General features: G+C 47.5%; 2 protein-coding genes across 2 annotated transcripts; one reads left to right on the top strand and one right to left on the bottom strand.

Moving 5' to 3' along the window:
* The first annotated feature begins 33,407 nt into the window (after positions 1 to 33,407).
* Positions 33,408 to 47,273, top strand: OPRL1 (opioid related nociceptin receptor 1). Its single transcript, XM_058036406.1, has 5 exons — positions 33,408 to 33,653; positions 33,873 to 34,151; positions 34,619 to 34,865; positions 43,480 to 43,835; positions 44,187 to 47,273. The coding sequence occupies exons 3-5, from the start codon at positions 34,639 to 34,641 to the stop codon at positions 44,708 to 44,710; spliced, it is 1,107 nt and encodes a 368-aa protein (XP_057892389.1). The 5' UTR covers positions 33,408 to 33,653; positions 33,873 to 34,151; positions 34,619 to 34,638; the 3' UTR covers positions 44,711 to 47,273.
* A 9,497-nt stretch (positions 47,274 to 56,770) lies between these two features.
* On the bottom strand, positions 56,771 to 59,737 carry NPBWR2 (neuropeptides B and W receptor 2). Its single transcript, XM_058036330.1, has 2 exons — positions 59,678 to 59,737; positions 56,771 to 59,165 (listed from the first exon to the last, which is right to left on the bottom strand). The coding sequence occupies exon 2, from the start codon at positions 58,519 to 58,521 to the stop codon at positions 57,523 to 57,525; it is 999 nt and encodes a 332-aa protein (XP_057892313.1). The 5' UTR covers positions 58,522 to 59,165; positions 59,678 to 59,737; the 3' UTR covers positions 56,771 to 57,522.
* Between the last annotated feature and the right edge of the window lie 10,501 nt (positions 59,738 to 70,238).

Raw genomic sequence — 70,238 nt, 5'->3', positions numbered from 1 at the left:
CCTTGTTGTTCTCCTGAGCTGGTGAAGCTGGAAATGATTCTGATAAATGTGAAAAGCTGGGAAGGAGATGGGCTGGTGGCCTGAGGGAACATTCCACCCCTGGAGACATTGCTCGCCCCACAGGTTTGGTGTGTGAGAAGTGTGAGTGTGGAAAAGCTGCCCGTGCCTCAGCTATTTCTGTATGCATCAGTTTACCGCTCTAATTCCACCTTAATTTTCCTTTGGCAATTCCTCATGCTCGGTGTTTGATGCAGCAGGCGTGAGATGCTCTTTGATGCAATTACAGCTCTGGAGCTGGAACACCTGATTTAAATTCCAAACCCACTGTGAGACAGATGAAAGCAGTCACTTGGATGGCTGCTGGCTCCTCTGCTATCAGTGCAGGATCTCGGGTTTGCTCCTTGGCTGGATGAAATCACCACCATCCCAGCTCAGGGCTGCCCCGTGGGGGTTTTTGTGGTGTTTTTTTCAGTCTTTCTGCCACTTAACTGCAGTTAAAAAGCATCAAGTGCTGCCTCTGGGTGAGGGAAAGCCTGGTTGATGAAATGAGTGTTCTTTTACTCTTGGGCAAATGTCCAGTGTGACAGCTAACAAAGGTAGAGGGAGGTCAGTTCCTCAGTAACCCAAGGGCAGGAGAGAGCCACAAAAATGGATGGGATATGAGGCTGGTTAACTCTGCTCTGAAGCAGAAAGGAAAATCCTCAATCAGGGGATTTCTTGTGAACAATTACCCCCATGTCCACTGCTCATCCTGCAAGAAATAACTTAAGAGTTGACACATGATTTGTAGATAAATTAGTGATAAACCGATTATCACATTCTGATTGCCTTTTTCTGCTAATTCCATCCTTCACCTCTTCAAGAGGGCAGTGGGTGATTTGGGTGATGTGCCCATGTTCCAGCTGTGCACACCAGCTCTGTGTTTGCTCCCCAGCCTCCCTTTTCCTCCTCCAGCTGCTGCAGGAGGGACTCAGCTCCTGGCAGGAGCCTCAGCATGTGCAGATGTGCTTCATCATCTCAGCTGCTGCTGCTGCGTGAACGCATTCATTTATTGCTGCTTTCACTAAATAAATAGCCAGAGCTTATCCACGTGGCTCTTGAGGAAATTTGAGATAGAAGAGACAGATAACAATGGGAGAAGCCTCTTGTGGCTGGTTTGTAGCAGTTCTGTCTGCAGCCCAGCAGTCTGACCAGCATTAACCATGTCCCCATCCCTGTGGGATCCTTCCTGCTGGGATGCCTGCATGCTGCAGGGGCCATGTGGAGCAATTGCCATTTAATGCACTGCCAGAACAGGTGTCTGAGGTGGAAATAAGGATGCCAAAAGTCAGTAGAGAGGCATCAAAAAAGAGATTTTTCTCAACTTTCACTTGTTTCTCTAAAGTCTGAGATCTCATTGGTGTTTAAGGCAACACCAAAAGTGTATTTTGCTGAAATCAGAAGGACCCCATGAGTCCCTGACAGGGTCCTGGGGTGCCCCACACCTCGAGCTGGAGGTGCTGCCCTATTGAGGAATCCCCTCTCCAAAGGGAATGTGCCTCCTGGTTGCTTCCAACCATTCTTATTCAACATTATCCTGAAAAACCAATCAAAGAATCCACAAAATGACTCACTGAAAACGTGAGGGCAGGTCAAATTGCACGTTATCATGTGCCTTGCTGACATGTTTTAAATTAGCAGAATTAGCTAATTAGGCAAGCTCTCTGCTCTGTCCTGCAATTTGCAGCCCCAGGCAGTGGTGGGAGGGAGCATCCTGCAGGATCTGCCCTGCTCTGGGTCCAGAGGGGTCTTGGCAGTGACAGGAGATGCTCAGCAGATTTTAATGTCTGTCAGCTCATTAGGAGCCCTTATTTAAAAAAGGCAAAACAGCCCCAAGGCCCCCTGGTTTACACCTGCGTGGGGTAGAGCAGATATTCATTCAATTAAGGTTCTGATCCCTCTGAGCAATTATCTGCAATTGCCTGGTTATCTGTGAGCACTGATAACTCGTCCTGCACCTCACAGGCAAATTGTCAGAAACTGGGAAATGGTAAAAACCAACGTGTTGGGCTCCTGGCTGTGAGCTCCAGAGAGACCTGAGCTCATGTTGGGGCTGGGACTCTGCCTAGGGACCCCTCTGGGAGGAGTGAAGGGCACTGAGAGCCTGTGGTGTGGAGGAAGGCAGAGCTGTCCAACATGGGCAGAAAAGGGGAGGAGGAGGAGGAGGGTGGAAAGTGGTGGAGGAGGAGAGGGATGAAAAGTGGAGGAAGAAGGCGGAAAAGTAGAGGAGGAAGGCAGGAAAATGGAGGAGGATGGAAAAGTGGAGGAGGAGGTGGAAAAATGGAGAAGGAGGGCAAAAAGTGGAGGAGGAAGGTGGAAAAGTGGAGGACGGTAGAAAAATGGAGGAGGAGGATGAAAAGTGGAGAAGAGTGAAAAAGTGGAGGAGGAGGAAGGTGGGAAAGTGGAGAAGGAGGGCAGAAAAGTAGAGGAGGAAGGTGGAAAAGTGGAGGAGAAGGAGGGAGAAAAGTGGAGGAGGAGGAAGGTGGAAAATGGAGGAGGAGGAGGATGGAGAAGTGGAGGAGGAAGGTGGAAAAATGGAGAAGGAGGGCAAAAAGTGGAGGAGGAAGGTGGAAAAATGGAGAAGGAGGGTAAAAAGTGGAGGAGGAAGGTGGAAAAGTGGAGGAGGAAGGTGGCCCACAGCAGCCCCGTGCTTCTGGGCTCCCCCAGCCCTGCAGAGGGAGGAGGCTGGCAGGCAATCCGGTGTCTCCCTTTCCCTGCAGGGTTTGCTCTGCACCATGCACTGCCTCTGGGGTGTAACTCATCCTTTTTGGCTCTGTGCTGGCCGCTCCCTGCCTCTAATGAGAGCCCCAGGCTGCAGAGGTTCCAATTAGGGGCTGTTTGTGGAAAGCCATTCCCCTGCTCAGATCCACGGGGAGCTGGGGCAGGCTGGTGTCTGAGCTTAAGGACAGAGCCAAATCACTTTGTTTTCTTGTCAATCACCAGGGTACCCACAAGCCTGAGGAATTAACTATAATAAAAACTCGAGGGGAGCACAGAAAGGTGGGACTCACCAAAGTTCTTATCTTTCATGGAGGCAGTTTCTCTGTGAGACCATCAAGGGATGAAGGAAAGTCCCTCTGAGGTGACTTTCTGCAATGACAAGGAAGCCTCAAATCTCAGAGATTTAAGGAGCAGCTCCTCCTGTTTCCTGCTTATCCACCAACATTGCATAATTTTTCTCCTTTGCCCCCAAATGAGCAAGGCTGTGCTGCAGCCTGGATGGGGCTGGTGGAGCTCCCTGCAAACCTCATCAAGCCCAGGCAATTAATCATCAGTGTAATTTCTGTAACAGCTGGAAAACAAGCTGGTAAAACTCCCCAGAAAGGAGATTTGCTTCCTCAGCAACAGGCAGGGAAGGGATTATCCTCATGTTTGTTCTGCTCTCCTCTGGTGATGGAGACAGTGTTGGGAGCACTGTTTGCTGTGTGGGGTGGCTCTGTGGAGAAAGATGGAGAAAAATTTCCCACGGTCAAAATGAGGTGCTGGTCTGGGCTGTCAGGACTCAGTCCTAGCTCAGAAATGAGTGTGGGATGGATTCTGCAGGACTGCATCCCTTGGTGTGGTGCTGGACCACAGGGCAGCCCTGGGGTTGTCCTGGGATTTTGCAGGTAAAAATGGATCTGTGCCCTTCTGTGCTGTCTTCCTTCCTAAATCCAGCTGGTGATGGGGAATTGCTCCTGATCCTGGCTGTATAGAACAAAATTTTCTGGTTGTAATATAGATGCCTTCTTTTCTAATATCTTTTCACTGAAAGAAGTGGTTTCCTCCCTCTCTGGGGTGACTGTAACACACACCGTAAAAACAAGTTATGTTCTGTGGAAAATCAGTTTTCCTGTGTCCTTTTCCCATCCACAGTGGCTCTGGGGAGGAAAGCAAGACATCATCTTGATGGTCTCATGTGGGGAGAGGTGCAAAGACAGCAAATAGGAACCATTTTTCATGAGATGTCCCCGTCTGCACACAGTGCTGAGGAGCTGACAAAGTGAGCAGAGTGGGAAACAGGGGCAGAGGAGGCTCCTCTGCTGAGCATCACCAGCAGCCTGGCCTGGGGGAGATATTCCTGACATGTTTCTGGGCTTTCATTCAATTTGCAAATTAATTTTACCGTTCTCGGTTGCTTAAAGGGATTCTGACATGTACCTGTGACTGAGACTGGGGTAATGTCCAGGTTCTGAGGGAATTACAATGAAATTGTGAAATCCCTTAAGCTTATTAGTGAATAATGGTGTTGGAGTAGCAATAGCATTTTAATTTTCCTAAAAGGTCCATGTAACACTGTGCCTGGTTCTCTCAGTAAGAACCACAGATAACTCCTTGCCAAGGAAAGCTTAAAGTTGTTCTCCAACAAATTGACTTTTTTCTTCATTATTCCTTAGACTCTTATCTCTGATTCCAGGCTAAGGGATGCTAAACTTGAAATATTTGAAACATTAGAAGTTGTAAGATGTGGGCAGAAGTGGTCCCAGGACATGGGGTGTGGACAGTTGAGTGTGTCTGCAGGAGTTTCATGGCAATCAGGGGACAAATCAACTGAAATAAACTTTATTGGTGCATTGCTGCATGGCCTTCCCATGGAAGCTGTGCTATGAATCAAAGGAGCAATGAAAATTTCAATGTTCTCTCCAGGCTCTGTAAAATGACAGCAAAATCTTTGGGTCTCTCTGTCCTGGGCTGCAAAGAGCCTGGCTCTTGCTGAGCTGCTGTAGTGTGGCAATGCTCCTGCCACAAAGCTGGGGTCATTCTGGAGTTGGATTGGAGCCCCTGTCCTTGGTTCTTTTCCAATGTTGGGCAATTCCATTTTTTGGGGGGTTTGTTTGGGGAAACACCTCAGCCTACCATAACCCTGTCCTCACTTGATGTGTTTGTGGGCTGAGGCAGCACAGGTCAAGCTCCAAATGTCACCAGTATGGGGAGGATTAGGATTTTTCTTTGGCAACACCTCAGGAGCTTGAGCTCAGCCTTTTATTTGTGTGAACACTCCTGTCAGGAGCAGAAAGGCCATATGGGAATTGTGGGATAGGAGGGATTAACTTTCCCAGGTGCTTTCATCTCAGTTTTGTGAGGCAGGGGCTTGCACTCAAACCACAATAATAACCAAACACAGTAAACACAGGTAGTTAAGGAGCATTAGGATTTGGCAACTGCCAGCAATCACCACATTTTTCTGGTTTATTAGGCTGTGGAGGGTGTAATTGTGAGTGCTGCTCCTGCCTCTCCCCTGCAGTGCTTTTTACTCACTGGATTATTAAACAATTCCAGGAGAACCACGCACAGGGCACTTGTTTTGCTCTGTTTTTTCCACCCTTTTTATTTAGTTTAATTTTTCCCCGTTACACGAGCCTTTGGGAACACGCTGCTAAAAACGTTATTAAGAAGCCATTGACCACAGGTGCCCCGCAGATTTCTCTGATAAGAGCCACTGCCTGTTGCTTTAGAGAAAGGAAGATTAAACACAGGGCCATGGCAAACACGTTCCTGGGAAGAGGGGCTGAAGCTGCAAAAGCAAAGACCTTCAGACGTCAGTGCTGTCCTTTGTGGCTGACACCACGGCTCGGGGTCTGTGAGGACAGCAGGCTCCTGAGGAGAGCTGGGGGTTTATGGATGGCTCTTGTCGGCAGAGAGTGGAATTAGATGAGAACATCGTGACCTTAAAGCTTCCTGAGCAGCTGAATGCATGCGCCGAGCTGGGAGATGGAGTGTGGAGGGGTGGTGTGGGGTTTGGAGCTGGGAAAGGCTGGTAAGTGGGAGAGATGCTGTAAAGGAGGGGCTGTGGCTGGGGTCAGCAGGGTGAGGAAAGTGGCTGTGGTTAGATTAGGGGTGGCAGAGTGCCTGACTCTCACCTGAATATTTCCTTTTGTCATCCTAAGAGGGGAGAAGGTGTGGTGCTGTGGCCTGGGAGGAAGGAATCTGCAGAGCTGTCCCATTCCCACCTCTCTGGCAGCTTCTCTTTCCTCCTTGAACATGCCCAGCCCGAGGTTTGTGATGGTTATGGTCATGGTTATGAGTAAGTTACTACTCGATGCTGTCCTGCCCTGGAAGGAGGTGCTGGAGCACTGAGGGGCAGGAGAAAAGCTTGGAGCTCAGCTCCCAGGCTGGAGACAAGCTTGGAGCTCAGCTCCCAGGCTGGAATCAAGCTTGGAGCTCAGCTCCCAGGCTGGAATCAAGCTTGGAGCTCAGCTCCCAGGCTGGAATCAAGCTTGGAGCTCAGCTCCCAGGCTGGAGACAAGCTTGGAGCTCAGCTCCCAGGCTGTGTGACTGGGGCTGCTCAGAGCCTGTGCACAGGTGCCCTCCCTGCATCTCTGGGCTCTGTGGATGTGAGCACTGACAGCAGTTTTCTAACCAGATGCAGAGCCCTTGTCAGCCAGAGCTGGCTGTTCAGCCCATGCACTTGAAACAAGCAGCTGCCAGCTTTAGTTCCTGTGTGTTACCATCTGCATTTTTAACAGGGAGAGATCCTGCCTCATCTGGGAGCTGGGCTCTATGGATGGAGTGATGGCTGAGATGCATTTCCCAGCTATGGCAAAAATGTTACAAGGGCTGGATGAAAAGCTCTGCAGCTCTTCCAGAGGGCTGTTGGAAGCAATTCACCCAAGCCTGAAGTTGTTATTTTCCTCTCTGGCTGTAAATTGTCCTGATCAACAACGTATGAAAGACACTACATCAAAAGAAGTGGAATCAGAGAGATAACAGGCCTTCCCAGGGAGCTGGAATTGCTTGGCATTTGACTCTGTGGCTCTTGAAATGAGCCACCAAGAGACTCATGTGTGTCCTGGGTACCACCTCACTCACTGCTTATCCAGTGCTGTACCTTGGTCTGGATGCACCCTGGGTCAGCACAACTGGAATTTTGTTATTTTGGGGTGCTGCTTCTCCTTCAGTGCTGCAGCTGCCCCTTGTCACCCTCCTGTCCCCGTGATATTTTCTGAAAAATCCCTTTGCCAGGATTTCTTCTCCTGGGAAGTTGAGAAGCCTCAGAGAAAAATGTAAATAATAATTATCTGATTGCTTCTCTTGTGTTTGGCTGTTTCAGAATGTGGCCTGGACATTGTTTACCAACAGGTGCCTGTTTGATTTTCATGTGAATTATTTTTACTTAATGACCAATCACCATCAGCTGTGTCGGGCTCTGAAGCGTCAGTCACGAGTTTTTATTATTCATTCTTGTTAAGCCTCCTGTATGTATCCTTCTCTTTCTTTAGTATGGTTTTAGTATAGCAGAATAGAATAGAATAGAATAGAATAGAATAGAACAGAACAGAATAGAATAGAATAGAATAGAATAGAATAGAATAGAATAGAATAGAATAGAATAGAATAGAATAGAATAACGAATCAGCCTTCTGAGAACATGGAGTCAGATTCTCCTCTCTCACCTCACCCTGGGGTCCCTCAGGAACACCAAACCCTCCTGTGCATGGGCTGGTGCTGCTGGATGGAGAATACAATATTTTGGGGGAGAAAAAGCCCAGATGCTGCTCTGACAAACCCTCCTGTGCAAAGTGATGCCAGCCCCAGCTCTGGAGTCCTCCACTGCGGTGGGAGGAGGTTGTTAACTCTGATTAGAACACTTGCAATTCCAACGAGGCCTTTCATTTCCACCCTGGCTCCTGTTCTGCATATTTGATGCTGTTCTCTGGTGACAGAGTGCAAATGTTAAGATGTTAGAGTAAGATTGCCCCGAGGTTCAGACACTAATGACAAGAATTATCACAGTCTGAGTAGCTCAGGACTTGACAAAAGGTACAAAACAATTAAGCCGTGATTAACAGTTGAGTGTTCCCGTAATTATAGAGTGAGGTTTTGTGGTACTGTTTACTGCCTTTTGTAAAAGAGACTGGTTTACTAAAAAAACCCCACCGGTGATATTGGGTAAGCAGAGAGGTCCAAGTGATGCCCAGCCCTGTGTTATGATGTAGAAACTGGAGGTCCACATCCTCATTAATGCACATTGATGAAACAATTGCCTACCTTTAGGTGACAGATTGTGTTGCAGTGCCAAGGATACTAAATACAAGCATTAAAAATGACTTCCTGGCGATGACACCCTTGTCACCTCCCAGCCTCTCTTGAGGCAGTGCCCCTCAGTCCCTCTAAATATAAAAGGATGAATTATTTTTGCATTGGGGAACATGTCACTGAACAGAAGAGAATTTAACTTCACTTTTTACATACAAAGACTTCCAAAAGCAGTTTTTTTTTAGAATTAAATGAGGGATTTAAATCAAGGAACAGGATCGAGAAATTAAAAGGTTTTGACAAGAAGGCTAATTATCTGTGAAGAGGGAGGAAGCTGTGTGGGAGGCCAGTCCTGGATGATGCTCTTTGCCCTTTGCTGCCCAGCCAGAAGGTGCCCAGAAGATGTAAATGCAGCAGAGCACTGGATCTGTTACGTGCATTTAACTTGTCAGCCTGTGAAGAGCTGTCAACTGCATGGAAGAGGAAGCTGGGATAAATCATAAAGAGTTTAATTATTAGGTAGTGCCATAAATACTCCCACCAGCCTCCTGGGCATTAAAAAGGTCCTGGTTTTGGGAGCTGTTTTGCTCTTGCAAAAACACCAAGGGAGTTGAGAATCCAGCCTGGCTGGGTGGTGTCCAGGGAGCAGCGAGTCCCAAGGGCTGAGGGGGAATTCAGCAGCACACCGGGGCTCCTGAGCCTTGTCTGAAAGCTCCTGAGGTCACTGGGAGGTTATTTACCAGCAATCAGAAATCAGGAGTGATTTGCTGTTACCGAAAGATGCTAATTCAGGCTCTGGAGGGGATTCATTATCTGGAATGGCTTTGCTGTGTGTGAGCTGATGACAGCCCTGTGGGTGCGGTGCCTCTGCTCCAGGGGGGCTCTGGTGCTGGGGGGGCAGGAGGAGCCCCAAATAGAACAAATCTGGCACCAGAGCTTATCTGAGTCCACCTGGGCAATATCTCACTGTGGGGTGAATGTGACCGTGTTCACAGGGGTCTGAGGATGAGGGAAGAGATGAGGATCTGACTCCATGTTTCAGCAGCTTGATTTATTATTTTATTATATATATTATATTAAAACTATACTAAAAAATTAGAAGAAAGGATTTAATCAGAAGGCTAGCTAAGAATAGAAAAAGAAAAGAATGATATCAAAACCTTGTGTCTCGGACAGAGTCCCAGCCAGCTGACTGTGATTGGCCATTAATTAGAAACAACCAACATGAGACCAATCACAGATGCACCTGTTGCATTCCACAGCAGCAGATAATCAATGTTTACATTTTGTTCCTGAGGCCTCCCAGCTTCTCAGGAGGAAAAATCCTAAGGAAAGGATTTTCCATAAAAGATGTCTGTGACAGGTGAACAATCCCAGCTCATCCTGGGCTCTCCCAGATGGCCCTTGAGGAGTGGATCCTGTTCATCTTAGAGGACCTTTTCAGCCTCAACATCACCATGTTTCTCTCTCCTGAGAGGATATTTCCTTTCCATGCTTTTCCCCAGTGTCATGGCAGGGCTGTGGGGCACTTCTTGCAGGAGGCAGCACCTCTGGTGGGGAACAGCTCTTATTTAGCATTATTTGTTTGGGGCAGCCTAAGACAAGGACAGAAAATCGCATGAAGCAAGGAAATACATGGGCAGAGTGGCTGCAAATCATTCTGTTCCTCTTGGCAGAGGAGTTATGTGCTGCAGAAAATTGGGCAATTGGTGGTGCTGCCAGCTGTACAGTGCTTTTGGATGGCCAGGGTGGCAGAGCTAATTTTCAACCCCGCTGGGATGGAGAAAGCTGTGAATTACAGAGGGTGGAAAAGGCCACAATAAAGAGATGAATAGAGGGAAAAGCTGTTTTCTTCCCTTGAAATATTTCTTGGTACGAAAGAGACTTAGTTTCGAGCTAGAAGAGGACCAAGCATCCTGTATTTTGTGAGGGTTTTATGGATGTTGACACGAAGTTGCCATCACTCATCATTTATAAACATGTGAGAAAGGAGGAAAACATAAAGGAAAGCCTTTATTTTCATATTTCCAGTTCCTTCCTGGTGTAGGTGTTTTTCCTGACTGTGGGATCAGCTCATTAATCAAGCACTGCTGCCCTTCCTGTAGGTTATTCACAGGAAGCCCCAAGGAGAACCAGGATGGACCTGGTGAAATAGGGCTGTCAGAGCACAGGGGACATCACCTGCCATGGAGCTGGGACCTGTCAGGCACTCCCAGCTTTTCCTGCCATGTCTGGGGTGTTTGCAGCATTTCCCTTGTCTGATCGAGGGTAGAGCTCCCTTTTGAGGGTGGATTTTAGCAGGGGCTTGTGAAAAATGCGTATTTTATGATTGGCTTTTTGCAAATATTAAAATGAATATTGTATGTGTCATGTTAGAAAGTAATGCTGTATTAATTTTGTTAAGTAGTGTGTTAAATATAGTTTAGGTTATAACATAATGTAAGATGCTATGTAAAATACTTTTTTTAAAGGAAGGACTCATCGCAAGACAGCAGCCACAGGACACCTCAATCTTTCAGAGAAAGAGAATTTATTGCTCTTTTATCAGAAGAAATGAATTTCCTGCCTCGCTCAGGCTTGAAGACAAAGTCAGGATTAAGAGGAAGAAGTTGGCACTGACCAGACAGAATCCTGTGTTTGAATGGAATTTGTGCATCATGTATGAGGTGTATGAATATGCAACAGGCTATTGTTTTTAAGGGTTAATCCTCTGTTAACGTGGGTCCTTTTCCAGGCTTATTTTGCCCAGAAAAGGTACCCAGACTGCCTGTAACTCTTGGTTTTTATTGTCTCATATTGTCCTAATCTCAATTGTTCAAACTACTCTAATGATATGACTATTTTCATAACCATTTTATTACCATTAAACTTTTACAATTTTAAAACCAAGTGATTGCCATTTTTCACAGGCTCTGGTTTGGGGGACGCTCTGGTTCTTGGGGCCAGACTGGGGAGATGCCTCTGTGCCCATGGCTGGGCCAGGGAATGCCTTTGTACCTGGGGCTGGCAATGAGCCCCCGCTCCCTCTGTGCCTCCCCAGCTCCAGCCTGGCTCTCTCTGCCTGGCAGGGACTCAGAATTGCTCCTGCCTGCAATAAAACCCCGCTCCACTTGGCACTGTGAGACAGAGAGGAAGCAGAAAACACCTGTGAAGCAGGGAGTGAGGCTGTCAGCCCTGGTTTGTGTCAGTGGGAACCCGCTCAGTGCACCGAGGGGACAGAGCCGGGTTGCTTTGCTTAATGCCTGCCAGGCCCTTTAGGAGAGGAATTAGCACAGATATAATTATTCCAGCAGGATGGTGGCTTCTGCAAGGCTGAAATTCCCCTGATGCACAGACCGTGGGGAGAGGGGGAGGCCCAAGAAGAGTGTGAAGGTGAGGGACAGCCCATTGTATTAATGACTGAAGGAATGAGCTTTGAAGTGATGTCTGAACTATTCCAGTGCCTTTTGGCCCAAGAGCAGCCTCTGATGGAAGCCCAGCTGGAAAGAAGGATGCATGAGGACTTTCTGCAGCAGAAATACCCCAGGTTTGGGATGCTGTGGAGTGGAGGCAGCGTTTGGTCCTCTGAAGCCTTTCCTGCCCCAGTTCCAGGTGAGATTATCCCCAGGCTTGTGACAACCCTGAGTTTTGGTCTGGGGAAGGAAAAAGCATTAGAAGGGAGTGGATGAAGCTTGGAAATCACTAACAGAAAAGTTCCCTTGCTTTTGTAGACACAGGGTATTTGTTTTGTAAGACATCTAATCTGGTCTTAGGAACATCAAATATTCATGAATGTGCCCTGTCTCTCAATGCTCTGTTTTTCTGCTCAGTTACCTGGAATGTGAGTTAAACTTTGCTTCAAATCCAGCCTGACTGTGCCACTGTTCATGATGCAGGTCTGAAAAGGCTTTGCTGCTCTTTTCCATGCATGGAAAGAAAAAGCAGGGCAAAAAGGCTCCTTACTATTCATTCCTGCAGGAATTGCACAGCTGTGGCTCATGCTTTGCCATTTCCAGCCTCTCCATCACAAGCTGTCCCTGGCGGGGGCTGGTGACTCCTCTTGGGGCAGCAAAACCTCAGTGGAGATGGGAAGCACAGGGGTGATCTGTCCCACAGGGACCCTTTCCTCCAGAGGCATCAGGAATGAAGAGCCAGGCAGGAAATAAAAGTCCTTAAAACACCGAAAAATTAAAAGCTAACCCCAGCAGTCAGTCCAACACTCACTACCCACCAGCTCAGGAGGATTCTGCTTCACCCCAGTGCCTCCAGCATTTTTATTTAACCCCCCAACACTGTGCTTTTTCATTTTGCAGTGAGATGAGCTGTTTACAAAGAAAATAGATGTGATGTTTAAAAATACAGCAGGATGGATGTGCTTTAAAGCGGATGGGGGCAAATGTGAGCTCTGAAGTGCCCTTCCCTGAGTGCCTGCAGCACATTTCCCTCTGGTGCAGAGCCCTGCTGGCTCCCAGCTCCTCAGGACAGGCTGTGGTTACTGCTGGAGCAGGGTAAAAGGTTTCTGTTTATCTTGGGTTTGTTATTTCAAAAGGAAGACAGAATAAATACCAGGCAACAAAGCTTTTACCTCTTTGCCCATTGTGTGATTAATAGAGGGTGACCTCAGCTCTCCAGAGAAGTTGGAATTAAAGCCAGGTGGATAATAGATTGTTTTTCTGCCTTTGTGGGTGGCTCCGGGAGAATCAAGTACTAATTTAATTTGGGCTTAATTTACAAAGATAATTTTTGTTAAGTTTAGGTTGTTTTTTTTTTCCTGGTGTGATATGAAAGAGTAATGTCAGCAAGGTGATGGCTTCAGAAAGCCACAGCCTTGTGTCCATTATAAACCTGTGGATGCAGAAATGCACATCTGATTTTGGAAGGGTGTTTGGGACACTTGCTGCGAGAATGTTGTTTTATTGTAATACTTATTTTCTTGAGGTGGAGTTTAATGGACAGATCAAAGAATCCTGGAATGGCTTGGGTTGGAAAGGAAAGCTCCTCTCATTCCATCCCTGCCATGGGCAGGCACAACTTCCACTGTCCCAGGTTGCTCCAAGCCCCATCCAATGTGATCCTGAGCACTTCCAGGGCTGGAGCAACTTCAGCTGCTCTGGGCACCCTGTGCCAGGGCCTCACCACCCTCGCAGGGAAGAATTTCTCCCAAATACCCAATCTAAACCTGCTCTTTCTCAGTTCCTGCACTGGCTGGGGCTTTGTAGGACTCTGCTCTCCACCCCTTTGGGATAACCACCAGCATTCCTGAGCTGGTTCAACACTTTTTCCTCCAAAATGCTGGAAAGCCAAGCCCTGCACTCACAGAATCCTTTGGCAGCCACACAGCCTACAGGTTTTGTGTTATCATTTCCTCACAGAATGTAAAAGCCAGAAGGCAGAATGGGATTTGGGATTTTTGCTCCATATTTATGTTGTGTCTCCAAGTTATGGAGAAATACTCAGAAATGTGATCAGAAATGCTGGGAAGCTGAAAATCTGGGAATCACCTGAGTGGGAAGGGAGATTTCCATCTCCAGGAGCATGATAAACCTTCCTGCTGGATTTCTGGGTCCAGACCTTCTACCATCAGTGTCAGCTTTTAGCACCTGGCACCAAAAGTCTTGCTGCAGAATTTAAAAGTATATTGGAAATAATTTTGTTGCAGGCAAGTTATTAAAGATTGAATGATGTCAGACAATATGTTGAAAGCAGTGTGAGTTGTTTAATATAGGTGTAAATATTAAACTGTCAGGGGCAAGTATATGAGAAAAACAATCCCTGAATGGTGTAAGGAGGAAGAGGTAAACATAACATTTCAATAAATCCACTTACAAGGATCCTGCCAAATTTAATTCAGACCTTCCATTTAGGTATATGAGGAAATAATTGCTACCAGTCAGCATAAAGAAAATGTTTTTTTTTTCCCTTTTTGCTCCTGAGTTTTCAGAAGTGACTTGGGAGTTGCTTTTATCCAGTTTGCTTTGCTGGCTGCTGAACACAAGGGAGAGGCAGGTGGGTTTGGGGCTGCGCTGCTGCACCAAACACACAAATTTTCCCCTCCCTGTACATTCAGACTCAGCCTGGCTGCTTTGGAGCACGTAGAAAAGTTAAATTGTGCAGTGCCCTGTACCTCTGAGCAGCTAATGGGGGTCAGAGATCCTGAAGTGGAAGAAGGTCTCAGGGGAGGGGTGGGATCAGGGGAGTTTGCTGCATTGCATGCCAGCCCCAGATTTGGGAAGAGCTTCACTGCAGGAACATCACTTCCCAGAGAAGCACCTGAGGCTCAAATCCCTGAATCTAAAGCCAGGCACTTAAAAGCCAGTGAACCATGGAGTTCCCGAGTTCTCCTGAAAGGGAAATTTCTACCATCAGTTTTAAAAGTAAATCTAAGGGATGTCAGACAAATAAAACACCCAGAGATGCGCAATGGCTCTGTGGGTTGAACAGCTTTACCCTGAACAGCTCCAGTGCAGCTCAGGCTGCCCGGGTGTGACACAAGCTCGGGTGAAACTCCTTTTCACTGATGGAGCCTTTGTCTGGCCATTTGGGTCATTTGCTTCATGTTTAGCAATCTGAAATTTTCCCCATCTCCGGCAAAGATCTGCAAACTTTTATTCATTCCCAGGCTTTGACCTAATTCCTGGCCATAAATATTAAATTTCTGCAAGGGACCAGAGAAGAGATGATAAAGCAGAAGCCCCAGTCAAATGGCACAGATGTGAAACTGCCTTTAATTGACTTGCTTTTGTCAAACATAATTAAGTCCTACATTTCATTGCAGTCCTTGGCTCACAGTCAGATCTCGAGAAGTCTTTGGTGATAAAGGATTATTCTGGCTTCAAATGAGACTGATGAATTCTTGCAGCCACTTGCACAGGAGGCACAACATTTTCTGTTGTATTGGCTGAAAGTAAAGCCGAGAGGCACTGCCAAAACCTGGGTTTCTGATTACAATGGAGTGCCAAGATGTCACTCCTCCTTCTGTGCATCTTGCTTGTGTATTCCTTCCACTCGTGTGAGCATCACTTGCTTCACAGTTTGTCAGCTCTGGGTGGGCTCAGCTGCCCACCCTTCCTGTCAGAGTTTGCCTGTACTTGCTTAAGCACATGCTTAAATCTCCAATATATATATATCTCCTAATTTTTAATTATATATTTTATATATATATATATAAATATATATATATTATATATATATATTTAAAATTATATATATTCCTAATTTTTTTATATATATAATTCCTATTTTTTTTTTATTTTAAATCTTTTTTTCCTGGGTGAGGATGGGCTTCAACACTTATCCAAGTGGCCCCAGGGCTCAATGCTGTGTCTGCAAAGCTCCTGCCAGCATGCCTGACATGTTTTGCTGGGAACAAAATATCAGGAATTTAGGTTCCTTTGTACTGCTCATTGTCCTCCAGAACCAAGCAGCACCTTTTCCCTATGAGAGAAAAAAAATTGTGATAAAATGAAGGAGCTGGATCAATGGTTTGAGTAGCAAAGCCCAAGCCAGTCCATATAAAACTCTGTTAGCTGTGAAGTCGGGTCCTTCTGCAGCCACCCAGGAAAGCTTGTGGTGAGGAGTGTGGGGAGTATTTTATCTTTGTTAAGATAACCAGGCAGATGTGAAGCCTCCTGTAAGGTTTTCATTCCTCCTTGCAGAGGAAAAGCACTTGAAACCCTTCCCTTGCCTTGCTCTCTTTGTGCCTGCTGCATTATTGAATCTCACCTTGGCTCGCTGGGTTTCTGATGTGCTGAAAGGAAATGAAATCTCTGCTGGGCTATTGTTGCTCCCTGCTCAGATAAATAATGTTCTGCTGAATTCAGGGAATTGCATCCTGGCTTTTGCCTGCCAGAGGCACAGCTCTGGGGAAGCATGGCTCTGACAGGCGGGAAGAGCTCAGGAGTGTTGCAGAGAAATCTTTAAATCCACACTTTTGAAGCTGGATCCTTTAATATCTAGGCAAAGCTACTGGGTGTTTTGGATGAGAGTAACTCCAGGAATTGTCACCTACCTGGAGCACAACAGAAAAAGCTGAGTTTTGATTCAGTTTTAACAGAGATACTTTGTCTTGTTTTTTTGCCTGCTGGGAAAAAAGGAAAAAAAGGGGAAAAACCACTTTTCTGAAGGAAATATGTGTTCAATCTCAGATTCACTGGACAGAGAGAGTCTTGGGGTTTCACACAGCTCAAAGCACAGCCCAGCTGCTCTGAAAGCAGAGGTGTCACTGTGGTATGAAAGTTCCTGTAGGACAGTTCTCCTTGTCCCCAGAATGAAGACAACAGAGAGAGGCAAATGTGAGCTGAGCTTTCCAACGTGCTGCTCACCAGGAATGAGGCTCAAAGTCCAGCAGCTCTGGGAGATGCCTGACACATGAGGGGAGGGATGGGAGGAAGGGCAGGGAGATCTGGGGTGACCTTTAGAGGCACTGAAGGTCAGGAGGGAGCTCAGGGCATGGCTGAGCCTGGGAGAGCTTGAGGATGGAGGGGAGGGAGGTTGGTCTGGTCTGGTTTGGTTTGGGTTGGGTTGGTTTGGTTTGGGCTGGTTTGGTTTGCTGTGGTTTGATTTGGTTTGGGTTGGTTTGGTTTGGTTTGGTTTGGTTTGGTTTGGTCTGGTCTGGTCTGGTTTGGTTTGAGTTGGATTGGATTGGTTTGGGTTGGTTTGGTTTGTTTGGTTTGGGTTGGTTTGGTTTGGTTTGGGTTGGGTTGGTTTGGATTGGTTTGGTGTGGTTTGGTTTGGTCTGGTCTGGTCTGGTCTGGTCTGGTCTGGTCTGGTTTGGTTTGGTTTGGTTTGGTTTGGTCTGGTCTGGTTTGGTCTGGTCTGGTCTGGTCTGGTCTGGTCTGGTCTGGTCTGGTTTGGTTTGGTCTGGTCTGGTCTGGTTTGGTCTGGTTTGGTCTGGTTTGGTTTGGTTTGGTTTGGTTTGGTCTGGTTTGGTTTGGTTTGGTTTGGTTTGGTTTGGTTTGGTCTGGTCTGGTTTGGTTTGGTTTGGTTTGGTTTGGTTTGGTTTGGTTTGGTTTGGTTTGGTTTGGTTTGGTTTGGTTTGGTTTGGTCTGGCAGCTGCAGACCCTGCCTGGTGGTGCCTGCACCGCAGTGGCCACGTGCCCTCTGGAGAGGACATGCAGGACACCTGGCACTGTGGCTCTCTGCAGTTTTTTCCTTTGCCCAGTGTCTGTGGCTTTTCTAATTTTGGACGTTTTGGGACATCCTTCTCTCAAGCCCTTGCTGAGATGTGAGAGCAGGTCCAGGTGACCAAACCTCGCTGTGATCTCTGTTTCCACCCTGCCCTCCTGCTGCTTGGCTGCTGACACTCAGGTCCTTTGAAGAGTGCCAAGAATTTGGGTTTTTCTTGTGCTGACTCTTTCATCTCCTGCTGCAAAGGGCTGTTTCATTCTTTTTTGAGTTGTCTTTGCTGCTTCTTGGTTACCCACAACCTCCTGACACTCAAGAAACTTTGGAAAAGGATGAGTCTAATTCACTTTTTAATTAACTGAAGAAAAAAATAATATATCCTTTGGAGAGAGAATGTTATTTTCCATCAAGATTTTCCTGATTCAGATTTAATTTCTGCCCAGAGGGAAATTTGAAGTGGCTTAATACAAGCAGATAGGAGCGGAAACCTGGAGAGATTCAGCTCCAACAAACAACTCCTTACTCAGAAATGTGATCAGAAATGCTGGGAAGCTGAAAATCTGGAAATCACCTGACTGGGAAGGGGGATATCCATCTTCAGGAGCAGGGAGAGCTTTCATCTGTAGCTCTGTAAGACCTCTTGCTTCACACTGGGGGAGTGACAATGTGTGTGGATGTGTTTGCTATTGAACCCTGGGGATGAGGGAGGGGGATCCTCCTCACAGTGACAACCTGCAAGAAGAAAACTGCAATCATTCCCAAAGGTGACTTGTGCTGGAAGTCTCGTGCAGCCAGTAATTAAAACACTGCAAGGCTTTCTCATAATGAGCTGATAATTTCCTAACATGGAAGATATTTTGACCAAAGGACACCTGGAGCCTGTTCTGGACTTGGTTTGATGGACAGGAGTTTTGTGGTTGCTTAGGAACTGGTGACCAACCCTTGGTTATGTCCAATATGGGCTGACAAAGGGCATTTTCATCAATATCATCATTATTTACAGCCATACAGTCCTACAGCATCTTCCATAAGGCTGCCTCTCCAGCTTGGAATTGCTGGAAAGCTAAAATATAAACAGAAAGGGTTTGGAAATTTTTAGGTAGAGATCACCATGTGGACAAGCCCCTGGAATTTGTTATAAAGAGATATTGGCTTTGCCTTGAAGGGATTTCCAGATCCAGGAGCCAGGTCAGAGAAGATATTCAAAAAAACTCCAGAAAGGAGTAATTTGTAAAAGAAGCTGATTAGCCAATGATCTGTATCAGGAATGATGAAGCTCAGCCTGCTGATGAGGGCCAAGAGCTTAAATCTGTGGCTAACAAGAGTAAGGACAAAAATTTTAAATATCATTAAACAGAAAAAAAAAATAGTGCCAGCTGGTGTGTTCATCACTGGGTGACACAGTCAGTCAGCACAGTGAGATCTGGTCAGTATTTCTTTGTGGCATTTGGAAAGACAGAATGATGTGCTTTATCTCTGTAATGGGAGATCAAATAGTTCCTGTTCCACCTCTAATCAACAGTGTAGTAAATGATATCTGCCTTGTCAGGGGGTACACTTAGAAATCAGTGTCCATATCACTCATGTCTGAGTGGCTCAGAAGATTGAGGTCTGCAGATGTTTGTTTTTAATCAACACCAGAAAAGTTGGACACTAGCTGGTTTATATTTTCAAAAGGCTGTCCTCGTGGGCCAGATAACTACAAGCCAGTAATCCTGGGCTAAATAATGATATAGGTGAAAGGGAATTCAAATGAGGAAGAATTAAAGGCTGGGGATAAAACTAATGGATTTATGAAACACGGATTCACAGACATCTGAATTCATTAGCTTAGTCATGGTTATTAGGTAGCTCTAATATTCCTGGGGTTTTGCAAAGGGTTTGACATTGTTTCACATGGAATTTGGATTAATCCACCCGAGGGGGCACAGAGAGACCCTGGTGGGAGCAGGGAGCTGCAGGGATGGGGGATCCTCCCCACAGTGGGAACTTGCTTGGGAGTGGCACTGATGAGGGCTCAGCCTCCCTCAGCTCCAGCACTGGGTTCTTCAGGACAGAAAACCTCTTGCTGTGCTATTTGTTAGAGAACCAAGCTTTTTGTTTTTCATTGCAATGTAATAATTATGGGTGAGGATGCAATCCAATAGAAAGGAGCATTATTTAAATGATAAAAAGATCATTTAAAGGTAATTATAGAATCTACCCAAGTAGCTGTACCCCATCCTAGAAGGCACTTGGATAAATTCTCAGCATTTGACTTAGCCCAGATGTCACAGGGGCTGTGTCCAGAGGTACTTCCTTTACAGTGCTTACAGCAACAGTGTGTTCCAAAGCCAAGGAACAGGATCTTTTTGTCCTCCCCGGGATGCTGAGGGCTCCACAGGAACAAGAGGATCCCAGTTTGGAGCTGTGCCTCCCTGTGCCATTCCCCTCCTTAGGGACTGCTCCCAGCTGTGGGTGACTGGAAGCAGGGACTGATGCTGCCCAAACCTGGCTCTTCCTACATGTTAACCATGATCCCAAAGCAAGCCATGAAATCCCACAAGTTCAACCCCAAACAGGCCCCAAGCTGTACATTCTTCTCATGTTTCTGGTTTTAATGTTATGTTATGTTATGTTATGTTATGTTATGTTATGTTATGTTATGTTATGTTATGTTATGTTATATTATATTATATTATATTATATTATATTATATTATATTATATTATATTATATTATATTATATTATATTATATTATATTATATTATATTATATTATATTATATTATATTATATTATATTATTATGCTATACTAAAGAATAGAGAAAGGTTACTTACAGAAGGCTTAACAAGATACTAATTGAAACTTGTGACTCTCCAGACTCCTGTCACAGCTGATGGTGATGGGTCATTAAGTAAAAACAATTCACATGAAACCAATCAAACTACCACCTGTTGGATAAACAATCTCCAACCATATCCCAAAGCAGCCAAACATAGGAGAAGCAATCAGATAATTATTGTTTTCATTTTTCTCTGAGGATTCTCAGCTTCCCAGGAGGAGTGTCGTGGGTTGACAGCCTTTATCCCAATATCGTGTGTTGTGTCTGGCAGCTGTGCCTTTTCTCTCTTCCCCCCCCCCCCGGCCGTCTTGCTGCGGCGGGGCAGGGAAGAGAGGGGGGGAGTGTTTGACCAGGCCTTTTTGCTTTTGGCTTTTGGCTGCTTGGCTTGGCTAGCCGCTTTGCTTGCTTGCTTTCTGCTTTTTGCGCTGTTTTTTTTTCCTTTTCTTTTGTTCCCTCTTTCTTACCCTCCCCTGAAGATACTGGACCGGCTCCGGACCTGACCTGAGACGTCCAGGACACCTGGAGCTTGCAAGAGAAGCCTGGCGCCCTCACAACACAGTCTGTTTTTTTTCTTTTCTTGTGTTGGGGAGTGTTCTTTTGTTACTTGTAAATAAATAGGTTTTGTTTTCCACTTTGCTCCTCCGAGAAATTCCTTCCCGAACCCGGTGTTGGGGGAGGGGTGGTTGGAGGTTTGTTTTGTTTGGGGGGCTCCCTTTTGGAGATTTCCCCTAATTTGTCCTAAACCAGGACAAGGAGAAATCCTGGGGAAGGGATTTTTTAGAAAATATGACAGTGACACTCAGCCCCCAGTGCAAACCTCTTCCACTGGGCTGTGCTTGTCCACAGGGAGCATCCATCCCTCATCACTCCAGCATCCCATGGTACAGGGGCAATAAAGGTGTGCCTGCTGTCCGACGTGCTCTGGTGACAGTCACAGACCTTGTCTGGGTTTTTTTTTGCTGTCCCTAGAGGGATCCCAAGTGTAGAGATGGGGAGAACAAGATAAAGTGAGGAAGGTCACACCAGGACTGGGATGAAGGCTTTGACACGTCCGGGTGTGCAAACAAATGCTTGTGACATTTCTGTGGATTTCCAGTATTTTTGTTTAATTTTTTAAGTTAAAGACAGTTCTAGGCTAACACAAAATTGTTGTTTGCCTTATCTTCCCCCTGGTTTCACATGTGAGATGTGATTTCAGGTTAAAAGCTGTTTTTGCAGTGGCCTGGTGATATTAGGGGTGAATTGATGCACAAGTGCTTTAAAGTCACCTCTTCCAGGAGGACAAACAAGGGATATTTTAATCCACAGAAGCCAATGTTTTTAATGCCTCAGTGCTCTCTCTCAAGAATATATTGCAAAGTAAAAGGAAACTTGGTTTAGTGAATTTCTCTGGCCAAGCGGAAAATATTATAAATCGTTGTGTTTTCAAGCTGTTCCCCCTAATTTTTGGCATTGGAGGAACAAAATGGTTGCAACCAAAATGTGAGGACACAGCTCCCAGCACTTTCACAGCAGCAGCATCCAGAAGCCGATTCCCAGACCATGGAAATCCTCCACAGGCACAAACTGGACATCAGGACATGCCTTAAAGCTTGCATTAAAGGGAGAGGAGTGGGAGAGTATGAGGATTGAGGGGTCAGCCATTATCTTCACCAGTGCTATTGGACATCATCTTATCCCATTGGGTTTGGGAAGCTTTTATGTTGAATTTGGAGTAAACACAGATTAGGAGGTGGAAGATTTTTTTTCCACTAGGGTTTTGGTGTTGAAAAATGCTGCAGAAGAGCTGGGGGTTGTGGTCTGGGAGCATGACATAGGAAGCAAAGTCCTGTTTGGGGATCAGGGTTTCTTCCACAAAACATCAGGAAGTTTTGGAAGCCCTGGGTGAGCTGCTGGTGTGATCTGCACAGAGAGCATAGCCTCACACAGCTAATGAGCTCCAGGGCAGCTCTCCTGCCTTTGATTTGAGGTTTTTCTCCAAGCAGGGATGGTAAATTGTAGGCAGAAAGAATTTCTGCCAAGGATCTAACGATGCTTCAAGTTCCTGCAACCTTTCAGATAAACAGGGTGGAACAGTACAGAGGATTTTATAAGGAATCTCTAAAAATGTGCCGTGAACATAATGAAGCAAAATTGATCTGTTGTTTTCTCTCAGGAAACAAATGCTGCACAAGGAAGCAAAAAGAAGATGGGCCAGAAAAATACAGCTGTGCTCTCAAAATGGGTCGGTCCTTGGACAGCAGCTGTCCTCAGACATTAATGTTTTCACATTAAAAAAAGAAGAAAATTTAGGAGCTGTCTTTTAAAAGAAGAAAATTTAGGAGCTGTATTTTAAAAGAAGAAAATTTAGGAGCTCAGCATCCAAGGATGAAATCACCAAACAACTCCTTTAAGTATTCAGCCCAAAGCCACATAAATCCAGGATCTGAATGCAACCTTAAGAGAGGAGTGCTGAGAGACGGGGATTTGGGAAGGGGAGCTTGAGTCTGTGATCCAGGCCTGGATGAGATTCATTTACATGGCAAGGACAAAAACAGAGGTTAGTCAGGAGAAAAACCATGAGCAAATTTCCAGTGCATGGTGCCCTTGAGGAGATGGATGGCAAATGGAGCAGGAGCAGCCACTGCTCAGCTGGGCTGGGAAAAGCTCAGACATGTCTTCAGCAGGGCTCAGAGTGACAAGTGGTCCCAGGAGGAATGATCCTGGAAACCTTCACCCTGTTGGAGTCCCTTGTGGAGTCCCAGGTAAATCAGTGCCACAGCTCTGCTCCTCTCCAGGGCTCCAGGACAGTCCTCAGGGGTGGGCCAGAGCCACCAGTGGGGTCATTCTGGGCTCCCAAACTGCATCTGAGAAAACTCCAGAATGGTTTGGGTTGGGAGGGAGTCCCTGAGGCTTTTCCTGCTCCTGCAGGTTTGTTTATCTGGTCCTGTCTCACCCCAACAACAGGGAACAGGCTCCTTTTGGCATCTGCACCTTCTGAAGATGCTGCTCAGAGCTGGGGAGGAACAGCTCCTGCTCCTGGCACTGAGCCACAGCCTGAGGGATGACCTGAGAACTGATAAATAGAATTTCCTAAATGACTTCCTAAAAGCTTTCCCATGCTTTTAAGACATACCCCATCATCTGAGGCTGTGATGAGGCCGGTGCTTTAATGTACCCACTGTGTAAGCTCAGCAGGGGCAAAGTGATTTCTGGGGGTGGAGAAGGTCCCTGTGTCATTCCTGGGCTGGGAGGAAGAGGATGGTGCTGGCAGACCTGCACAGAGGAGTGGGGAATGCTCCTGTCCAAAGCAGGCTTGGAGAAGTCTGGCAAGGGTAAGAAATTGCAATTCTCTGCTGTGGATGTTCATGGCAGAGCCAGCAGGGCTCACATTTATGGCAGCACGAATTCACTGCTGGATTCTGATGCTGCCATAAACATTTCCCAAATCTGGGCTGGCTGTCAGAGCCCTGTGCAGGGCATGGGCAGAGATGTGCTCCAAGTGCAGGCATCCATGGGACTGAAGGAACAGCACTTCCCTCCAGCTTCAGGGGCTGCACGTGCTTCATCCTCCTTCATTAGGTCTGGCCACTTCTCCTTGTTAAAGAACAAAAAACCCAACAGCCCCTGGCTAACCAGGAAATGATTTTTCAATCTTCTCCTTGAGGAGGGCAGCTGCACATGATGTTTCTTAGAATAAAAGCAAATCTTTTTCCTTTCTTTCTTTCTTCCCTTTTCCTAGAAATTTTCCTCCACGTCATCTGGTTGCCAGAGGTGACATTTTCTGCAGCTGAGGTGCCTGATGTCATGGCAGGAGGCTGTGCAGGACTCTGAGTGTTCCTGCTTCACGTTTCTTCTGTTTATTTCCCATCAAGGTCACCGTGTCTCTTAGCCAGGGTTTGGCTCTGACTTTAGCTGGAGCTTTCAAGAAAATGTTAGTTGCATCTTTACTTTCTGGGAAAAATGCTGTACAAAGTCAACTGAAACTGCCTGAAAATTTGGATGAAATTCATCTAGGATTGAGCTAGGAATTAAAAAGGGATATGAAAGTTTGCTCTGAACTTGTGATCTTTGTTTGTTCTCTCTGGATCCTTGTGCTGTGTGTGCCTTCAGGGAAATCAGTGCACATAACTGAACTGAATCCTCTGGGGAAGGAAAGGAAAAGAAACTAAAAGCTTTTTGCAAAAAAAATTCATCAAGCAAAACTTCTAAGCCTAGTACATTTCCATCTTGGAAATAAATGCCTCCTACAGACCCCCAAACCACCAAGGTTTACTGCAGCTTTATGTGGAAAGCACCTGGGTACAGTGGTGAAGCTTCTTAGAAAATATGTAAAGGATTTGTGCAGGCAAAAGCTGTGCCAGAGCCTCCCCACCCTCACAGGGAAGAATTCCTTCCCAATATCCATCCAACCCTGCCCCTGGCAGTGTGAAGCCATTTCCTGTGTCTGTCACTCCATGTCCCTGTCCCAAATCCCTCTCCAGCTCTCCTGGAGCCCCTTTAGACTCTGGAAGGGGCTTTGAGCTCTCCCCAGAGCCTTCTCTTCCCCAGGCTGGACACCCCCAGCTCTCATTCTGCCTCAGAGCAGGAGGCTGCAGTACTCGGAGCGTCCTTGGGCTTCCTCTGGACTCTTTTCAGCAGCTCCAAGCGTCCAAAGAGAATATTTGGGTCCTGGTCCCCGTGGTGAGTGGGGAAGGGCTGAAGTTATCAAACTCTTCCCTTGACACATTGAAGATTGTTTTCCCCTGAAAATTTGGCATGACTTGCACTTGTCAGTGCCTGTCAGGAAGATCTTTCTCGCATTTCCCATCCCCTGGAGTGGAGGCTGCCTATCAAGTGTCTCTTCACCACAGTTTAATGTTTCTGGTAAAGCTACTAATTTGATTTTCAGATTTTGTCTGAGCAGAATTAGCACTTATCACACATTGGAGCTGCCAGTGAAGGGAAAAGCCAAGGAATGGTCAGGGGATTGAAAGAAGTTATTCCCTCCTGGGGCTACAGCAGCAGACAAAGCCCAGATGGTGAAAGCCCATGTGATCCTTCTCTGCACATCCAGAGATGACAGTGACAGGAGTGATGATGAGCAGGACGTTGGGATGGGTTCTGCCTCAGTTAGGAGTGAATGTTTGCAGGGTGAGGGTGTCACTGCCTGGGCTGGTGTCTTGGTTTGGAAAGACATGAGTCTGCTAAGGAAGGCAGGAGCCCCCCCTGAAATGGAGAATGTAAACCCTCCCCGCCTCTCCCAATTGCTATAAATTTTAAATTAAGGGGCTCTCAGGCAAAAATATGGGAGCAGGAAACAACAGTTCTTTAATAGGGAAAAGAACAAAAGGATAAAATAAACAATGCAGTACAGTAGAACAACACTGACAGAGTCAGAAACCCAACCTGACACCCTGTGGGTCAGGGTGTTGGTGGCAGTCCCATTGGAATTGTGGCTGCAGTCCTTCTGAAGTATCAGGGGTGGTTCTGTTGGAGCAGGGGGAATCTGTAGAGAAGGATGTATTCTTCCTCTGAAGATCCAGTGGAAGGAGAGGCAGCCGCTGTTCCTCTGGGGAATCCCATGGAGAAGCCATGCTGGTGTCTCAGAACCTCTGGATTATATCTGGGTAGGAATGCTTGGCTCCTCCCTCTGGGCGGAGCATCTCACAATGGGAGGTTATAGCTCTTATCAGTCATGCAGTGACATTCAATAGCTGTTATCAGCAATGTCCCCTCCCCAGGGAGGTGTGAATGTGGTCACTCAAAGAGAGAGATAAGGCAAACTGCCCACTTAACAAAGGTAATCTGCCATACAGATGGGAATGGAAAACATCTTGCACTGCAATCTTCAACAGCTGGGCTGGCCCTGCTCTTGGTGGCAGCTGGGGAGCATCAGCTGCTGTGGAAAGGGAGTGATGGGGTGGTGGCTGCTGGATGGGGCTTGGACTGACCCCCTGTGACATGGCTGGGGGAGAGGGGAGGTGACAGGGACAGGCACCTGAGGCTCTCCTGCCGTTCTGCTGCTGGAGGAGGCTGGTGGGAGTTTAAATCTCTCAGGGAACACTGGCACCAAAAAGGGATCCTTTTTCTGCTGGTATTTACTGATGACATCCCCATTTCTCCTTCTTCCTTTTATCTAATAAATGCCATCTCTCCCACAGGCAGATGTCTCAGCCAAAACATTAAGATGCAGAATTAAGTCAAGGACTAAAAGCAAAAAAAAAAAAACAGCCCAGAGAGGCACATCTGTGGCACTGCTAACCCTTGCAATGTTCCAGCTTCAAGATAAGCCCATCAGGATGATTTGCCAGGGAGATTCACAGCTCAGTGTGACTCTCAGAACCTGCTGATGATGAAGGTGTCCCCCTGCCATGTCCTTGCTCTGGGCAGGGTCACTGACCATGTCTGCAGAGGAGCACAGCAGGATTCAGCAGGATGGTGAGCACAGATCTCCTCTGCCACCACAGCTGCTCCCTCAATGCTCACTCCAACACCTGCAGACCTGCAAGGGAGCACGTGGTGTCTGTCCCAGACTGGGAATGTCACAGGGAGGGCACTGCAGAGCTGCTCTGGGGCTTGCAGGTGCTGTGGGAAGACCCACTCAAGGAGCGCTCAGACCCCACCAACTTTCCACTTTCCACCAGAGAAATTCAGGTGTCCTCTCTCTGTCCCAGGTGTGGAAAAGCCCAGAGTGTTTTCCCTGGGATGCAAGAGCTGAGCAGGCAGTGAGAACAAAGCCACACGCTGCATGCCAGCATTTCTATCTTATGTTTCTAAATACCCCACCAGGAGCACAGGATTTTTTTCCTCACTTGTGAATTTTATATGGGAGGAAAAGAAAAGCCTAATAGAAGGCAGAATGAACTCCATGTTTTCTGCTTCAGCATCACCTGCTGGTTCCAATGGGAATTTACAAACTCGTGGAAGAGCTGGGGAGGTGTTGGGCAGGAGGTGCCAACCAGCCCATTTTGCTTTGGGATTTGAAGATTTGGGATGCATGGGTGTTTCACTGAATGGTTCACAACCTGAAAGCTTCAGTGAAGAGAACAAGGGCAGAGAGGGCAGTAAGAAAACAGCTTGTTAAATCATTAAATTTTACTGTCATGTTCTGAGTTTCACAATGAGGAGACAATAAAAGGCATCCTTGGGCAAAATTTACTAACCACCCTTGGTGACTGTAGCCCTGAACTGCTTTAATTTCTACTTCAAAGTTAGTAGAAAGCAACTCCAAGCATATTGCAAAATCTAATTCACCTTGTCTGAAAGATCAAAGCCTGCGGGAAAGCACAAATTAAACCTCCAAAAATATAATTTCCCCTCAGAATTATTAAAAATGCCATTTCCCTTCTTCTTCCTTTTCTTCAGTCCTCATGCAGGTGTTACCTTGAGACCAATGGATAGCATGAGACGGTGCCCCAGCTTGGAGGGTGACCTCAAACACAGCTAAAATCTCAAGAGACGTTTATAATTTTTGGAATTTTAAAATTCTTGTTTCAAGAACAGAGTTTTTGAGAACTTTTTGCTCTGGGTTCTGTTTCCTCACCTGGATCGACCCTCCGTGCAGAATGGGGATCTAATTCACCTGCACCAAACTTCAACCACAGGGAAACCTTGGGAAGAACTTGTGGGAACATCTGATCCAGAGGTCATGAGACAGAGGGGCTCAGGGCAGGGAGGAAGAATCATTTCCAGGATCTTCCTTGGCCACTGCAGATATTTATTGTTGAGAACTAGAAAGCTCCAGCCACACATAAAGACGGAGAAACTGGGACAGAGCTGGAGTCAGGCTTGGAGGAGCAAGTCCCCATGTCTGAAGGAGAGGATGCCAAAGTGCAGCTGCGCCCTGCTTTGTGCTCCTGCCTGGAAAACACTGAAATAACAGCCCCAAATGTGTTCCCTTGGTATTCCTGGGCTGGAAAACACTTAAATAACAGCCCCAAATGTGTTCCCTTGGTATTCCTGAAAGTTGTGGCGGGCTATCTATTTCCTAAAGACCTCTCACGCAATTCTTCACATCCAGATGAGGAAATTGTGAGAGGATATATGTTGCTCAGGTTCTTTTCACACAGTTTTTCACATTCTAAAGCCTGGCTCAATCACAAATACAGTCTCAGCATCAGTGGCTTTCCTGAACTGGGTTTGAAAAGCTCCCAAGGTGCCACTGCAGCATTTGTGCCACAGGCTTTGCTCAGGCAGGAGAGGAGCAGGCTCAGGTGACACAGTTTCAGTCCATGGTGAATGCAGGTGATGTGGGCTGGCTGGGACAGGGACAAAAGGGCTGTGTGGGGATGGGGAAGGGGTTTGATTGTGTGGAGGGTGAGGGATGTGTGGAAATGGATCAGCCGGTGGGATGAGGCAAGTTCTTAGGTAAGGCTGTGGCTTTAGGCAAGGACAGAATGGCTTCTGATGAAGGTTAAATGTCACTTTTGTAGGGGAATAATACACTTTCCTCATTTGGGAGTGAGCTCTGAGCAGCCCAGGGTGCTGGATAGTCTCTCATGGCCACCAGTGCTTGTGTCAGGCAGGGCTGGGTGCAGCCACTGACATCTGTGACATACATTAAAAGTGTTCTTTTATCCTGTCAAACACTCAGACCCAGTTTTTTGGCTTCAGTGAGTCAGCACAGCTTTGCTGGAACCAGCTTGTCCCAGCAAGGCTGTTGACTCCCAATCCCACCCAGAATGATGGGGGTTTGGAGTGTGTGCATGGCGCTGCTGCCACGGCTCTCTGTGTGCCATCTCCAGAGCATGACAGCCACATAAATAGCATATGTGAGGAGACAGCACATATCTGCTGCTTGCTGCATCTTATTTACATACATCTCCTCTACCTCACTGGTGCTTCTCCCCAGTTACAGATTTGTGAAAGGCTGCAGCCTTTTCAAGCCTTTGGTGGGAATACATTTCCCTCTACAGTTGCTTGAAATTTTCAGTAAACATCCATTGTTTCCTCTTGCTGGAGAATGGAATGAGGGAAAGCTTCAGGGGCTGAGTTCAGGTGGGTCAAAGCTGTGAAAACATCTTGCTTTGGGCTGGTTTATCAGGCATCAGCTGCTATTGATCCACACAACAGTGAGAACTTGAATGACTTCTCTTTGGGGAGAGCAAGTTCAGGAGGAAGCAAACAGCAAATGGTTTCTGGGTATCTTGGTGTCAGACTTTTATTTTTTGCAGTGATTTTGTTGCTCTCCAAGCTGTTGGCTGTATAAAAGGACTGCAGCACAAAGGTGATAAGCAGATCTTTACTTTGAAAGGCTCCTGTGAAATTCACCATCTGAGCACAGAGATGTTTTCCTCCCTAAGGGATAAGAGGTTAAAATGCTGGGATGGTGTTTAGAGGATCTAAATTAATATTCTGCTGCTGTTTCTTACTCAGTACCTGTGTAAATCCTGCAACCATCACTGCCTTTCTTGAAATCAGAGACCCTTACTCTCTCAGCCTCTGGGACACCCAAACAGTGAGCCTTGGCTTGTGGGTTCCCATTCCCAGAATGGTGAAAAAAAAATCAGTGTACTGGGCAAGGAATAATGGGAGTGAGGAGAGCTTATGTCTTGTAAGAGTAGAGGGACTTGCTTGTTTCCAGGTTCATGAGTTTGAGATGCAAAGAGGAGGAAGACAGTAAAACACAATTTAATGCTGCAGTGAAGATTTATGGCCTCATCTGCAGTCACCTGAAATGATCAGTCCCTTGAAAATTGCAAATATTGATGGCAGACAATAAAATATCAGTGAAGTTGGTACCACTGTGTGTTCTTTCTCCTGCTGGAGCTTGGGGGATTTTTTGCTCTAAATTAATTTTTGGTGAAAGCAAGGTCTGCTCCAATTAGTTGTAAGTAATGAGGATCAGGCCTAGCAGCACACAGTTTTCTTAAAATGCAGGGGGCTGTTGGCACTAATCCTGGTTATTCTCCTTACCTTGGACCCTGTGGATGTGTAGAAGAGAAACGGAGAGATTTCCACAGTATTTGTGCATGAAATGGGCATGAATGACACTTGTTCTGCTGCCCTGCTGATTTAGAAAAAGGAGCCCATTGACTCCAGCTTTGTGAGGCTGGTGGCCCTGGGAACCAGCTGATCCTTCAGGAAATTGTTTCATTGCATAATGTGTTTCTATAAATCAGCTCCTCGCAGGCTCAGGGATTGGCAGGGAGGTGCCCAGCCAGCATTCAGGTGGGCTGTCGGGGTACAGAGGTGTCACCCCCGGGCAGGAGAAGCTGCCCCTCAGGCATGTGGGGATGGATGAGCTCAGCTGCCTTTCTCTGCTGGGCTGGGCCTAAACTCTGTGTGGGAATGTCCCAGCCTGTGTTTGTGACTGGGTCTGGGAGTTTATGGGATGCACTGGGATCAGCCACCTCTGATGGGGCTGCACCATCACCCTGCCATTGCACCCTGAGATCTTCTCCCAGATCTGCTCCTCCTGAGGAGTTCAATGATCATGGAAGGGAGATGGGGACTGTGACCAAGGCAGGACAAGGCCTGGGACATCCCACTGGCCCATTCCCCTTGCTGGGACTGGGATTCAGGCAGCACCCCAACACACTGCAGTCAGTGGGTTCCTTTCCCACAGTGTTTGTCCCAGGCCCATCCCTGCTCCTTGGGAACAGATTTTCTGCTTTTCCTTTCACCCTGATGCTCAGCAATGCAGAGAAGAGTCTGCAGAGGTTTCTGTCATCTCTGAAATGAGTCTGACTTGAGGAAGTACAAAAGCTACAATGAATATGTATCACTGGAAATATTGAAGAAGCCAATGTCCTCTTCTTTTTAATAGATGTTATTTCTCATTCTTTGAATGAGTCTGCTGGCCATGGAGGGCAGATAATCCAGTTGTGGAATCTTTCTTGTCTTGTGTTGTTTCATGATTTATAGCACCATGCAAGGAAGAGAATTTATCACCACTGTCTCAGTGAAGTACCACTGAATCCCCTTGTAAAGGCTGCTCTGGAAAAGTGGGTTTTAGAATTCAAGAAAAGATATTTTCATATTTTTATCTCTTTTGATTTATTTTTTTTCTTGTTTCCCTGATGCTCTGCTGACCATAAATCCATAAAGATCATCCAGTTCTAACTCCCCCGCCTTAGGAAGGGATACATCATTGCTAAATTTTTGTCATCATTAATGTTCTAATATCACCCATTACCAGTGGCTGTGGTCCAAATTTAGCTAATTAGCCTTTGGCAAGCCATTAATCAGGTGCCCATCATCCCAGGAGTGACAGTTGCATTTTTGAACCTTTGCTTTCCAGCACACTCCACACTCCCCCAGCCTTTCTCCTGCTCCTCTCCAGCCCAGGTGCTCGTTCCCTGCATGAAAAAATGATTTTACCTCTTGAAAAATTAATTCTCTGCTCGTGATGGCCTTGATTAAACAGATTGACAAACCGTGCTAAAGGTGACAAAACAGCTCTGACATGCAGACATCTTCACCCCCTGAAAGGAAAGGCAAAGAAAAAAATAAATCCCTGTGGGCTGTTGCTATTATGAGATGCAGGTGGCTGAGAGGTGTTTTCTGCAGAATCAGCAAAGGTTCTCCACATTTGGGAACAATGTCTGTAAAGTTAAACTGGTTGAAATGGCAGAGGATGCAATTACTGACACTTGAACTGGATTATCTTGAAATAATTAAGGATTTTTCATCCACAACTGATGCAGGCTGTGCTGATGCTCCAGGAATTTGGAGGCAGGAATGATAAAGGTGTTTGTGGCTGCCCCATCCCCGGGAGTGTTCAGTGCCAGGTTGGAGGGGGCTTGGAGCAATCTGCTCTGCTGGAAGGTGTTTTCATTCCATGTCGATGCCCCGGACTCTCTGTTGTAGATTCAGCATCTCCTGATGGTGTGTGGGAGCTGCTGCCTCCCCAAAAGCTCCCTGGGCATCCCCTGGAAGAAGGGTGGCCTTTTGTCTTGTTCTTCTCTTGGCTTTTCTTACCTTGCTGCCCGCTGAGAAACCTTCAAACTGAGGAGCTGATCTGTTTTTCAAAGAAATAGCTGGGATAAAATCCTTTTTGGGATAATGTTGGCAAAATTTAGGTTGTCTAAGCCTCCTGTCCATTGGGGTCTATGCACCAAGCCTGGGTCTTCCTTCCCAGGCTTGGTGCATAGACCCCAATGCACAGGAGGCTTCTGATGAGGAAGAAATCTTGCAATCATGCTCTTGAGATGATTGTCCTATTGTCCTCCTCTCACCCCAGGGACCCTGAGCAGAGCATGTGTTAGCATCCCATGAGACATTCTGGAAGGACAGATCTCACCATTACTGAATTATAATTGGATTGAAATCGTGTGAAGCAGCAGGATTGGGACTGGAGGTGCAGCATGACCATCCTGGGATTTTTTCCCCACACAAAGAGGGCAGGGATGAACACTAAAGAACAACTAGAGGACTGGATGAGGGGAATTTTTAAGGATATTTGTCACAGATGCATATCTTGGCTGTCAGTAGTTCAAAGTGCATTCCTGATCCCTTTTCCAGCAGCCTTTTTGAAACACATCTCTCAGGCCAGAAAGAAAACCACAAGATAAATAGGTGAACCTGCTGTATTTGCTGCTCTGCATGAACATAAAGGAGAGTGGGAAGGGCTGAGAGCACTTGTTGGGGTGAGAGCCAGCAGAGAGGAGCAGAGCTGAATTCTGAATTTGCAAACACTCTTCCCGTCAGCTCCTGGGCTGTCCAGCTGGGAGCTCTTGCACTGATTTACTGCTGTCCTTGCTTCAGCCTTTGGAAATCAATCCACTGACAATTAAGGTAATGTCTGGTCTAATATTTATTTCACACTTTCGTTAATGGGCTGACAAAACCCCACTTTGTGAAGCAGTGAGACTGTTCTGTTCTGCAGGAGGGCTGGAACTCTGGGTCATGCTTTTTCCCCTTGTCCCCGTTAAAGCTGAGATCTCTTGTTGAAGCTTTCAATAAAATCGCCATGCAGCACCACACCTTAGCACTGTGTTCCTGGTGAAGAAGGTGCAGCTTTTGTGCTGAATATCCCCAAATATGCATTAAAGGAGAGCTGGAGCACAAAGGGGAAGCCCGGGCTGCCTGCTGGGGCCCAGGAGCTCTGTGTTGGGCTGGCTGTGGGTTAGGAAGAGAAAAAACATTTTGTGCCCAAGAGTTCATGTTCTTTTTCTCCACCTCTTGGGTAAGTGTGCCCTGAATTTGCTCTGATCTGTGTCTCTGCTTGTGTCCCCGACACTGAGAAATTTCCCCAAAATGCCGGGAAATGGCTTCTTTGGGGAAACCCTGCAGATGGCCAGAGGCACCAGAGCGGGGGTCTCTGGTACTCAGCAGTCAAAGCGCTTTAGGAGTGGATCCCAGAGCCCTCTGTGCACCCCGGCCCACCTGGGGGGCTCTGCAGCTCCTGGGAAATTAGTTTATCACGGTCAGTGTCCCACAGCCAGGCTGTACCTGCAGGTACCTGTGGGCTCTGTGTGCATCACCCCACCTGGAGGTGAGGAATTTAGCACTGCAGCTCCTGAAATACCCACCTCAGATGAGAAGTGCAGGATGGTTCGGGTTACCAAAATCACCTTTAGTTAATGCTGCTGGAAGAACACTCAATAATAACAATTTTCTCCTCGTAGTTCTCGTTCCTCCTAGTATTTTTTTTTTTGCCAGTTTCTAGGTCAGATTCCCCATTCCGCCGCTCCTGCGCTAGAACAGCGCTCAGGTTGCACAATTGCAGAGGAGGGAGGAATCTGCTTCCCCAATCCCGAGCTCCCCAGCAGCCTTGCCCGATCCTTCCCTTCTCCCCAGCATCTCCTGCCGGGAGCCCACCCCAGGTAGGCTGGGGCTCGGGGGCTGTGCCAGGGGGGCTCTGGGGGGCTTTGGGGGACGCTGGGGGTGGGATGGGGAGGCCACCGCATCTCCCCGGGGCGGGGGGAGGACGCTGCCCGTGTCTCTCGCAGGTGTGGGCTCTCCTTGGCTTTGCCGCGTTCGGTTATTTATCATTCCCCCCTCCCTCTTTCCCTCCTTCCCCCTCCCGCTTTTCTCTTACGCAGTGGGAGCAGCCCGGCAGCCTGGCTCTGCCCAGCCGCCCTCCGTCCCCGCTCCCTCCCTCTCCCTCATCCCTCCCTTTTCCTTAAAAACGTGGGCTCCGGGGTGCAGCCCCCTGCGCTGGCGGCAGCCCTGCCTGGAGAGCAGCCCCTTCCCCTCCTCCCCCTGCGGAGCCGCCGGCTCTGTCCGTCTGTCCGTCTGTCCATCCCCCGGCCCGGGGCGCTGGATGCGGCCGCGGGCAGCGGAGCCAGCTCGGGAGCTGCGCTAGAGGGGACCCGCCGCAGGTGAGCACCCAGCAGGGCTTTATTGCCAACTTCGGGCTTTTCCTCGCTGTTTTGGAGTGTATGAACCGCTGGGGTGGTGCCGGAGCCCCGCTGGCTCTGGGGCGGCAGTGGAAGGTCTGGGGGCACAAAGCAGGGATTGGGGACTCACCGACCCGCAGGATGGCAGAGGCAGGTGGGGACACGCCGCCCTGGGAGCAGGAGGGATGGATGATGCGAGCAGCCCGCACTGCCCTGCGCCGGCGGTGTGCAGAAATGCGTGATCCCTGCCAGCTCGGGATGCGCCAGCCTCGGGGGTTGCATCCCATTAAAGCGCTCCGGGGAGGGGGGGGCTGAGTTCCGTGGCAGTAAATCATCCTTCTCCTGGTAATAAATCACCCTTGCCCCAGCGTTTCTCGTGCACTTGTCTCTCCACAATCCCCTGCCCCCCGTTTGACCAGCAGATTTAGAGCTGCCTCTCGCTGCCCCAGGTCCTTGGCGCTGCTTCAGGATGGACCCGCTCTTCCCTGCCCGCATTTTTGAAGACCCCGACCTGAGGAAGCTGCTGAACGACTCCTCCATGCTCAACCTGAGCTTTCTGCCCAGCAACTGGTTCAACAACAGCACCGGGGACGGTTTCCTGCCGCTCAGCATCAAGATCACCATCGTGGTCGTCTACTCCATCGTGTGCATCGTGGGGCTGGTGGGCAACTGCTCCGTCATGTATGTGATCGTCAGGTAGGACACGGGGAGGCTCTCGGGGAACTGGGAGCGGGGCAGACCTTCCCTCCCTCCATCCCTGCTGCGGGAGAAGCAGCCGGGAGCTTCCCTGGGGTTACAGGCGTGCTTTGGAGGCAATGATGTGGCGTTTGTTTTATTGTTTTGGTTTTATTTGTTTGTTTTTTTTTTTTCCTCCCTTCCTAGGCTGTGATGAAGGTTTCTGCCAGTTTTCAGCTGCCCTCTGGTGCCTCCTAAAGTTTAACCCAGAGAATGGAATGGAGTGAGCAGTGCTGCTCAAAAAATGGGTCTTTTTTTTTTTCCTTTTTTTTTTTTTTTTTTCTTTTTTTCTTTTTAGGGATCTGTATGTCCCTGGGGAGGGCAATGTGCTGGGAGCATTCCACTGCCAGGGTGTGCTGGCTCCTTAATGGGACCTCTCCTTGCTGTGCAGTGTCCGGCACCCCAGCTGTGTGTGCAGGTGCTGCTCCATCTGGGAGCTGGCTCCTTCCAAAGCTGAACCTTGTTGCAAAGGAAAGAGCCTGCTGGGAAGCTTCCTTTTACTTTTACAGGAGGAAAAAAAAATTCACAAATGTAAGTGTTCCAATCCTTTGGAGCCTTAAATAAGATGTGAGAGGATGCTGCAGAGTTGAGGGCAACTTATTTGCTCCTTGTGCTGAAGTGAGGAGGACGGGGGGGGGTACCTTTGCAGAGGGACAGCACAGAGCATGCACCACTCCATCCTCCCTGCCCATTGTTGGCATTTTGAGTGTCCCAGTCTGCTTCTGCCATGGTTGAAACCCTTCTGGTTCTGGCAATCAGGAACCTTGTTCACCCTGTAGGTACAGGATAAGTTTGTGCAGCTTTTAGGGCTGTGATTATGTTAATGCCAGCATTCCCCCTCTGATCTCTGCATCCTGCACGTTAAGGAGGGAGCTTCCATTTTATCCACATCTTGGAGCAGATTCCTGGTGCAGGTGGATGCTGCCAGCACAGAAAAGACAGGCTGAATCCTCCAGCAGAAGAGGAAAGTGTTCAGCAGGTATGCAGACACTGATGGGATTGCCTTGTTCCTGCCAGGAGCCCAACTGCTTCCAGAGCATCTTTCCCCTGAATAACTACAACTTGGCTGGGGGAGATGCTGTAAAATCAGGTCTTTGGTACCAGAGGTTGCTGAAGAGTGGTTGAATCTCTGCTCCAAGGGCAGAGTGATGTGACTGATGTTCATCGGGCTGCCTGTCTGTGCTCTCTTATCTCAGGAGTTTATGGCACAGAGAGGGGATCCCATTAGCCCCGGGGAGTCTGCAGATGCACAGAGGAGGGTTGCAGCACACTGGTGCCATGTCTGGACAGCTCGTGTTCCTGCTCAGTGTAGTAGCAATTGTTGGAGTAGTTTGTGGGTGTGTGTGAGTGTGTCAGTAGTGAGGCTCAGGAGCTGGAGGCCCTTTCTGATGATGGTGATGTGGCTGAATGGGAATGGCAGCCCCTGTGCAGCAGAGGAAGGGAGTCCCTACCCTGGGCATGAGCCTTGGTGTGTGTAAGGAGAAGCCTTGGCACAAATCTCCTCCCTGTCTGCAAAGCCCTGGTGGGATGTGCACAGCAGGATCCTGCTGGCCCTGCCCAGGGCTGGCGCTGGAGCATCACCCGTAACAGGAGTGTCCCAAACTGGGATCCTGTGCCATGGCTAACCATGAAAATTACTGGCTTCTGCTCCACTCCTTTTTGATTTTGCTATCTTCCAGCTGGATAAATGGCACTCAGGGATTTAGCACGATAATTTCCCATGGAAATCTAACTCTTTTTTGTGTGTGTCCTCTCATTTTACAGTTTTTAAGCAACTGCAAACTGAAGACAGGTGCCAACCCAACCTCCCTCAGGCTTTTTCCATTTCTCTATTTCCCTTTATTCAGAAATGGAAGGTGTGTGCTGAGGAGGTTATAACTGAGCTAGAGCACGTGTAGGAGCTGCTGTTCCCCACCCATGTTCCCTGGGAGCCCAGCACTGAGCTGAGACCAGCACTGAGTTAGACCCAAGGCAACTTGAGTTGATGAGTACCAATCTCTGGTGATCTCTGCCCAGGATTCCTCTCTCCTTGCCCTCTCTGTCCAGGTCAGCAACAGGTTGAGGATGAATTGGACTCAATATCAAACTCTTGACCCTGGCCATGTGCACAGATTGGTGAAGAGCTGCCAAATTGTGGCTGTACAAGGAGGATGCTGATGAGCTTCTCAAACACATGCTTTTCTCCTTAGATTAGAGCTTTGATGTTTCATGCAGGTTTTCAGTACATTGGAAGCTGGTTGCTGGTAAGCCAACACAGGGTTTAAGGGCTCTTAATGATAAATTAATGGAAAAATTTATCATAATGATAAATTAGTGGACAAAAACCTCTGTGCTGCACCCTTATCACTGTAGGTAATGTACACCTCCAATAAGCTTTTTTTTCTTTCTGTGCTTTGTCAATGATAACCAGACTTCAACATTACAGACTTCAATATTACACAGCCCATAGGAAAATGGTGTGCTACCTTCCAGAAAAAGACTGGTTGTGCTATAGACAGTAATTGTTTCCCATTTTTGAGGGAGCTGGGAAATAAAAAGACTCTAATACCAGCACTCAAGGAAATTGAAGGCATCAGGAAAACTCATTTTTTTTGTTCCTCCTGAATGAGTTTTCTGCAGCACCAAGGGAAAAGTTTTAAATCTCCCGGTATTTCACAGAGAAGCACAAATTCAAGGTTTCCCCCTCTGATGTAGAAGCCAGCCTACATCTCCATTGCATTTGGAATGATTTAACATTCGGAGCTATTAATTTATAGAGACAGTCACCATGTGGCTGCCAGTCCCTCCCAGTGCTGAGCAGCACTAGCTGGGTGAGGTGGAGAAGGGCTTTTGTGAGGAGCAGGATTTGCTGGGCAGTGAAGGGCCTGCTGTGGGAACCTGCCTTGTCTGTGCCTTTGTTCTGCTGGCTCATCCTGGGATTGCCAGCACAGACGGGGCCTCCCCCCCTCCTCCTTCTGCTGTTTGCTCTCTTCTGCATATATTTCCTGTTCTGCTTCTTAATGAACGTGAAACAAGGAGCTTGAACAGAGGGTTTGGGGAAAGCCAGGCCGCTGAGATCCCTCCTAGCTATTAACTGAAGTCTGCAAGGCTGCTTGCCAAAGATCTTTGGATTTAGGAAGGAAAGCAAAGGGGAAGGAGGAGGGTGTATTTTTGTATTTTTGGCCCTGGTGGCGGGGCTGACCCAGGTGTGACAGAGGCCCCAAATCTCTGCCAGCCATTGGTGACCCAGAAAAGGGACAAGGTGCAGCTCGTTGTCCCTACTCCACCATGCTGCTGTGATGCTCAGATCCAGTGGGGATCTGGAGAACTCCATTCCTCCAGTCCAACCCTCCCTGGGAGTGCTGCCTCATTTCTGGGGCACTCCTCCTCTCTGTTGGGAGCCTGGCAAAATGCTGGGGATGCTCAGCTCTCTCTATGGCAGAACACCTTGCAGAGCACTTTAAGCAATGTTTTGGGCAGTTTAGGGCTGTCAGGCCCCTACATTTTCATCTGCTGCCTCCAGGTGAAGCTTTAGGAGGAAAAATGGGATGGGGTGGTGCCTGGACCATGAGCCTGCCTGGGGATGCTGTGCCAGATGTTGTTCTGCTTGAAAACTGCCTCAGTCCCTGAGAACAGGGGAGAGGGCAGCTGGCTGTGATGAGACAGGGAATATTAACTGAATTATGACATTTCAGAGATGCTGATTTCTTAACAGAAAGCTTTCTCAGGGAAAAGCCTGGACCAGCTGTGTGTCTCAGAGCTGAAATGAAGTGAGTGCTTCATGCAGGGGGGACCCAGCAGACACGAGTGGGGCCATCTGAGGCCTTTGCTGTCTCCAGATCTGCCTCTTAGTTCTTCCTTGAAAAACAGAATGAATAGACATCAATTATTGCAATTCATGGAGAAATGAAACCCAAACGAAGGGCTCTTTGCCCTGGAGAGTGAGTGGAGCTGGGTGAGGACTGTGAGGTGAGGTGAGGTGAGCAGCAGGGGATTCTGCTGGGATAATGGCTGCAAAGGACAGGTCTGCAGCTCCCTGATTTCTGTCTGGGTCCCCATGAGCCCAGGTGAGCTGGGCTCAGCTCCATGACCCACAATAGCCACACCTGGTCCCTGCTAACACAGGTCCTGTAGCTCCAGTGTGTGCTGAAGGGCTCTCTGTTTCACCAGGCTGGGGTGGGATGGGTGCAAGGGAGTTGCCCATGTGCAGCAGCGAATCTGTGATGTTTAACATGGAACTCGGCTCCCAGTGTTTTTCAGAGATTGGGCAATTCCCAGAGGCATTCTGGATATCAACAGAGGCAGATCTGGCCCATGAGCAGGGATAAGAGCATCCTGCTGCAGGGTGGATGCTGATGAATGCCCTCCTGAGACCAGAGCACCACTCCTGGTGGCCAAGCACCTGCTCAGGGGCGTGGGATCATCCCTGAGAGCCCCTGGCAGGCTGCTGAAGCCTTTGCAGCAGCAGCAGCAGCCACAGAGGCTCCTCCCCTGGCGTGGCAGCACATCCACAGTGGTCTCCAGAGAGCACCTGCAGGCCAGGGCAGGCCAGGGCAGGGCTGGTTTTTCAGAGCTGTCCCCCAGACACAGAGGGGAGACTCAAGGACAGGGAGATCATCTGTCCCAGGGTGTGTGCTCGTCCTGGCTGGCTGTAGATTCCCTTAGTAGCCCCTGCTAGTCAGCCCCTGTCTTGCTGGGTAATTTATGGGCTTTTAGGTGCTGTGCTGGTGGCTCCCTTTGCTGTAGTGTCTGGCCTCAGAGTCCAGACTAATTTAAATTTGTCCTTCTCCAGCTCTGTGCGGTTTTTTCAGGGCCTGTTGAAGCATTAAGAATAAATCATCTTGCCCTGGTCAGAAGCTGCAGGCTGAGGGGGCTCTGGGAGGGTGAGCAGAGCAGCAGGGATGCAGAGAGCATGGGGTGGGTGGGCACTGAGGGACACAAATCATGACAGATCAAATATCAGCTCCACACAACCTGAGGGCAGGGAGCAGAGATGGGAGAGAACTGGGGCTGATTTCCACCATCACAGGGTGGGAGCAGCTCAGTACAAATCCTCTGTGAGCCTTTTCTGCTCTGTTTTGTTTCCTGGAGCATGTCCAGGCATAGGGGCAAAGGGTGGCACTGCTGCCAGGGTGTGAGTGGGGATGGAGGGAGCTGCTCAAGGTGAACATCACTGTCTGCATCCTAATCAGCTGCAGCTACACACACCGAAATCAGGAGGCTCCAAGAGGCAGAGAGCTCCTGGAAACAATACTCAGGGTTTCTCAGGGTTGCAGGCTTTGCTTTGGTCCCTCTGCCTCTGGTGTCTGCTGCTCCCTTTTGGGTTGTGGGTTTGCTGCAGCCACCTGGTGCTGAGCCCCAGCCCTTGCCCTGCAGCCTTGCTGTGGCTGGGTGGAAAAGGGAAAGGTGCAGAAACAAGAGGTCTGCACTCACCCCAAGGCTCAGAATCTGTTCTTGTGGGGAGCAGGTCCTGAAAGCCCCGAGGGTCTCTGCCCACCCTCAATGACCCAGCCTTATCTCCCCTCCCAGCCTGTGCATTCCCCTTGCCAGAGGGTCCAGGTAGCACAAAGGAGAGGGAAGAGAAGTGCTGAGCTGATATCCAGGTGTTTTTATGCGTCCCAGGGAACAGGAGAGCAGAGCAAAGCAATTACTGTAGTGACAAAGGGGAGCTGGATGCTGAGCTGAGCACCGCCCTGTGGGAGATGCTCCATTAGGAAATTGCCTCTGTGGCAGAGTGCAAGAAAGTGGCCCAGCAGGGAGCTAATGTCCTCCGTGGAATCCACAGGTTTATCTGCAGCAGATTTGTGCTGTGGGGGAGGAGACTGAGGTGCCTCCTGAAGCCTGAGAGTTTAATTTTTCCCTTTTTTTTGGAGCAGATGAAGAGAAAGAACACTCTCAGCTCTGGAGGAAAAGAAAGAGAGATTAATCCACAGAGAAGTGATTGATTGATTTTTGTGTGTACTGAACATTCTGGAAATGTTTGGGAACATTGCTTGGTTGGGACAGTGGCTGTTGGCTCTCAGCATGTAGAGAAAGTGGTGTGGAAGTAATTAATTGGGTGCAAATTAATTTCACCCCCTTTCAAGAGTGCAAAATCAGCTTTAAATTCTGTTGGAAGATGGGTTGAAGGGAGTGCTGGGGCAGCCACGTCAGTGTGAGAGGGGAAGGTGCCTCTGCCATCACCTCCAGAGGAGATGAGGAAGGAGGCAGAGGACAGGGATCTGTGCACTGAGGGATTTTGCAGGGCCAGGCAGAACAGTTGTACCTGGGCTCTGAATTCATGCTGGGAGGAGTGGGGCCAGTAGGGCTGGAGGGGTGTGGGAAGGAGCTGAGGATTTGCTCTGCACACCCTGAGTTCAGTGCTGGGGACCCAGGAGTGTGCAGGGAGGCAGCTCTGTCCCCCATGGATGCTTGGAGGTGAGTGAATTGTTGTTTGTTTCTCCCACTGGTCAATGACACAAAATAAAACGGGAACTACCTTTAATTTTTACTGTTTTGCAGTAAAGTTGCTCACCATTGCTCAAAATTGATATTCCCTTGAGTTATAGTGCCAGTAAAAAGGGTTAGAGGCATGATGATGAATTGCCTCTGGCTCCAACCCTCCTGGAAGGCTGGACTGCCACAAACCTGACCTTTGGGAAGCTTGAGCCAGCCCAGCCAGGTCTGTGGGGCTCAGGGGAAGCTGCAGCTCCCAGGAGACCTTTGCCACCACAGTCTTGGTTGACTGCATCATTTCCTAAAGCCTGAGCTGACAATGCTTATTTTTGTGAAACCTGATAAAACAGTGATTTAACTTCTTTTTAACCCCCCTTTCCTGACCTGGAGGGCAAAGTGGATCCACTCACAGACCCAGCTCATCTCCCTGTGCTTTGCCGTGTTTAGGCCAAGTGCAAGAATTCAGGAAAGGAAAACTTGACCATCCTGAGATGCTCCTCTGGAGTTCAGGGCACTGGAGGCTGCTGTAATTCTCCTTAGAAAATCCCAAAGCTTAAACTAGCAGCTGCCTGGTTATGTTGGATTTATTATGCAAAAGCAAAGTGCTTTTGCTCATTCATCCCATCACAAAAGGAAAGGCACCAGTATTTTCCTTCTGCTGCTTTTGGTTATGTAAGTTTGTCTGAGCTGGCTTTCTAAGAACTTGTGATTGATTTCTGGGCCAGGAAAAGCCTCACTCAGGCTTGTGTGGGGACCTCAAGGTATTCCCAACAATGTTTCCAGCAGTGCTCGCCTCCAAAAGATTCCCTTGGCTTTCAGGGTCAAAAATAGGATAATTTGGTTTTGCTTTCTGAAGCTGCTTTCAGGCTTCTGATACAAGCCTAGCTTAGAGCTCCAAGGCAGGTAAAAATATAGACTTTATAGTCTGGATTGTGGCTCCCCTGTCTGCTTCCCTGGCAAACCTGGCCAGGTCACCATGTGTCCCAGCAGAGCCCAGAACACACCAGTGCTAATGTTCTGCCAAGCATTCAAATCATTTATCAAGAGCTGAAGAAGCTCAGGGGAGGGCACAGAACAGAGAAGGAAAGTCGGGGGTTTGCTGTTCTGAATCAAATTGGCAAAAGGAGCTTTTTAAGTAAAATCAACCCTGTGATATTTTAACATGTATCAGGCTGAAAATAGTGCAGCAGTTTATGGGTAGAAGCGTTACCCTCAAATGAACTTGCACTCTGTTAATAACATCATTGGCTGCCATTTTTGGCCGTGTTTCTGCTAAGGCCATTAGTAGAGTAAATGATAGATGAGCTGTAGTTTTAAAATTATACCTATTTGAGCTCTTATTCTGCCCATGAGGGGAATATCCTGGAGCTGAAATGTTAGATCCAGTCACAGAGTCACTGTTGAGCTTCCATTTCTGCAGACACTGCACGTCCCCCCGGATAGGTGATCACAGCTGGCTCTGCATCATTTCCCAAGTGTGAAAGGGAGATGATTGCCATTAGAGCAAGGTGACTCTTCCATCAGGGCAGGCAGTTCGTGTGGTAAAAGTAATATTGAAATGACAAAAACATCTTTAGTGTTTGACTCGTGACTTAACTCCTTTCTCTAGAAAGATCCATTGTGATATTCTGATTTCTGATTCAAACCCAGCTCCTCACCATTTTTTGGCTGGCCAGGGCTGGCCATTTTGCCTGCTCTGATTTGACAGCTTACATTCGCCATGCTCTCTGGCTATGAGCCCATGTCAAATAGCTGATCAACTTGCTCCTGCATCTTTCATTTACTAGCTAAAGCTCTCACCAATACTTCTAACAATGAAGCCATAGGTAGAGAAACCCTAAGTTGGCCTTATTGAAGTAATTTTTCAAGAAACACCATCTGATAGCCTCAGGGTTTCATGGTGCTCACTAGCAGTCTGAGGGAATGATTCTCCTGCCCATGGAACTGACTGTGGAGGAACCATTTGTGGTGTTGTAGGAGATGAGCTGAACTGTGTGTTGGTAAACCTGTGGGAGGTTGAAAGGTGAGGATGGCCAATCTCATTACACAAGAAAATACAGCATCTCCTTTCGAAATCAGCAGAATCTGCTTTGGTAAAGTTCAATGTCTGACCCATCATGGTCAGTGGGAACTCTAACCATTGCTCATTCCCGCCTTTCAGATTCACCAAGATGAAGACAGCCACCAACATTTACATCTTTAACCTCGCCCTGGCTGACACCCTGTGCCTGATGACCTTGCCCTTCCAGGGAACAGACACATTCCTGGGCTTCTGGCCCTTTGGCAATGTCCTGTGCAAGATTGCCATCTCCATTGACTACTACAACATGTTCACCAGCACCTTCACGCTGACCATGATGAGCGTGGACCGCTACATCGCCATCTGCCACCCCATCAAAGCCCTGGACATCCGCACGCCCCACAAGGCCAAGGTGGTCAATGTTTGCATCTGGGCACTGGCTTCTGTCTTTGGCATCCCAGCCATGGTGATGGGATCTGCAGAGAATGAGAACAATGGTCAGTAAAACTGCACCCAGTGGGAGGGACATGAGAGCTCAGGGAGAGGGGGGCCAGTTTCATCTGTGGGGTGAGGCCTCTGCTGTAAATCTTAATTCTTAATTCTTAAATCTTAATTCTGCCCCTGCCACTCTGTATCACTGCTGCTGCTTTTCTCGTGTTAAACGTGGAATTATGCAAGGAATTGAGCATTAAACATAGAATTGTTATGTTAAATTGGGAAAGACCTCTGAGATCATCAAGTCGAACCATTAACCTAAGTAACCAAACTAATCTGAATGTGCAGACACTTTTCTGCTTCTTCTGCGTTTGCTGATCTTCCATGCCTTTTTGTTTTTTTAACTGTTGCAGAGATTGATTGTCTAATTAAGCTCCCTTCTCCCGTGGACTACTGGGACCCAGTGTTTGGCATCTGCGTCTTTCTCTTCTCCTTCATGATCCCTGTGTTGATCATCACCATTTGCTACAGCCTCATGATCCGGCGGCTCAAGAACGTCCGCGTCCTCTCGGGCTCCAAGGAGAAGGACCGCAACCTGCGGCGCATCACCCGCATGGTGCTGGTGGTGGTGGCAGTCTTCATCGTTTGCTGGACTCCCATCCAGATCTTCGTGCTGGTGCAGTGCTTGGGAGCCAAGGCAGAGAGCGAGCTGGAGCTGGCCATCTCCTGCTTCTGCACCGCGCTGGGCTACGCCAACAGCAGCCTGAACCCCGTGCTCTACGCCTTCCTGGATGAGAACTTCAAGGCGTGCTTCAAGAAGTTCTGCTTCCCCACCGCCTTCAGGACCGAGCTGCAGATGTCCAACAGGATGTGCAGCATCGCCAAGGATGTGGCCTACGCCTGCAAGAACTCGGAGGGGACTAACAATCCGGCCTGACTAGGCATGGAAATCCCCATGGCGGCTGTCGCCCAGCAGAGTCCGACCACCCCCACGTCAGAACTGACTCAGATAACGGCCCTTTAGCAGGACCTCAAAACTGAGAGGTGAGAAACCAAGGAAACAATTGTGGGGGTTGGGAAAACCGGATGCTGCGAGAGCACGCAGAGAAAGTCAGCCCATCTGATGCATTTTAAATTTCCAGTGCATCCTGCACTAAGGAACGTGTTTGAAATCAGCCCGCTGATTCCTGCGAAACCCTGGGGGTTTGCAACATTATTGAGAGTTTGGGAATTAAGGGTTTAAAATAGGCATCGCTCCTGGGGCTTACACTCCTGCTGCTGCTGCTGGGAGACAGACAGAATGTGAACTCTTGCATTGCTTTTTTCCTCCCTGGCTGGAGGTGTTAACAGCTCGCCTGGCTCACCAGGCGCTCGTGTGCGGGTTTTCCTCCTGTGCCATCGCTCTGAAACCAGACTTTGCTGCAGCCAAAGTGGGCAGGAGCCATCAGACAAAACCCAAGATCATCTCCAGGATGAGTCATCGCGCAGGCAAGGATGCAGGGAGGGAGAGGAGGGAGCTGACGGGAAGAGAAATTCAAACTGCCTTGGAAGGACAGCGCCAGCTCCTGCAGATGGGATCTGCAGTGAACCCCCCCCTCTCAGAGGGGAGCAGGGTGGGGAGAAGGGACTGTCAGAGCTGATGGTGTCGCTCTGAAGAGGAAGAAGAAAAAAAGACTGAGGAAATGAACACAATTTCTCATTTACATGCTGCTACTGTTTTTTTTTTTAACTCTGTATTTCCAGTGTAATAATGGACAGAATGTGTCTGTATATACATGTCTGTAGTGGAATAGGTGCAGATACATGGTAGGATTTCACCTTACCAAGCATGCCTTGGGCATCTTCCTCGTGAGAGGAGGAAGGAATGAAGTGGCCTATAGACACATGTATTTATGTATAGGAAAAGCCATTTTGGAGAAGTCAGAATGGCAGCTCTTCCAGAAGACATGGACATTTCTGGTGGGAGGAGGCAGCCTAAAAGAGTCCCACCCGCTCCACATGGGATAAGTGGGGTACAAACCATACAAAACCTGGGCTTCTGTGGTTTGTTTTATGTTTTTAACTGAAATGAGACCCACAGTGCTGAAAGCATGTGGGAAATGCTGCCTGGGTACCACCCCTCCTGCCAACCATGGATTGATTTTCCTCTCCCAAAGTAGGCCACAGCTTTGTGGAAGATGAAATGTCCTGTCATTTCACTTGATAACAAAAGCTTCCCCAAAGAGTTTCACCACTTGAGTGCCCTCTGTGCTGGGGAGAGCAGCAGGCTGGGCTTGTCCCTGTAGCACAACAGCCCCAGGAAATCTGGGCAGTGGTGGCCAGTGGTGCTGATGGGGGAGCAAAGCAGCAACCTCCACCTGGAGATGGGAGGTCAATTCCAACATGAGAACCAGCACTGTCACCTGGACTGTACAGATTCCAATGTGAATATATTTCTTGTGCTCTGATCTATGAGATTCTGTATTTTTAATGTATTGATTTGCCAATATTTTAATGCTGTCATGTTCTTTCTATATGCTGTACAAAGGAATTGGATGTTATATTTCTATGTAGAGTGTTTCTCTCATGGTTGGGCTTAAAATATAGATGCAATTCCAGTGTCCCATGTGAAGGACCTAGATCCCTTGTAAACAGCTCAAGCTGGGAGGATTTTGATGCTGATTAACATTTGATTGGGAATCTGGATGTGCACCAGAGCAAACTTTGCAATTAGCACTTCCCCATACCAGTCTGGAGGGAGGAGGGAATCTGGGCACTTTAAGCACTTTGTAGTGGATGTTAATCCCAGAGCCCTCACCAGGAAATCCCATATAAACCCCAGGCACGTGAAGAACAGCTCTTTGAGAACTGTGCTGCTGGCAAGCTGCATCCATGCCTTTGGAAAACTGGGTTGGGTGGGATGTTTGTGGTGGTAACAGCACTGGGCAGTGAGAGACCTTGGGTCTGCTCAGCCCTGAGCTGTGGGATGCTCTGATGGGCTCTGGGAATGGTTGGGGCTGAAGCTGGGAACTGTTCTTACCTTTAGGGAGCAGGAGAACATCCATCAGTGGCTGGCCAAGGAACAGCCACACTCCGTTTGCCGTTCTTGGCTGGGTTTTTAAATAGATTTATGTCCTTTGAAAGAAAATATTACCAGTGTTTGGCATTTTTTAAATATGGATTTTGTTATAATGACTATGCTGCAACGATCTTACATAATCAAGTACTCAATAAATGTGTGTTTACCAAGCTTTTGGGTATTTCCACAGCCCTTGCAGTGGATGTGTTTAGGCATTCTGTTCAATGCTCAGTGAAGTTTGTTATGAGAAGAGCAGCAAATGCCTGAAAGCAAAACTTTATTGTACTGTGCCTCTGGAGTTACAGGCTCATGGTCAGCTGGATGCTTTAGTGCTGGCTCTGTAACTCCCTCTGGAAGTGGTTGTGCTGGTGTGATTTTTACAACTGCCGCAGTGTAAATGACATTTAGGTGGCTACTTGTGTGCTTTAATAAAGGAAAATTAAAACCTATGCGGTTTGAATGATAACCTGGAAGAGGATTTCACTGGGTGGATTTGGAATGTCTCAGCCCTGTGGGAACTTTTGTTACACAGACAGCTTGGTCTGTAGTTAACACAGGCACAGAAGATGTGAAAATTGGGTCTCTGGCTCTTGCAGAGGGCAGCTGTGATGTGTGGCAGGGCAGCAGTGCAGGCAGCTGCCTGCTGTTGGAGCTGAAATCTGCTGAAGGATGAAAAAAGCTCTTCCCACCTCCTCTCCCCGCAATTCCCAGGAGTTATGGGGTTAGGTGTGACCTGGGAGAACAATAAATTGCAGAGCTGTTCTGAAAATACAGCCAAGGCCATATTCTGTAGGAAAGATGGATCAGACGGTGAGATGTGCAATAAGGAAAGTGCTTTCTCTCTGCAGAGATCAATATTCCTGCCCAAGCAGGTAAATATCAGGAGAGGGTTTTTTATTAGCAGTGGTGGTTTTCTTCTTAAAAAAAGAAAAAGTAAATTGGTGAGAAAAAAAAATGGAAATCCTTATTTTTTCCTAGTTCAGTTAATTATAAGTATCCAGGGGTGAGTTCTTACAGCAAAACCATAAACCAAAGTGCTTTATTCAGTATTATGGGATTTATTAATGTACCAAATATCCTCTCTGCTGCTGTTGGCTGAAATCAAGTGCTGGGAAAGGCTGAGGAATGGATGAGCTGGGGATGAGCAGCTCCTTGGCTCTTGGTAAATCTGGGCAGAGATCTGGCTTTGCAAGAACCAGATCTCCCTTTCTCTCCCTCAGCCAACAACACTCGCCCCTCCATGAATTACAACTTCTAACATAAAAAATAAGGAGCAGAATTTGCACTTTCACTGAGGTTTGGATGGACAACACCCTCAGGCATATGGTGGGGTTCCTGGTGTTGTTCTCTGCAAGGCCAGGAGCTCATCTCTGATCCCTGTGAGTGCCTTCCAGCTCTGGATGTTCTGTGGTTTATGGTTTTATGCCTTGGGAAGAGCTGAGCTGGGGACACCCTGGGTTACCCTTTACTGAGCTGCAGATTGGGGGGATTGTTTGTTTTGGGTGAGAATTCAGCTGAAATCCCTCTCCCCAAACCCACAGCTACAGCAGCCACAAAGCCTTTCCCCTGCTCTAAATTGTCCCCAGGGCTGGGGACAGTTCAGCAGGTGGGAGAAACCCCAAGTGCAGAAAGAACAAAGCTGTGTGGGACCCTTGTGGTGCCTCTGCTCCAAAGCTCCAGACTTGCCCTGGTGAAGACTCTGCCTGAGGCTGAGCAGTTGCCACGTCTGTTTTCACAAGTTTTTCTTGAGAAGTTAGACTGTAAATATGTCTTTCTTTTTTGAAACTATCTTGTCCTTTTTTTTTTTTTTTTTTCTCTCCAGGGAGGTTTGTTAACTATTTAAAAAGCTGTCATTGGGCTCCAGTCTCCCTCTGGATACTCTGGAATATCAATGTCTGTCCAGAGAAGGATGCCTGCAATGCTTTATAGGAAGGTGGCCACTCTCCATAGTTAGAGGTCCTTTTTTTAAATGAGAAGGATCTCCAGCAGCAGCTGGTGTGGGTGCAGCATTTGATATCTGCTCAAAAGAGAGACTCAGACTGGCAGCAAAGCAGCCTCTGCCAGAAAAAAACTCCAGCTTGCTTTCCCACTCATTTTGCTGTGCTTCCCCTCAGCTATTTTTGTGGCTGTTTATGCAAAAGCAAATTTCTCCTTCCTTCAACAGGAGAAATCTCCTTCGGACACATCCCAGGCTGCAGCCCTGAGTGTGCACTCATGGCCTGTGCATCTCTGGGGCAGCAGAGCTCACTGCTGTGACTTTGCAGAATCAGCTGGTTATTCCCACCCCTGATTTTCACCCCCCAACCCCTGCCCAGGGCAGTCTGAAGGACCAGATCTTGCCCACCAACCTTCTCCTCTGCTGAGGAGAACCATGGAGCTGAGATGGGAGGGATGGAGAGCAGAATCCTCCATCAACAGATGTAGGAGGGAAAGTTGTCCCATCTCTGCAGTGAGGACTGCTTGTGAAGAGGCTGAAGAAGGGAGAGAAGGGGACAAGGGGAACCTGTTGGACCAAGTCCAGAGGAAGCCACAAAAATCACAAAAAGGGCTAAAAAATCACAAAAGGAGCATCTCAGCTGCAGAGACAGGCTGACAGAGCAGGGGGTGTTCAGCCTGGAGAAGGCTCTGGGAGACCTCAGAGCCCCTTCCAGTGCCTAAAGGGGCTCCAGAGGGCTGGAGAGGGGCTTTGGACAAGGATCTGGAGTGACAGGACAAAGGGCAATGGCTTCAGCCTGCCAGAGGTCAGGTTAGATTGGATATTGGGAAGAAATTCTCCCCTGTGAGGGTGGTGAGGCACTGGCACAGGTTGCTCAGAGAAGCTGTGGCTGCTCCATCCCTGGAAATGCTCAAGGCCAGATTGAAAAAAACCTGGTCTAGTGGAAGGTGTTCCTGCCCATGGCAGGGGGTTGGAATGAAACATCCTTTAAGGTTCTGTCCCAGCCAAACCAATCTATGATTCTGTGGTTCTAGGAAATGGAAGGTGGGAAGAGCAGCCCTGAAGCCAAAAGACCTGGCACTGCTGAGGAACAGAGATGGACTAAAGAAAGTAGAGCATGTGCCGTGTGATGTTGATGGATGTTTGGCACAGGGTTTTTTTGGATCCCTTCTTGTCTTGTCTGAGCTGCTGCCTGCCTATTTTGAGTGGCCCACAGTGGCTGCATGCACTTGCCCTGTTGTCTCTTTAGACTGGGGATTTGTGACACCCTTGCTCAAAATGTGGTAGCAGAAGTACCAAGGTCACAGCTCCTTTTGAAAGGGGGAGTTTTAGGATTTTTCCAAGCAAAGGGATTGCTATTAGATTGGGTGCTGTTAAATCAAAGAGGGCCATGGCTCACAAACTCCCTTTGTTCCTGCTTTCAGCACTCTGAAGCCTGGATAGATTGCATGACAGAGTGAAATAATCAATAAATAGAGCAACATGGTTTTGTATCTTGGCAACGATGATGCTACTGAACCATGTAAATTGACTTTGCTCTCTCTCCCTCAGTGCAAAGATCCTGTCTGGCTGCAGGGAAGGAGTGATGCCAGCTCTCCACAGTGCTGGGGGACACAGATAGCCCCTTCTCCCATCTTAGGTTTTGTGCTTCAGCACCCCCTGAACTGCCCTTGGGTTAGAAAGTGCACAATAATATCCTTCCCCAGCTGGGATCACCTTCACCCCACAGTACAACACCTCCCATGTTGAGATTCACTGAATCTCACAGTCCTAGAATGGTTTGGGTTGGAAGGGACTCCAAAGATCATTTAGTTCCAACCCCTTGGCATAATCAGGTTTCTCGGAAATTTGCTTTTCCTGTGGCTGAACTGCTGCAAGGGCCTTTGAGAGGAAATCATATCCTGTTCAACCAGCCCACTCTTGCAGCAAAAGGGGTTTTTCCTGCAGTCTGTGTTATTTCTGAGGGAGGATGTAGCTCCAGTGCTGATGGAGGCTCCTGCTGCCAGCAGTGGTCAGGGAGAGCATGGCTCTTTCCCTCCCCTCTGGGCCTGAAGCCAGGCAGGAAGGGCTGGAGCCTGCAGCACCACCAGCACTGCCAAACAGCACATTTTCAGTGTAGTGAAATGAAGAATGAACCTTCAAGAAACCAAGCAGGAAACTTGATTTTTCCAAGGAAACCACTGAAAGAATCAGCATCTTCCCGTAGGCTGCTTTTGGCTGCATTAGATCACCATTTTCCTGGCCACAGAGAGGAGCCCAGGCAGAGCTCTGTCCATTCAATAAACATCAGTTTCTCTGTGTGTTTCCAGCCTGGCATGTGCAGTGAATGCTCCAAGAACAGCTCATGTCATGCTGATTTCATTCAGTGACGAGGAATAAAAACAGAAGCTCTGTAGTCAACATGAAATTAAGATTAATGGCTTTTCAGGTTGATTTCCTCTGTGTGAAACAAACCCCATATTGCGATTTGGCTATTTAATGTTTGCTCAATGTTAGTCATTAATAGCAACTTCTCCACATGCACAGGTCATTTGCTCACATATTTTGGAGTTTCTCTGATCTCAGCCTTGCACTGCTCTTGCTTTGTTTAACCCCAGGGGAAATCATAGAATCACAGGATGGATTGTGCTGGAAGGGACCTTAAATGTCATCTATCCAACCTTCATGACATTAAAGTTTCTGGAGATAATCACCTGCCTCCAGGGACCCAGCACAAAGGGGCAGAAAAGGAGCCGAGCCCCTGGTGCTGGTGTTTATCCTTGTCCCTGCATCCCAGAGGTGACTGGGGGGTGGCAATGGAAAGCCACCAGGGCTCTCCCTGTGGTTTGCTTTGGCATCTGCACCGGGGTTTTATTTGCATGTGCTAGGCTGGAAAACCGCTTCATCATCTGGTGAGTGTCAGCAATGCCACCGAGCCCTTCTGCCTGGGGCCGTCCCCCAGGAATTGTGGAGGATGAGCTCAAGACCAGGCTGGATGGGGCTCTGAGAATCCTGGTTAGTGGAAGGTGTCCCTGCCCATGGCAGGGAGTTGGAACTGGATGATCTTTAAGGTCCCTTGCAACCCAAACCATTCTGTAATTCTCTGAGTCTGTGAGTCTGTGAGTTGTGATTCTGTACTTCTGTGATTCAGTGATTCTGTGATTGATTCTGTGATTCCGTGATTCCATGAGTCTGTGAGTCTGTGAATCTGTGAATCTATGATTCTGTGATTCTGTGAGTCTATGATTCCATGATTCCGTGATTCTGTGATTCTGTGATTCTGTGATTCCATGATTTTGTGTTTCTGTGATTCAGTGATTCTGTGATTCAGTGATTCTGTGAATCTATGATTCCGCAATTCTGTGATTCCGTGACTCTGTGATTCTGTGATTCCATGATTCTGTCAGTCTGTGAGTCTGTAGTTCCGTGATTCCATGATTCTGTGATTCTGTGATTCCATGATTTTGTGTTTCTGTGATTCAGTATTTCTGTGATTCAGTGATTCTGTGAATCTATGATTCCACGATTCTGTGATTCCGTGACTCTGTGATTCTGTGATTCCATGATTCTGTGAGTCTGTGAGTCTGTAGTTCTGTGATTCCATGATTCTGTGAGTCTGTGATTCTGCAATTCTGTGAGCTGGGGGCTCTGACCTGCCCCATCCATCATGAAATGGTGTCCATCAGCCTCACACCCCAGCTCCTGGTCAGCGTGGAGGAAGGAGCTCAGCTGGGTGTGGCCACAGCATGAAGGATCCTGCTGAACCCATCACATAGATAAAGGAAATTTAATTACATCTGTAGGATTTCCATCAATGCTGAGCAGCAGCAGGCTGGGTCTCAGGGGAGATTTTTCATTGTGTTGAAATCTGACTTTGTTAATTACCAGTCTCCAATCTCATTTGAGGGTTAAGTTTATGAAACAGAATCCTTATTTCTCTGATTTCCTTATCCAGCTGGTTTATTGAGTCTTGTACAGAGGATGCTTTTGGACCTTAGAAACTCCCAAGGTTTCCTCCCAAAGAGGAAACTCCCACACTTCTGGCATGAGCTGTGCAGAAGCATTGGAGCGAGGGGAGATGATGGAGATATGCAGAAGTCCTGGTGAAAGAGAAAGAAAACATCTCAGGAAAACTGAAAATGAGGACAAAGGTCTTGCTGCCAAACTATAGCTTATTTTACCCCCAAAGGGAAAATTGTTGTGGGGGCTTTAGCAGTGACACCAGCCTTTGGTGCACCCCAGGTTGTTGACTTCCTCTTGGGGAAAGCTTCCCATCATCTGTTTACCCAGGAAGCACCAAATTTGGCTGTAGGAAGTCAATAGAGCGCCTGGTTTTTATCTACACATCAAATTTACTTTATTTTTTAAAGAGAAAATAGCCACTGAACAGCCCTTGAAGCTTGGGGCTAGTGTCTAATTCCACTTGAAGAGCTTTGTTAGATAATTGCAGTATTTTTCTGAGAGAAAATAGAACAATCAAGGCTTGTAATTAAAAGCCATTCAGGCAGCTTTGATCCTTCTCTCTGCGTCTTCACTTACCAAACACAAATGCCAACAAGGACTCATGGCAATATTTACAGTCCCTATTTTTGGCCTTTGCCTTTAAATTAACTCCTCTTCCTCGCTTCCAGTCAAAAGGAGGGGGAGGGAGGGAAATGGGGCTTTTCAACAGGTGTTTCTTTGGAAAGATTATTTTGGAGGATCCCTGATATCATAGAATAATTAAGTTTAGAGAAGCTCAACGAGTCCAGCTATCACACACTAGCCACACCAGCACATTCACCACTAAACTAAATGAAATGTCACACACACAGGTTTTTTGAACACTTCCAGGGATGGTGACCCCACCACTGCCCTGGGAAGCCTTTTCCAGGGCTTGACCACCATTTTGGTGAAAAAAATATTGCTAATAATCTAATCAAACCTCTAAATATCTAAAAAATCAAAAAAAAAAAATTCTAAAAAATATTTCTAATATCTAATCAAACCTCCCCTGGCACAACTTGAGGCCATTTCCTCTCATCCTGTCACTTCATGATGACAAGCCTGGAGCTCCTCTGGAGGCCTCAGAGCTGCCATAGAACAAGTTTATCACCCCAAAACTGCCTCCAGGCACAGCCTCAGCAGCAGTGGTGCTGTGGATGAGACAAGACCCACACACTCTGCCCTGGGCATGGACAGGGAGCTGCCAAGGCCATGTCCCACAGCCCACAGAGGATCCTCAGGTGAGCTCCTGACTCACTGGGAGAGGAATACAGCCTGGGAAGTCCCAGCAGCAGGTGGGGATGTCAAACCTTGATGTGCTGAGACCCTCTGAAGGCACCAAACTGGGCTTGTTTCTCCCAAAATTGGCAGTACAGCCAGTGGGTCACCATTTCCTTGGGTTTGTGGTGGGACCATCAGTGGCTCATCAGCACCCAGGGGCTCCCAGCAGTCCCAAGGAAACGAGGTGAGTGCTACAGGTGTCAGGCTGTACAGGGAAGGGACAAATTCTCTTTCTTGGCTTGATTTGAACACCATCTTCTGGATACCCTTCTGCTTCTCATCTTTCACAGTCCAACTTTTTGCTTATCCATGTTTAATTTTTATTTTCATATTTTTCTCACATCAAAATGCTCCTGAGAAGCCAGGCCTCCAACTCTCAGTGGGGTATTATTTCTTTTCTCACCCAAAAATCGTGACCAGCCTTAGGGAGGCAGTGTGAGACTGTGTAAGACCCAGGGGACTGGAGCTTCCCGGGAGAACAAGCTGCAGCACGGCTTGGATGAGGACAATTGATCCAAAGAGCCAATATTGCTGCAGCACGAAGATTTAAAAAGCAACAACTGCTTCCGATCCCCCACCCTAGCTGAGATGCCTGCATGGAAAGCCTGTGGTGGGAATATGAGCCCTAATTCCTAAAAATGGGAATATGAACCCTAATTCCTAAAAATGGGAATATAAGCCCTAATTCCCGGTGGCTGCCTCGCACCTTTGCACCCATTAATCAGCACACACTGTTCCAGAAGGAAATCCACCCGGCTTTGAGGCTGAGCTGACTTTGTGTATGGCTGGGAAGGGGTTAGGAGGAGGAGGAAACCCTGGGTTCCTAATTCAGCCTCCCTGCAGACCCCAGACGGCGTGCTTGCTTTAGGAGGGGATTTGTGCATCTATTTGTGAATCTCTAATGGGGTTTGTTTTCCTGCTTCCAGTGTTCAGGATGCAGCCGACGTGGGCTGTGTGACAAGCCAGCCCCAGCAGTGGGAGGAAACTCAAAGGAACGAGCTGGCGTGCGGCGTTTCCCTGGGGAAATGTTGTGCCGGGAGAGGGCAAGCATCTCCCTGGAGGTGTTTTCTGCTCTCCCAGAAGGAGCCGAAGGACAGCCTGGCTTCTGCTGCTGCGCTCCGAGGGTCTGCCCAGGCACAGGAACCCCGAATGTGCTGTTTCCCCTCAGGAGCAGAGTGCCAGGCTGTGTGTGAGGCTGAAGATGCTGCGATGGGGGGGATGCAGCGATGCCGAGCTGAAAGCAGCGAGTGCCGCTTAGTGCCGCCGGGCTGAACCGCACCGGGGCTCCGCGGGAGCTGCAGCCTCCCCTGCGCTCGGGAGGGGACCTGGACAGCCCAAATCCTTCTCCCCCGGGAGCCTGGCACCCGCAGGAGCGGCCAAGGCTCGTGTCAGGTGTTTGCCATGGAGAAAATCGTGGATGCAGCAGGATGCTGCCATAGGGAGATGCTGAGATGGGGCTGCCCGTGCTCAGAAAGGGAAGGGGCAGGGGATGCAAGAAACGTCTGGAAATGCCCGTGGAGGGTTCAGAGAGAAGGGAACCAGACTCTCCTCAGTGATATCCAGTGATAGGAGACACGAACTGAAACATGGAATATTCAATTAAATCACAGGAAGGAAACTCACTGTGAAAGTGGTGAAATACAGGAACAGGTTGTCCACTGTAGCATCTCCATCCTCAGAGACATTCAAACCCGAGTGGACACAGTGCTGGGAAATTTAACTCTGCTTAAGCCATGCTGTGACTGTGACTATCATATCATTTTTTCCATTTAATGGAAAAAACTCCAGCTATATCATTGTCATGTCTGAAGTGGTTAACTCACACTGAAAAGCTCCTTTCCATGCAAAAAATTACAGTAGTTTTCTACTTAATAAAATATATTGCCTTTCCTAGAGCCCCAATGCCAATGAACAGCGATGCTTCATCTGATTGGGCAGCTTGTGTGAGAGGTGACATAATTTGAGTCAGTTTTCTCACACAGAGAGGTTTTTCCACCCGGGAAACCCATTGCCAGCAGGTGGCAACCATGCTAAAGCAAAATTCCTGGGGAAGGTTTGCCTGGAAGAATGAGCTCTCCTTCATTGTTCTACCACAGCTAGCACCTCTAATATGGAGAAGGCAACAGAGCGATCTTGCATCCACACATCTGTTTTTAGTTAGCCATAAATGAAGTTGCCATCCCGAGGTATTGAGGGTTGTCAGTTCGGGTGTTGGGGTGCTCAGGGCACTGAATTGCCCCGCGCAGTCTCACCTGGGGTCTCCACCCACACCCACCCACTGCTCTGAGAACCCATTTAAGCTGAGAACTGCAGTCTCCTTTCCTTTAGCATTCCCTGTCCTGCATTTTCCTGGGGGAATTTGGACAGGTAAGAGCCAAGCTTGGTGCCTGGGGTCGGGGGAAAGCTTGAAAGAAAAATTTAGTTACGACAGCCTTCCTAAAAGCAGTAACATACAAACTTCACAGGACTAAAGGGTGTGAGAATGAGTTTTCCAAGCTTTCAATATGGAGTTTCTGATTCCCAGGCTCTTCCAGTCAAGTCCTTTTGTTCAAGTATTTTGACTGTTTATCTGTGAAAGAAGAAACTTCATATCTGCAGTGCTCACTAGAGTTTTTCTTATGGCTTACAAACCACCTTAATTTTGTTACAAACCTGCTGTGTTTATTTTATAATAGGCAAAATGTAATATATATAGCAAAGATATGGCACAAGTAGCATAAATTTTCTCTTGTGAAAGAAGGACCAGTCTCTTTATTCCCCCATGAGGTTTATTTCATTACTCACTCTTAAATAAATATGTATTTGACACTTAACAGGAACAACTAGTTCAAAATGATTTCTAACACAAGTTCTCACAGTTGTTATAGTATTTGTATGGTGTGCTGTTTGGCACTATTTTTGAGACTCAAGTCTTCCTTTTGGTCTAAATTTAACGAGTCAGAAAAGAGGAAATTTGTGGTGGGGTGGAAGATGGACAATCCTTCAAAATCAAAAGAAAGCCGTAACACACAGGAACATACATGAACATTGAAAATAGTTTCTTTTCTCTTCCAAATACTCATCCTCTGTCTTACAGATGTTTCATTGAAAGTGCTCATTAGCTCTGCTCCATTAAACAATCCTCCCTAATAACTCAGTGATAAAGAACTGAGCTTTGCACTCCTCTGGAAATTGGTCTCCAGCCTGTCCGTGCTGTACAGCAGATGGCAATAAAGGACCACTCTGTGGCAGAAGTACACCCCTGAAAAGGAAATGTTCTGTCCTTAATAATTCAGAGGGTGAAATTAAAATCAGGGTCTAAAAATGCAAGTTGGTGGGAGCAAAGAGGGGAAATACAAGAGTCGCAAGTGGGCAGGACAAACCCTGTTGCTGACGAGGGTTACAAACAGACCGCACATTACATGTAAACCAAAGAAAGGACGTTGTGCATTCATTGGCCACTCCTCCAGTCTGCAAAGTTTCTCCTGAAAAACCCTGGAAGGGCAGGGACCTGCCAGCCCCGATCCCCTGTTCAAGAAGTTCTGCATTCCAGCAGCTTCCGGAAACTTTTCCGAAAACTGTCATCCAGGAAAGCGTACAAGAAAGGATTCAAGCATGAATTGGCATAGCTTAGGCTGGTGATGAAGTAGGATATCCCAATGACCATGGAGGTCTGGGGTAAGTCAGTGGTCAAAGCCACGATGGTGGCCAGGTGGAAGGGGGTCCAACAGAAGAGGAACACAGCCAGGACTATGAAGACCATGATGGTGACTTTCTTCTTGGCTTTGTCCAGGGCTCTGGCATTGGAGTTCAGGTGCATGTTCCTCAGCTTGTAGAGCATCATGGTGTACAGGATGCAGATGGTGGATACTGGAATGGCAAAGCCAAGGATGAGGGTGTAGATCCTGCTGGCTTTGAACCAAAACCTCTCAGGCTTGGGGAAATTGAGACCACAGCTCTTGATCTCCAGGTCGTCAGTGTAGACATTGGCAAAGATGATGAAAGGGAGGACTATGATGGTGACCAGGATCCAGATGCACAGGCTGACAATCCTGGCTGCTCGGTACGTGCGGTGGGGCATCCTCTTGGACCTGACCGTAGCCAGTACCACCAGGTACCTGTCTATGCTCATCACTGTCAGGAAATAAATGCTGGAGAAGATATTGTAGTGGTCTATGGACAAGATGACCTTGCAGAGGATTTCTCCGAAGGGCCAGTAGCGGAGGAGGTGCTCTGCAATATTGATGGGCAAGACAAGGGTGAACAAGTCATCAGCGATAGCGAGGTTCAGGATGAACATGTTGGTCACAGTCTTCATCTTGGGGGCCTTGAGGATCACATAGATGACAGCAGTGTTGCCCGTGAGCCCCACAGCACAGATCACAGAGTAGATCACAGGCAGGACAACATAGAAATCAGCTGCCTGCTCTTGGAGGGTGAAGTTGAACCTCATGCTGTTTTCCAGGTAGCAGCTGTTGCCTGCGTTGCTGCAGGAGCTGTTCAGATCATCCCAAAAGGAGATGTTTCCCATGCCTATTGATCACAGACCACCCTCAGATACCACTGAAAGCCTCACTAGCCCAGAAGTGAGAGGCTTTTTGTTTGGTTGGGATATTTTCCCCCTCCTGTGAGAAGCAGCTGTTACCTCATTTAGATGCAGCTTATTTTCAAAGGTGAGTTGTGAGGCTTCTTGGACCACCTAACTTACCTCTCCCCCCTGTTGGAGAAGTTAGATTTTGAAGTGATGATGGGAGAAAAAAATGTTTGGAAGACATAAGTCTCCATGAACCAAGAAAACAAGAGAATAATGACTTTCTAAATAAATCAAGGAACTCTTCTTTCTGAGAGCATTCCCAGTGAGCTTTGGCTTTTCTTGGCTGGGGGAGTTGAGCGGCTCCTGTTCAGCTGTCTGCAGTGAGAGTTCTTTTGGGGCTGACAGGAACAAGGAGGCAGAAGGGGGAATTTCGTGCCTGGCTGGCTGTTCACAGCCGTTGGAGGACCGGAGGGATGGCTGCAGTTTCTCTGGCACAGCACTTGCTTTCCGTGCTGGAGCAGAAGCGTTTCAGTGGTTAATTAGCGCCTGCCTTTGTGTCGGAGTTCAGGCTCTTCATGGGCTGGGATTTCACAAACAACGAAGAAGTTTCTGACACTGCTACTCCCCACTCCCAGGGTCCCCTAGCAAAAGAAGGAGGGGAAAAAATAGTTCAGGGAGTATTTCTGAAAGTAACGGTTAAAGGGGATTACCCTGCAATCAAAGTACACCTTTAAGCAAGGGTGGGTTATGAACTCACTCTGAAAACTATCCCCAGTACAAACAACTGGCAGCACCCCAAATTTGGCACAGACGGACAGACAAACCTGTACATCTCAGAAGTTCAGGATTAATCGGGGAAGAGAGAGAAAAGTACCCTGAAAGCAAATCCACTTTAGAGACACAGCAGGAATCATCCCACCTGTAGCAGTCACCACATCCATCACTATTGCCTGACCCATACTTCCAAGAATTCCTCCACAGGGAATGAACAAAAACCCGACCCCTACCCCCCCACCGTGAAGATCAAAGGTTTGGCAATCGGTCCCGGGCTCTGCAGAGAGAAGTGCCTCACTTCTTCTGCCTTTTGTTGTCGCACGGCAATAAAGTGAGCGGGACTGCCGGCGCTGGGGATGGGGAGTGAAGCGTCCCTTACCTGGGAAGCGGCTCCTCTGCCTCCTCCAGCACCTGCTGCTCGCACTGGTGAGCCTCTTCCCTCCGATCCGAGCTGGAGGAGGGTCTCTGGGCTGCTGACGTACCGGGATTTGCAATCAGATCAACACGATGCTTCTGTGTGTGCGTGTTGTGTGTCTGGCCAATTAGCACTTGCTCGGATCGGGGAAGGGGGGAAACAAGGGTTTTCTCTCTGCAGGGTTATTGAAATAGTAAATACGGTGGACGTTTCCTTCAGGAATGAGGGAGATGTGGAGGGACACAGGCAGCACCCAGGACTGGCTGAGTGAGGGATGAAAGGATGGGAAGCAGGGGGTTAAACTGCTTCAATAGGGAACAGTGGCTGGTTTTAACAAAGGGAGCAGGAGGAGGGTGAGCTACATTACAACGTGCAAAATAAACAAATAAACAGATGTACCTTGCCAGATCCGTGCTGTTTTCGGCTGCTCTGGGGGAGTTTGGCTGAGTTTCTCCAGCTGGGTCTCTGATCCGGCTTTGGAGATCCAGTGAAATCCTTCAGATGCGCATCAGGAGGTGCAGGAGTCCCGTGAAGCTTGTCGGAAATGCACCCCAGGTTACAGAGCAACAATGTAAGATCACTTTACCAGCATGTCCCTAAAGAAAAAAAAGAAAAAGGAAATCAAGAGTCTTTTGATTCTCCTTCAGTCTTTTAAGTATTGCCTGAGCTTTGTTTCGAGACAAAGCAAGGGAAAACACAGGAATCCATCACTGCCCTGCCTGGCTGAGTGCATTTAACCAGGAGGGCCAGCTCATAGATCTGAGCCAGTAGCCAAGAAGTGTGTTTGACTTTGCTCCTCTTCTTTGGATGTTTTTATATTCTTCTGGCAAGATTATTGTGCACCAGTAGCTGGGTGGGAGTAAAACATTTCATTGACTTCTTAAAGACATGGCTATAACCGACTTCAGCAGATGGGATTTTTCTTTTTTTTTTTTTATGTACAAGTCTTCAAGATATTTCCTTGACCAAAATCTAACCAGACATTGGGCTTAAGGAAAATTAAACAGGAATTATATTGTCCAATTATATTGCATAGAAATTATATGGATGATACTTCTTCAGATGAAACACCCCTGGAGCTTTCTTCTTGCCTGTTTTGGGAAAGCTGGTGTGGTTTATAAGGAGTTGTAAATGAAGCAAGGCTTTGGTAGGTTTGCAGGGGGAATGCAGTTTCCAGGAATTGCCATTGTCTTTTTTCGGAGAAAAGCATACAGAGGCAGAAAAATTCAGGAGAATGTGATGTTACATTTGCTGATCTGTAACTATTCCCTGGGACAAAAGGGTTTTAAAGTATTTTTCATCCACAATCCTTTGAGGCTTTCTGTTTTTTAGCATAAAGTATATCTCTGGTCTCTGGGATAGTTTAAAAGCTGTTCTTTCTCTTCCCAAACTATATTATCTTGGAATTGGCATCATGCTGCCATGGCCACGGGTTCTGTGTGCCTGGGTGCTGTGTGTTTGAGGGGCTGGGAGCTGAGGGGGCTGCAGGAGCTGTGGTGCTGATGATGCTCCCTTGTGCTTTACCCTCTGTCTTGTGCCTTACTCCTCATTATCAGTAGTGAACATGCTCTCCGTGCCTTGGTTAGGATGTGCTTGATTAAAATAACCTGTCAGAGATGAGATGGAGACTAATTAAAGCTCATTGCCTGGTGTGGGTAGAGGGGCTTTTGCTTATATGCCCCAAACAAATTACTGGCACCTGCTTTTGGAGCTCCTTGCCTGGTTCTCCAATAAAACTTGTTTGCTTTGGGGAGGACAACTGCCAACAGATCTAAATTCATGTAGGAAATTGCTTTGCAGTAGGAACTGTTCTATCAACAGAGAAAATATTTCTTCTGTGCATCTCTGGGCTCGACCAGGGCCAGAGGCTGTGCACAGGGGAAACAGATCTATTTATGTTGGAGTGATGAGGAGTGCTTGGAGAGAATGTTTTACTCTTCTTGTCTTTTCTGGCTGAGCATCCCTTGATTACAAATATTACAGTGGCATAAAGCCCTGGAAATCAAGCACTGGTTTGAAGATGCTGCTACAAAGGGCACGAGCTGCTTGGACCTACTTTTGTGCCAACAGCTCCATCATCAGCACAGGGCAGCATGGACAAAGATTTTATTCCTGGCAAATCCGTGCCACGGAGATGGACTTTGCCTCTTGAAGCCCATGTTCACACTGTGCAGCTTGGGTCAGCTGTGCAAACAAAGAAAAGGCAGCGTTTTAGGGAGGGGAAATCCCTGCCAATGCTAAATCAGTGCTGCTTTATTGCCTCCCTAAAGCTGATGTGCTGCTGGCTCCAGACAAAGGCCATCCACCATTTTGGAGTTATGGAGAACCTGTTTTGTTGGGCTCCTGCTGCTGTCAAGGAGTCAAGTTCATCCCAAGGACACAGATATACAATCAATAACCTGTTTACCAAAACAAAATGTTCTCGGCTGGCTGTCTTGCAGTCACTGGTTATTAAGGTGATTTATTTGTATGAAGTGTTCAGGCTTTTAAAAGCATTGCAGGTTAATAATAGAATCAGGGAGTAGTTTGGGTTGGAAGGGACCTTTAAAGGTCATCTAGTCCAACCCCCCTGCAATGAGCAAGGACATCATCAACCAGATCAGATTGCTCAGAACTCAACCATCCCACCTGACCTTGAATGCTCCCAGGGATGGGGCATCTACCGCCTCTCTGGGTAACCTGTGGTAGTGCCTCACCATCCTCATTGTAAAGAAACTTCTTTCTTATATCTAATTTAAATCCACCCTACTTCTGTTTAAAGCCATTCCCCCTTGTCCTGCCACAACAGGACCTCCTGTCCTGAGAAATATCCAGAACTGATTACATCAAATGGGCTGAAATTGCTTCTGGCAAGGTAAGTGTGCCTGGTCAGGCTATTTGTAGGATAACACTCACCCACAAAGCTGGGACGTCCTTCTGCTTCCCCCCAAAACCTTCCAGGCCTTATTGAGCCAGGCTGGCTTAGGCAGGTGATGGTGCTCACCTTGTCGGACACCTCAGGGAACCAGGCAAGAGCTACAGGGCAAATGTCCCCATTGGTAAAGTGGTGAATTGTGGCAAAGAAAGTGCTTTTGAACAGTGATAAGTTTCCTGGATCCAGGGGCTGGTGACACATCCTGCCCGCCTGAAAGCTGCAGTGAAGGCAAAGGGGTTCCGGAAGTGATTTAAGGAAAATGGGAGTCCATAAACGGCCTGTTTTTGTCAGGGAAAGCACATATCAATAACTGCCCCGTCTGGCTCTGCAGGGGAGCAATCCACACAAACCGTGCAGCAATTTCCTCAGACCAGCTGTGATGGGGAATAAAAGCTGCAGCCCTGGGAGCTGGTGGGTGGCTGGCTGGAGCTGTTTGCTCCCTGCCAGCCAGGAAAGAGGTTGGGAGGCTCCTGCAATGGGTTACCCCCATTCCCAGCACTTCTTGGAGACCCTGGCTCTTTTACCACACCTTCCCCAGCCCCACCAGTCGTGGAGGGCAAGTGGCATTGCAAGAGGCTGCCTGGCTGCCAGCAGGAGCTGTGCTGGCAGATGTGTTAATGAAGGGAGCTCGGGTAGAGTACTGGTGACAGTGGGAGCAAGGACACGGTGCCAGTCTTGCTGCAATTAATACGTAACTGTGAGAATCTGAGTGCAGAGGGAATGCTGCTTTGAACACCCTCCTTTCCTCTCCCACTCCCCCCTGGTCTGGGTTCGAGCAGCCTTGCTCCAGAGTGAAATTAAAATCTGCTTCCATTCCAGGATGCTTTTACTCTCCAGCATTTATTCCTGCTTTTCTCCAGGGCTGGAAGTGAGGGTGTACTTTGGTTGGTTTTCTGCCCTGAACCAGCTCAGTCTGCTGAAAGCAGACCCCTTTGGAAGATGGAGGTTCCTGGAAATGGACTCTCCCCTTTTCCAGTGCTGCTCATCACCTTTGTGGGGTGTGAGGGGCTCAGGGCAGTGGCTGGGGCTTCCCTTGTGTCAGTGCTGCCACGAGGAGTGGGCAAAAACTGCCCCATGGCTCTGACTGTGCCAGAGGTGCTGCTGCCTCATCCTCCTGAACTCTGGAAGCAAGAGAAGCTAATCTGCTGCATCAATCTATGGGCTGATTAGTCCTCTGGACTTGGAGCTTTTGTGCTTCCCTATCTCAGAGTTCTTCCATCTGCCCACATGAGTGACAGCTTTTGTGTAATTTGCCTGTGGGACCTGTGAGGAAAAAGCCTTGGATGTGATGGGACCTGGTGCTGCAGTACTCTGGGGTACAGCTGATTGCTTCCTTTTGGAGTTCTCTTGGCCATGGATTTAATAACAGGGCTCTGTTTCCTGCTGGTTGCCTTTATCAGATGTGCACACAGTGTGTGCAAGGGGGTTCCTCAGCACAGCTGAAGATTAAGACATAAGGAGGAATCCTAGTTTGAAAGGATGAGAACAAAACCAAAATAAAAGGATATTTTTTGCCCAAAGTTAGCGTGAGTCAGCAGGTAGGAATCAGCTCTTCCCTGGATCCCTGTCCTTCCTGTGCTGCTGGCAGATGAGGGTGTCCTGCAGGGCTGTGATCCATCAGCATTCCTGGCAGGAATATGCATTATTTAGTCGCCATTAAGCTGGTTGTAACACAGCTGCTAAGAGCCCTTGGTATCTGCCACGTCCAAGTGAGAGGAGTTGTCACTTTGATTTTTTTAATGCCATCTGAACTTTCACTTGTGAAAAGTCACCCTTTCTGTCATTGCTTGACCTGCTTGGAAAAGCTGTGGGTCTTTACAAACATCAGCACTGCAACAGGGCTATAATGCATCCTTGGAAAAACAGCCAGGAGCCCTTCAGGGATCTCACCGGGGAGCAAGCTCTGTGCAATATATTCCAATATCTCTAAGCAACAGCTTAATGTGTTGCCTTGTCTGCTTAAGTAGCAGAGCTCCTCTGGCCTAAAAGCCTCATCACCAGAGGGTTATGGAGTGCAAATTGCTGCTGAATGAATTTGCTGCTTTGTTCACTCTGGTTTCCCCTCCCTTTTGTGTGTGTTATGACAGTGAAATGACTCATCTTCACCTTAATATCATGTTTTGGAGAAATGGTCTAATATTTTGTACAATGCTCAATGTAAAAAACCCCAAACCAACAAAACAGATGAAATCTGTTTCCTGGAACAATGTTTTCCAGTGCAATTACACAGAGCCAGCTCCTTTCTCCACACTCTTTTGGGCAACAGACATTGTGGAGTACAAAGTTAATATCATCAACTATTGTAACGAAAAGAGGGAAAAGCAGAAGGAAAAGAAGCAAAAGCAGGTTTGAGCTTAGTGAAACTTGATTCTGGCTTTGGGCTGCAATAATTTATTACAGCTCTGTTTTACAATTAATGCCAGCCTGACCTACTTAAATAGAACATCATAATTCTTGTGGCCATGTATGTGGTCATGAAAATTCAGTGCTAAGAGCATGAGCCATGTTTGTAAGTTGGGTAACTCAGGTGAATTGAACAGGAAATGGTGTGCTATAAAACTCATAAAAATAATTTAAAATGCAAAAGATAAAAGGAAAAGGGAAGGGATTACTGCAAGATGGGGTTTATGGCTGGTGCTCTCTGCTTATCTGCACCCCATGGTCATGGCCATAGTGGGCATGTTAGGGACTGCATTTAGTGTGGGTCCCAGAAATAGCCAAAAGAGCAGTGACAGTCAGGAACACCTGGCTCTCCTCTCTTTAAAATCTAATTTCAGCCCCAAATTTAATTCCCTGGGGATTTAAGCTGTGAGGTCTTTGTGTGCTGGGTAAATAAAGCCCCCATCAGAAATCATATTAATGCAAATTATAGATGACCACACCAAAAAGAAGTTTTGGATGCTTGTGGAGGAGAAGCAGAAAAAGCAAAGAAATAAAGATACTTCTGGGTTTTCCACAGGGAATAATTTCTGAAGTGCAGAACTCCCCAGGCCATGCAGGGCCTCCTGCCAAGGGGAATGATTTCAGACAAGTGCTGACTGTGTGGGAGAGGGTGTTTTGTGTTGGAGGGCTGAGTTATCACTGAAGTTTTTCACTTCTAATACTTGGTAATATCAGTGTCATTTTGTCAGTAAGGAGCACACTCAGTGTCTGAGACATCTCCATCTCCACCTGCTTCACAACTCCACTTGAAGGCAGATGAAAATTATTTCCTTGTAAATGATGTGTTTTCAACAAATTCTGCAAACCCTTACTGAGGCTCCTAGCCATGAAGTTGATTTTCTATTTATTTTTTCCTATTTTTTTTTTAATAAGAAGAATTGCTTTCTTGCAGATGTTAGGTAAATTTTTCCCTTCCTGGGATGTCAGGAGGTGTACATCCTGTACAGAAACACTCCCCAACTGCATCAATAACCTTTTTGTACTGCTCAGTGAGTCCTAGAAAACTGCAGAGCAGTTTTGTGTCTCTGCAGGTTACTTGGCAATCAATTCTCCATCTCTGATAAATCCTAATTTACAGGGAGGATGTGACGAACTCCCTCCTCTGCAATCAGGAGTTGGCAGTGCCCATTCTTCTGCAAATTTATGGGTTCAGCAGAATAATATCATAGGAACAGAGGTGTTATGCAGCATTCCTGCTTGGTTTGCTCCTCATTTCATGGGGCAGACAGCAGCATTCTACAGCCCTAAAAAGGGCAGGGAATTTTCTGGACTGGGAAGAAAAGCATCCTTGAGAGAGGCAGAATATGATGCTGTTACCCATGACTGGTGTTCCCCCTCTGTTATCAAATTTCCCTCCCTTGCTGCCCTGGGGCACCTGAGAGTGGGTGGTGTAGTGATGTTGTCCATATTGAAATCAGTCAAAGAGTTTGTGGACTTCTTTCCAACATGAAAACAAACCCTGTTCTGCTGGTTGTATGAGGGAAAAATTACTTCAGGCAGAGAGAGGCAAGAAAAAGGTGAGAGACCAGTGAATTTTTTTCCATGTGGCTGCAGGGAGGGAGAACAATTGTGGTGTGGAGATGCATTGTTAATGTAAAAGCCACAAAAGCAACCCAAACAGGGAGTGAGCATTGCTGGAACTGCACCTCTGTCAGTAAGGGATGGATCCCTCCTGCTCTTTCTCCTGCCTGGGGCACCTGTGTGGGGCTGGTTGTCCCTGTCATTTACCTTTTGATTGCACAACCATTTCTTAGAAAACAGTTGGCTCCTCAGACTCTCCTGGGCGTTCAAGTGAGTCCAGGAGATGTGGGGGTGAGCTGATAAGTGGGTTTGGATGATCTTGGCTATTAGGTGTTGCTATGTTTCCTGATGCTGGTCTCCAAAGCAATCCCTGGCACGCTGCTTTTGTGGAAGGCAGAACAGCTCAAGAGAAAAATGCACTTGAAATTACCTGTTCTGGGGAAATGCAATGAATTTTCTGCTAGGAACTGCATGTAAGCAAAGATGGAGCCTGAATTAGGGATCTGCCCTTGTGGGGGTCCCTTACACTGACACAAAGCTCTCTGTGCCTCTCAAGAGGGTTGCCACCATACAGAAACATGTCACTTCGGGGCAGGGAGGGGGATTTGACATCACAAAACATCGAGGGAAAAACATCGAGGCAAATTCTCCTTTTCTGGTCAGGAAAACCAGAGTGTGTGCCTGCTGCGTTCCACGAGTAGGAAATCAATTGCTGAGGGATTTCTGCGGGGAGATTTGTGCTTTATGAAATTCCTGCCAGGGGCAGAGGATTGGGGAGCTGGAAACGATAGCGCTGTCTTCCTCCCCTCTGCTGCTTTAATTGTTTGTAGCGATTTAATAAGCAGCACTATTCTTCCCTGCAGCAAACACAGACAGGTGGCATTTTATTACCTTTATTAGGGCCCCTGTTTGGAATTTCTTTGCTGTATTTCCTTCTTTGCAGGCTTGGCCCAAAACTTGGAGAGATCAGTGTGAGAAGTGGACTTTGTGCTGTCAACATTCTGAGTGTTGAGCCAGCACCAAATCCATGCAATTATATGGGAAGGAAATAATAAGGACAAATGACATGATTTAAACAAGGAAATGCTCTTGGCTTAGGCATTTTATGTGCACAACTGCACACCAGAAGAGGAAGAGCAAAGCAGGTACAAGCTCCCAGTACTTGCAGAAGAATGAATGGAAATAACTTCCTGTTTAGGCTGGAAACTAGGAGAAAATTTGTACCCATCAGAGAGATGTTGAAGTGGAGCAGCTGCCTAGTGACAACAGATAGGTGGAGAAGTGAACCCCCAAATTAAAGGCTTTTAATGTGGAGTTTTTTGGATGTTGGGGTCTTTACAAGCAGATCATGTGAGTCCCATGGGCAATGCAGGTGGATTCCCAGGGGAGCATCCCTGTCCCATGCCTGGGATCGGCTGTCCTGGTCCCACAGAGTGATTTGGGTTGTACCTGATGGCCCAGCAGAGCTTGGAGAAATGCCTCAATGTTGGTTGGATTTGTATGGCATTTGGGTCAAATCGAGTTTCTCCTCCAAGACTCCAAGATGGAGTCTTGACCTCTCACAGGTTTTGCTTGAACATTTCTTTAATCTGTCCCCCACCCCAAAACCCCCAGCAGATCCCCTGCTCCTGCCACTCTGTGTCTCCCACAGCTGAGATCCTCAGAGCTTTTCCCTTACACTAAAAGAACTGAAAATTGGCTGGGTTTTGTTACCTCTTGGCAACAAAATTGTCTCCTATTGTGCAGCTCAGGGGGAAAGAAACCTCTTCCTCCCTTCAGTCTGCTGCCACAAAGTGTTTTGTTCCTCTTTGTGAAGAACCAGGAAGAAACATTTTATAAGATGAGGGAGCCCAATTCAATTCCCTCATAATTTTGAGCAAAATAACCCAGTTATTTGTGTTGGAAGTCACTCCAAAATTTTGAAGAGATCTTTTTAGAAAATATTTCTCTTGGTGACTGATTATGAGTGGGTATGGGAAGAAACTCTTTGCATTGAACCACTCAAAGCAGTAATTTCTTCCCAAAGAGTAGATGTAATTACATTTTTTGGGTGAAAAAAAATAAGTAGTAGTGGACCAAAGGAGCTTCAAGCTGATCTCTAGTTGCTGCCAATGACTGAATTAAATGCACAGGGTTCCTATCAGCTCTGCCAGACAAAACGTTGTGTTTGGGTTTTTGGGGCTTTTGTCAGAAATCTTTGTAGCATGAATAGTTCATGGACTTATCTCTGCTGGCTTCAGCCATTCCTGCTGTCCATCATATCTTGCTATTATAAGGCAGCTCTTTTCATTATGTTGTCTTTTAATTCAGATATCTGAGCCTTTTTCTACTTCTAGTCCCACTTTTCAGTAGGACAAACATTTTCTTATCTGTGAGTGTATTCAGTGGTGGCCACACAAGTGAAGGCAAGGAGCTGGCAGGTGATAATTTATGAAACTTTCTACAATGGGAAAAAACTCAGCATTCAATTTCCATCTCCTTAGAAATCTCTATTTCTTTTCTTGTCTCTTGTGCTCTTTGTGGCTGGTCTGAGTTTAGTGCTTGGAAATGCAATTATATGGATTCAAATTCTTTTGAGAGAGAATAATCTTGTATACAAAGCCAAATAAATTTAACTTTTCAATATTAGAGCAGTTTGACATCCAGGCTGGGGACCTGGCAGTGGTTAGTGCCTGGCCAGCCTCAGAACACAGAGTTTGATTTAGGTGAAATTTCATTCATTGGAGACAAAGTAAAATTGCCTCTTATTTGCTCAGCACTAAAAATCCATCTGAAGCTGATTGCCAAGGCTTGCTGCTGAATGATGGGATTAACTCCTGCAATGGCACCATGAAATGAGAGACGGGGAGAGGAATATTAAAAAAAGGCATTTCCAACCATGTGCAGGCCCTCATGTCCTGCTGTTGGCTTGGTGCTGTCAAAGGGGCTGATTTTGATGGTTTTAGAGGCACTAACCTGGGCAGTGAAATGCACCTCAGGCAGCAATTGCTTCTCTGGTGTCTGCAAGTGCCTTTATCTCCCTTCATGCTCCTCAGAACTGAAGTCCTGCACAGACCGAGTGAATCTGAGGCTTTGGGAAGGCCCAGTGGTGACAGATTTTGGTGAGACTTGAGTCAGGAGATGGAAGCAGCAGCTGAAGATGCTGTAATCTTCATGCTTGGGCTCTCCTGCAGGCTGATGCGGTGTGAAGGAGGCAGGGATTCCACAAAGCAGCTTCTGTAGCTCCTGGGGGAAAAAAAACCGAGTGGAAAGTTCTTTAATTTGTTAGAGTTTCAGGCTGTGCTGTACCTCAGGGCCAGGCTCTGCCCCTCTCTGCTCCAGCTGGTGCTTCCCTCTGTGGTTTTTATTTGCAAACCACCTCTCTGACCAGCTTCCACTTTGCTTTGAAAATTCAGCACCATGTTTGTGGCTGAATGGGTTCCAGAGCTGGGGAGAAGGGTTTGAGATGCAATTTGCATCACAGAGCTGTTACAGCAGGGAAATTGTCCCATCCCTCCTGTGCCTGGAGCTGCTAATCTTGTTCTGAACATTGAAAACCTCTTCAGCTTCTCTCATTATACCTAAATTTGATTACTGCTTTGATTTCACACCTCTTTCACGCAGGCTTTTCCTCTCTCCTTGGCTGGAATTCTCTGAAAAGATAAATTT

The sequence above is a fragment of the Melospiza georgiana genome, chromosome 17 (genome assembly GCF_028018845.1).
Source record: "Melospiza georgiana isolate bMelGeo1 chromosome 17, bMelGeo1.pri, whole genome shotgun sequence".
Classification (NCBI taxonomy): domain Eukaryota; kingdom Metazoa; phylum Chordata; class Aves; order Passeriformes; family Passerellidae; genus Melospiza; species Melospiza georgiana.
Note: the sequence above shows the minus strand (reverse complement) of the source record. Positions and strands in the feature narration are given on the sequence as shown.

Coding starts and splice junctions, on each gene's coding strand:
- NPBWR2 (XM_058036330.1), bottom strand. CDS start 58,521: ATGGGAAACATCTCCTTTTGGGATGATCTGAACAGCTCCTGCAGCAAC.
- OPRL1 (XM_058036406.1), top strand. CDS start 34,639: ATGGACCCGCTCTTCCCTGCCCGCATTTTTGAAGACCCCGACCTGAGG. Junction 34,866..43,479: donor GTCATGTATGTGATCGTCAG/GTAGGACACGGG, acceptor CCCGCCTTTCAG/ATTCACCAAGATGAAGACAG. Junction 43,836..44,186: donor TGCAGAGAATGAGAACAATG/GTCAGTAAAACT, acceptor TAACTGTTGCAG/AGATTGATTGTCTAATTAAG.